General features: G+C 44.3%; 1 protein-coding gene, 2 long non-coding RNA genes and 1 pseudogene across 5 annotated transcripts; 2 read left to right on the forward strand and 2 right to left on the reverse strand.

Moving 5' to 3' along the window:
• Positions 1 to 26,205: 26,205 nt before the first annotated feature.
• Positions 26,206 to 30,302, forward strand: LOC120698057 (annotated as a pseudogene).
• Positions 30,303 to 30,686: 384 nt separating this feature from the next.
• On the reverse strand, positions 30,687 to 44,039 carry LOC120698050. 2 transcript variants are annotated; one of them, XM_039981505.1, is made up of 2 exons: positions 43,639 to 44,039; positions 30,687 to 31,175 (listed from the first exon to the last, which is right to left on the reverse strand). In XM_039981505.1, exons 1-2 carry the CDS (start codon positions 44,032 to 44,034, stop codon positions 31,143 to 31,145), a joined length of 429 nt encoding a protein of 142 aa, XP_039837439.1. In that variant the 5' UTR covers positions 44,035 to 44,039; the 3' UTR covers positions 30,687 to 31,142. The 2 variants fall into 2 exon arrangements, with proteins under 2 accessions (XP_039837439.1, XP_039837433.1); XM_039981499.1 differs by lacking the exon at positions 43,639 to 44,039 and adding an exon at positions 33,994 to 34,522.
• A 4,671-nt stretch (positions 44,040 to 48,710) lies between these two features.
• LOC120651682 lies at positions 48,711 to 52,043 on the reverse strand. Its single transcript, XR_005666279.1, has 3 exons — positions 51,800 to 52,043; positions 51,622 to 51,708; positions 48,711 to 48,829 (listed from the first exon to the last, which is right to left on the reverse strand). It is a non-coding gene; the product is annotated as an uncharacterized LOC120651682 (long non-coding RNA).
• A 6,330-nt stretch (positions 52,044 to 58,373) lies between these two features.
• LOC120698062 lies at positions 58,374 to 61,071 on the forward strand. 2 transcript variants are annotated; one of them, XR_005684705.1, is made up of 4 exons: positions 58,374 to 58,836; positions 58,925 to 59,063; positions 60,530 to 60,607; positions 60,712 to 61,071. It is a non-coding gene; the product is annotated as an uncharacterized LOC120698062 (long non-coding RNA). The 2 variants fall into 2 exon arrangements; XR_005684704.1 differs by having other exon boundaries at positions 58,380 to 59,063.
• Positions 61,072 to 72,089: the final 11,018 nt, after the last annotated feature.

The following is a 72,089-nucleotide window of genomic DNA, read 5'->3' on the forward strand; positions in this document are numbered from 1 at the left end:
TGGTTCTTTGGTCAGGTAATGAGAAGAAAGGAAAGTAGTATGAGTCATGATTATATTTAATTCCAGGAAGTGCAATTTGGAGAATTCAGACTAGACAGAACTAAAAGAACACACATCGCTGGACAAGTTCGTGCACATTCTCCGAAATATTGATTCCCTACTTCTGTGGCACTCATATATCTGCTGGCATCCAAACTTCGTTTCCCACTCTTTTTTTCTCTCTCTTGCACCTAAGCTGAAGGTTAGTTCTGCAGCATGTCTGAATCAGAATGCTGAAAATTGGCTTTAGGATGGTTATGCTGCAATGCTTATGTCTCCACAATTGCCTTCATCTACCTACAGGCAATACAGGCACTAGCAGTAAACAATAGATCAGGGAAGCATCTTGATTAAAAAAAATAGTATGGCTATTCAGCTAATTTTGAGTTTATAGGATTCAGCTAGTTGGCCAAAGGTCAAACATCTAGAAGAAACAAATATGACCCTTTTTAAGTTAGTTTGCACTTTATTTCCGTAGATTAATTAACAAGGAGATTCAACTGAAAGGCAATCGTTATCCTATAATTAATTACTAGGTGACAAAAGTAGCCTCTTAGATAGATGTAATAAAAACAACATTGCAAGCTATAGCAGCAACCAGATTCTATTTGTGCTCACCTCTCAAATGTGCAATGCATCGCTACAGGATGCAGCAACCGTGGCATTGCATTCCAATGCCGAGACAATGAACAGAAGCTGCATCAAAGATTGCGTAAACATTGTATATTGTCAGATTTCTGTTAAATCACAAACCATGCTTATTTGTGCAGTTTGACAACCAAAGTACAGGGCAAATTTCAGACAAGTGAAAGTGGTCCAGGACAAACTGTTTGCCATTAGTTGCTATGCAAAGATTGACAATCGCATAAGTGCGTAACTTTTCAGAATCGAATTTTGCATTTAAAACTTGGATGAAACAATTCCCCTACAAGATATATAATTGAGAACAAAAGCACAAATTTTCTCTGAACTCCAGAACGAACAATGATATCGATCTGAGCTGCACAAGTTTAAAGCATCCAGTGATAAGATTCAGCATAATGCTTGTTCTATGTACTTGGAGTTCAACGGGGACATACATCAATCTGAAGAATGAAGTTGAGAAGAGAAATTACTAAGACATACCTCAACTTGTCCCTGGCGTGTGGGCGGGGACGGGCGGTTCCGCAGCGCAGAAGGCTGCATGGGCATGGACTCGAGCCGCGTGGCCGGGGATGGCCAACTAGGCGAGGGTGGCCGCGTGCTCCGGGACAGTGGATGGCCGACCGGGAGCAGCAGGTGGGCCGAGGACGGGCACCGCCCTGCCGTGCGCCTGGGCGGGGACAGCCGACACCCTGGCGGTGTACAGCATGGGGACGGGTGGCGCCATCACGGCTGCACTCTTGTCCGCCGGCCGCGCGGCCACGGCCGGGGACGAGCGGCACCGGCGCGACTGCGTTCAGGGACAGCGACAGGCAGCCCCAGGCTGCCGCGGCTGGGGATTGGGACGGGTGGCGGCGGCCATCGATGGAGTCTTGAGGCAGGGATGGAGATCGGCACGGCGGTTGGAGGAATCGCGTGCGCGTCGGAGACTTGGAGTGGGGTGAGGACGGGAGAGAGATAAAGGCTGCTAGTTTTGTGCCAAATAATTTTGTAATCCTGCTCCTTTCCTTATGATACCCTTTCTTCAATCCGACCCAACAAATTTTGTAGGAGTAAAGTTCATCGCGGGTCTCTAAACTTGTACTGTTGTGTCATCTCGGTCCCTGAACTTACAAATCGATCGTTTAGATTCTTAAACTTGTTCGGCTGTATCATTATGATCCCTAAACTTAGAAAACACCCATTTAAGTCCTCAAACTTGTTCAAACTTATTCAATTGTATCATCCTGGTCCCTAAACTTGATTTTGAGTCTCGTCTGGGTCAAAACAGAGTGATCTAAAAACTCTATATTAAAAATAATTCATAACTTTTTGATATGAACTCGCATGAAGATAAATTTTATGTCAAAATTATAGCCCTCGATATGGTCACTTTGTAGTTGAATTTTTTTTATTCGAAGTCATTTAGTGCCCCAAAATTTATTTTTAAATTTTAAATTTCAAAATCTATAAACTTACAACAATATATTGGAACCCTAAACAATTTTAATTCAAAAACTTTTCAACTACAAAGCAATAGATCGCGTCGACGGCTACAATTTTGATATAAAGTTTGTCTTCATTCGAATTTATATGAAAAAATTATAATTTTTTTTAATATAGAGTTTTTAGATCATATTGTTTTGACCTTGATGAGACTCCAAACCAAGCTGAGGGACTGGGATGACACAACTGAATAAGTTTGAGGATCTAAATGGGTGATTTTAAGTTTAGGGACCGAGATGATACAGCCGAATAAGTTTGAGGACCTAAATAACCCAGATGAATAAGTTTGAGGACCTAAACGGTCGATTTGCAAGTTTAGGGACCGGGATGACACAATGGTATAAGTTTAGGGACCAGTGATGAACTTTACTTAATTTTGTAGATACATGATAGGATAAAATGAGCATAATTTCGTAGATACATGTTCGGTCAAATCAGGACAATGTTGTAGGAAACATACCAAGATAAATCCAAGTGAAGAGAAACCATGCACTTAATTTTTTTTATGTAAAAAAAGAAATATGGCATTCATTATGGTAGATCAACTTCTATAGACCCAGAAGTCGTAGGTAAGCCCCAATCCAAAAACCTCGAAATGCTAACCCTTAAAGCTTGTTCAAGAAGGTCGACATTGCCGGGCAGCGCAAACATGGCATTTATGGTAAAGGTCTTCGTAACATTTTTGTTGTAATATTAGTTTTGTGATACTATAGTATATGCATTTGTAATATGCTTTACATATTCTATTCAAGTGTTACAACATACTACTATTCTATAACATCTTGACTCTAACATTAATTTTGTGTTACTATAACTGTTGTCTGTAACACATTTTTCAAAACAATGTTATGTGTTACCGTCTTCATTTGTAACACATAGCTTTGTGTTCCTATAAAACTTCTTTGTATCACATTGGTGATTATGTTACAAGGATGTGTTACCATATCCATGTTTTGTAGTAGTGTAGAAACCATTTTTTGAGAACCCCTGATTCCTATTGAGCAATGAAAAATGTTATGAGAATAAGGAAAGTTGAGTGATAATAGAGAATATCTAATGGATTGTATTTACGGTAATGCTAGGGATTAGACATCCCCCACCCACCATCCCACACACTGCTTTTTACTACCCCCACCCACCCTACACCTGCCTCTGCTTTTTACTCCCCACCACCTACTGTTACTGCACTCATTTCTTCCCCAACTTTCGGCTTCCCTTGGACAGCGCCATGCCTCTTTCTCGGTTTACCACCCCCTCCCCCCCCCCCCCCTCCCCCCATGTCTGCATGCATCCACCAGGGGTGCTCCTCCTAGAGAATTGGCCGGCGTGGGCGCGGCCAGAACTCCTCCTCTGGCTCAGCCAGACGCGAGTACTGGACCGCGGAGCTCGCGTGGCCGGAGCTCCTCCTCGGGGCTCGACCGGGCGCGGGCACGATTGGAACTCATGTGGGCGGAGCTACTTGGTGCTCGGCCAGGCGCGGGCAGAGCTCCTCCTAGGAGCTTGGCCGCGCAGGCGAAGCTTGCGCGGCGGGCGTGAGGGCAGGCGGGCGGAGCTCGCGAGGACATCAGTGGGAGCTCTGGGGGTGGCGGCGTACAAGGCCTTGTGAGCTCCCCCGAAGGCACGAGCTCCTCTGGCTCGCCATGACGCCATCCTCTCTCTTTTGCTAGGGTTTGTTGCATGTTGCAAACTTACATTTCGCATGTTTCAAATGTTGTAGAAAATTGTTGCAATTATTTATGTTGTAAAAGTAGATCTGGATGTTGCGATATTGCATGTGTTTCACACGCTTGTTGCAAGTGTTTTATCTGAATATTGCATTTTTACCGAGATATTTAGAATGTTCAATGCTACATGAAATAGATGTTGCGGTGAATTTTTTTCTTATCACTGATGGATAGATAATAATGTTTTCAACTTGTTTTGATGTCGCAAACACTTATTTTCAATGTTGCATATGTTAAACCTTCTATGTTGCAGACGGTATTTTCAAATGTTGTATGAACCGTCTGATGTAAGATGTTCCCATCGAACGTCTGGATGCTAGCAGCGCCGTTGTATTTACTGACCATCCAGAGCATCTCGGGGTTACTGGTCCAACAGAGCATCTCGGGGTCACTGGTCCAACAGATGCCATAGCCGCGATCACGTCAACTTGGGATCAATGCGTCATTGAAAGGGCTTTATATATGGTAATGAAGAAGGTACACGAAAGCTGCCCTAGCTTTTCTGCTTTATCTATATCTCTACTACTACTAACAATACGAAGGAATTTATTGTTGCTCTATTTTTCTGTGAACTGTGACTCCTTTTGTAGCTATTTATATTCAGGGAGCCGTATGCAACCGAAGATCATCATTTGAATAGCTGATTGCCCGGTAAAATATTTTCAAATGGATAGAATTACTATTATAGAATTTACCACCCTAGATGACTGGATTAGCGGGATTGATTGTGAAGGACCAAGACTGGCGATCAGAGGGAGAGAGTGAATGGGAGCCCTTGAAAATTCTCTCAATTGACCTCTAGGATGATTCAAGTCAGCCCTTGAAAATTCTCTCAATTGACCTCTAGGATGATACAAGAACTTGTGACAAGCTCACCATAGGAAACTACGCAAAGTGGAAGCAAGCGAAAAGCAATTTACTCGAGCAAGACGCAACAAAAAGCGGAAGCAAAAACGAAGCATTCGCTTGAGAAAAGCTACGAGCAACAACGGAGCTATCAAAACCTGCCAGGTTAATTAGCTAGTGATTATTAGATAATAAAAGAAATACTCCCTGTCCCACAATATAAGCATTCCTAGCTATGTTTCTAGATGTCTAGGTTCATAGCATCTCTAATGTATCTAGACAAGTACTTGTCCATATACATAAAAGATGTAATGAACCTGGTACATGGCTAGAAATGCTTATATTCTGAGACGGAGGGAGTAGCAATTATCGAAACATAGGAGCTCAAATTCATTTAACAAGAAAGCTAAGCAATTACTCAGATGGTCGGCCAAAGCAAGCAAAGCAACAAATTTTTTTTTTTTGAGCACAAGCAAAGCAACAATTAACTAGTTGAATCTACAAAGCATTGTTGTAGCAGGAAAGTGACACTCGGAACAATTTAAACGACAAAGATTAGCTACTCTCAATCAAGTGCAAACATGGCGAAAAGGTGAAGTTGTTTCCGGCGTCGACTCCGACCGGCCCCCTCTCTCCGTCAGCTCTTTGGGCACCGGAGCGGACGGGGGACGGTGCGGATCGACGTCCGGCGTAGTTAGCTGCTAGGTTGTGCAGTCTAGTAGGCTAGGGTTGCTCGTCGCCGTAGTCGGCGATGGAGCTTAGGTTTCCGGTGGGGGCGGCGCCTCTGTTCCGACTAATAAGGTGCATCCTGTTCCTCTTCGTTGGCGATGGCGGGGGATTCGGCGTCGGCTGCGGCGAGGTAGCTGCGTGGTGCTTTGGTTTCCTCGGCTTCGTTTCCTGCGGTCGTGTCTCCGGTGGCCGAGTGAAGATTTTGGTCCTCCGAGGCGTTTCCGGCGAGCTGCTCTCCGTGCTTCGTCTTGTGAGGTTTGTGGTCCTTCTTCTTGTGTTGGGGATGGATCCTTGGTGCTCCCCCAGGAGATGCTTTTTCCGGGCTGGTGTTTGTCGCACCGGTCACGGATTTCCTGCTGCGCTCTCTCTTCTTCATGGAAGTGGTGGCGCTAGCTGCTCCTCTGGCCGGCCGGATCCGATTCTGCTGGAGGTTCCTTCTCTTCTTCCTCCGACGGTGGGGATCGCCGATTCTCTTTCAAAGTTATAAATCCATCTTGGTTGGAGCTCCGGGGTGGTGGTTTATGCGGCTTTACTATTTGTTGGAGTCTCACGGCGGAGGTTTTGGAGAGCTGCACTTCCGTGTTGCTTCTGCTGTTTGGCCGGGCGAAACGGAGGCGATGAAGATGAACAGGGTTCCTAGGGTCTCATTTGTAATTTTTGTTTTCTTTGGGGTCCAGTTTGTAAGATGGGGGGTGTACTGCGCTCCAATTTAATGTAGTACCTTCCCTTCCGCAAAAAAAAAAAGTGCTAACATGTAGCTTCACTTGCTGCCGCACACCTGCACACGGGCCAAGCAGAGCCACCTGACCGAGCAAGCCGCCTGGGTTTCTCAGCCCGCGTTTTTTTATATATTTTTGAAAATTGTTTTTTATAAAAATATATTTTTAGTTTCATAATTTACAATTTTATACCCCTACCGCCCGGCTGCGGGGCGGCAGGGGGCCTGCCACCCCTCTACCGGGTGGTAGGGACCTATATGTAAATAAAATTTAGCTTTTCTTACATGAAGACCCCTGATGGGAGGCGGCCGCCTGGCAGCCGGGCGGCGGGGCACTGGCCGCCCTGTGGCGGGGCGGCAGGCTGCTGCTACGCATTGCTCCATCTACTTGCATTCAATGCGCGTGCCGTGTCGCGATCCGTCGTACAAGGAATCACTGGTCCAGCGCGGGGGCACGGCCATCCTGTGTCGTCTCTTGTGAAACGGTGCCGGTGTGGCGGTGTGCAAGGCACGTCCCAGATCCGATCAGGGCGATCAGCCGCCCAGGGTCCCTCCCCGCGGATCCCCGTCGATCGACGCGGCCACACGCATAATCACGCGGCAAAGAGAGGGTAAGCTACCCACCTTCTTGGTGTACTACAATTTTTTTAATATATATAACAAACACGTTTCGCGTGCTAAATTGCTTCCAGTTTCATAACATTTTAGAACTATTCGTGATGTAGCCACATCATAACTGCTGCCGATCCTTTTTAGCGGCCCGCTATGTCTCGTTTAGGCCTGCTTTTTTCACGTGGATGAAACTATCATGAAAAATCACGTGCACTACCTGGCGGATTGAATGCACTACCTGGCGGGATCGCGACACAGCGACACGGCACGCGCATTGGCCCCACGTGGGTCCCGCCTGAATAGCGAATAATATCTTTCCATCAAACATAGTAGGAAAAAGGCTCGCTTAATAGAACCGTGGGGCCACGTGGGTCCCGTCTGAATAGCGCATGGGCCCCACGTGGGTCCCGCCTGAATAGCACGTGGGTCCCGCCTGAATAGCGCGTGGGTCCCATGTGGGTCCCACCTGAATAGTATGTGGGACCCGCGTAAGCAGTGCGTGGATCCCACATGGGGCCACGATTCACGGAAATGCTCCGATTCTTGGAGCTTTAGTATAGTATATTAATTAATTAACTAATATGGTGTATATTTTTATTTTTTTACCATAATCTTTGTAATACTAGATCCAACATTTTTGAAAAACTAATTCAACACTTTGAAAAACCTAATTAAACATTTTTCGTAAAAAATGTTGAAATTGTATATTAGAATTGTTTAAACGACATACTAAAAATGTTTAAACATTGAAATAAAAAATTGATAATAGTGTATTGGATCTTATTCTCTTGACCCTGTGCTACAGCTCGCTTGCAGAAAAGGTAGTTTCAAGTTTGGACTTTGTTTTGTTTCCGATCCCGTCTACACCTGCATGCGATACGTGGACCCTGTGCTACAGCTCGCTTGCAGAAGCGCCGCGCTCGCCTGGCATGCATCACGTGGATTTCCCACTTGTCCACCTCATGCAATCCTAACCATTGAGACGGTGTTGCACGGATCTTAAATACTGGAAGATGTATATGGTGAAATCTTATGAAAGATGTATAGGAATTCCGCTCGCTCCCTGCTGGCTGCAGCAGTGAGCGCCGCCGCCCACCGTTTCTGGTTGCTGCTGCGCGTTGTCGCAATGTGCGCCGCCGCCGACGCGGCGTCCTTCGCCTGCTCGCCATTGCCTGAATGCCTCCTCAGCGCACAAGAACAAAAAGGGAAAAAGAGAGAACAAGAAAAGAATTCGAGATTAAAAATCTAAATAACTCTCTCGATCCTTATTCAAACCAAACTTGAGCCAAAGAAGCGTGTTGATGCGAAAATCAGCCGGCCGGATCCTCGCACTCCATGTATGTTAGGGGCCGAGAGATATGCTTCACTCCGTCGCACCGAACCCAACGGCGCGTGCGCTGACATGCCAGTTAATTGACCTACAATTGACAAAGAGGATAAAATATTTAATTCCGAAGAGCTATCGACTAGCCAGCTGATATCAATGATGTCAGCAATCCGTTATGGCACAACCAATTTAGAGTAGAAAGCTCCGTTTAAAGCATCATAGCTTGAGAGCAACATCTAAATCCAGATCCAATCGGCTGTAGTGATTGTGGGATCACAAAGAAAGCTGATAGCGAGCGGATCTAAGTTGAATAACTTATGGTAAAAAACTTAAAGCAAACTAGATTAAATGGATTAACCAAGTAAGATCTAAACAGATACTGATAATTTGTAGTTAAAAACAAGCAAGACTAAACAGATTAATCTAACAAGAGATAACTTCTACCAATAACTTGTGAATAAATCAGATAAAGATAAGAGCAATGTGTTGCGAACCTAAGATCTAACATGTTCGATAACTTGAGCGTTATAGACAGAGATAGAAGCGAAGCGCCGTCAAACTGGGCCTATCTATATGGAACTCAACTTAGAACTTACTAGCAAACGATGAACATGCTCGGTAATAAGAACTCGTAAAGAAAAAAGTTACTGCAGCTAAGGTTTTGGCAAAGTCGCCGACATGAAAGGTAGATGCATAAAACATAGAGTTTTGTTAGGATGTGATTGATCAAAGTTTACAAATGCCGGAGGTCTGCTATTTGTAGCCTAAATCTAGACCCCTTTGTCGATACGGCTCACATGACTTGATACACAAGAAAATAATGTTTTCGAAATAAATGACACAAAATCTAAAAGATAACTTGCCAACGCGACTGTCTGCTCGCAAATTGACACGTGCCAAAAAACGGTGTGAACACCATATTACTACATCTGTTTATGGGGATTCTCCCTTCAATCCGCCATCACCATACTGAGAGGGGGGGAATGAGATAGGAAGGAGGTGCGAGCAACGAGGGTGGAGGAGTGTCGCCCCGGTAGACGATGAGATGGAGGAGGAGCACTAATGAAGCTACACGCCTCGTATGGACGCCATATACACTACTAGAAAACGGGCCTTCAGCATCGGTTGAAGAAGGCCTTAGGTGCCGGTTTTCGAACCGGCATCCGCAAACCGAGACCCTTGGCTCAGGTCTAAAATACCGGGTAAACAAGCCGGTGCCTTTGGCACTCATAGGTACCGGTTGGAAAAACCAACCGGTGCCTTTGAGGCTGCCATGCTGACGCAAGCGTTCAGCCTCTTTGGTACCGGTTGGAACCGATATCAAAGAGTCTGGCCCGTTTATCCCAAATTTCTTTTTTATTTGTTTTGTTTATTCATTGAGAATTGCTATGCGTACCCGATAGAGCTATATAGTACTATAGGTATACGTCCATCGGTCGTGTTAGAGTTCAAAGAAATTAAGTAAAAGTCAAAGTCAAGCATTTAGTTAAGTTAGCTAGTAATTACAATATATATACAAATATACAAACAACACGACATCACGTTTAAAAATATTTACAAATATACAAGTCATGTTTGAAGAGGACCCTCTGTTGATGTGTCTGTCCTGGAAGAACTCGTCTCTAGGATCCAGGATCTCCTTCACAATGAATCCTGCGAGCTGCTCGCACACGGCGTTAATCCGATCAACAGGCAAAGATTCCATGTAGATTTGCGACATCTATCATTTTTGAAAAGATGGATATAAATTAATTCACCACGTTAGTATAATTAATTGAACGGAGTTGAGAACGGTATGGACATACTCTGGCATCCTCCGAAGTTTCTTTCCCGCATTCTACTAGACCATGTATGTAGTCACATACATAGTACCCACACCAATCTATTCCTTGTTGTTGTCTCGCACACTGTAAAAGGAATAAATCAGTTATTCTATATTTGTGTACGCCTATGCAGAACAATTGATATTACTTAGAGAATTGGGCGCGACCCAACATACCGGAAAATCCATTCTAACATCCAATTGCATCTTCCCTGCACCGACTCCTTTGTTCTTCTTTACAAATTGTTTCCACACCCTATGCAGGAAATTTACTTGGATGTTGAATAATTGATGTAAAATTGAAAAGGATTCGATATGTGCACATTGTACTTACCTGTTCAATGGGTCTAAGAAGTGTTGGATTGCAGACTATGGGCACCTCATGGAGTCGAACACTGTAAGATTGCCGGTCTCCAAGCAAAGTATGAGCAAAACCCAATGATAACTGCAGATATATACACAACCATATTAGACTTTGCATTTATTTAGAAATATAAAAGAGGTTTTACTCGACCACGACTTACCCATAGTTGTAGGGTATCATTATATAAGATTTGTAATGTTGGCGCATCAGGGCATCGTACATGTTTTGACACGTCTCCTTGTAGTTGTCGTTAAGAGTTTTCTGGTTGATTATCAATGGCATCATGAAGCCCACCTGATGATGCCAGCCTTCTTTCCGGCATCTTTGAACCTCATACTGAATGATAAAATACAAATTATGAAGTGCACATAGTTATTTACGTTGATGACAATCTAAATTTTTTTGATACTTACAGAACTCAAATGGTGATGATAGAGACGTCTAGGGCTTGTCGATGATATATGGCATGTAGATCTTCGAAGTAGACTCAGAAGTCGTCCTCCCCATGATAGAAATCATGGTCGCGATACTTAACTCCAAACATATCCATTTTTTCATTGGACATGCGCATGTACCATCTATGTAAATTGAACATCTGTGTGCCTAGTTTGATCTCGTCCTCCTCAGTGACAAGAGGTTTCCCAAGCTTGAATGGATGAGCAACAACTTCAGCAATTGGGATATCTGCTGTCCCCGCTGCCTGATCAAGCGTGAATCCTGTTTCGCGAAGAAATTCCGCCTCTGCTTCATTTGGTTGCCTCCCCACCACGAGGGGCTCGAGTTGCTTATGTACTGAGACAAGCTGAGGAACAGTCTTTCCACATTTCTTATTTTTTCTCTGCTCCTATGCCTTTATCAGCGTGCGATCAGAGTCCGAGGGTAGTTGTTTCGGTCCTGGTGGGTTGTTCAAGCATGAGTAGACCTTGACTCCTATTTCTCGATCTACTGGTACCCTCGTCTCTTGCACTTTAGGTTTGAAGTGTTCTTTCACCTCGCGATCCACTTCCTCGTCAAGTTCCTCTTGGGTCAGCTCATAAGCTAATTTCTTCTTAGGGCCGATCTTCTTTTCAACCCTTTTTTGCTTCTTGTTTGTGGGTCCAGGCAGTGGGAGGGATACTGTCTTTTTCTTTCCTTTTCCTTCCGGTGCCGGAGGAGTTGGAGTACTACCGGCCCTCTGCTCAGGTGAGGGAGTTGGATCACGATCAACATTACCATAGTCGAGCGGAGATGGTGCTGAGGGAGGCGGATCCACGGGAGCCTTATTGTTCACAGTCAGTTTGATGTCGGCCTTGCACCATAGAACAATCCCGTGTAGTGCATCTCCCAATGTCTTCTCTCCATCACCTCCAACAAAATCGAGCTCGAGATTCTCATTAATATGGGTCGGTTCAACTATCTGCTCGACTGTGATGGAGGCGTAGCCAGGGGGTATCGGCATTCCATGAATTGTACTAGCAGGATTCACGGGTAGGACAGACCCGTGTGCTACCTGAATAGATATATTCTTTACTCGCACATGGAGCTCGCATGTTGTTGGAACGGTGATATCATCGATCGGGTACCTCTGCTGCTCTGGAGCTGGTGCCTCAGCTTGTACATCGGGCGGCGCCGTGGATGCACAACTACTGCGTCGCTGATCGGCCGGGCTTATCACAACATCCGGCACCTGTGGGCACCGGTGGTCCTTTGGCTCAGAGCCTGCTACACTGCCGTATTGACCCTTGCATCCATCTGAGATTCTAGTGATGCAACTTTTTTATTCATCTCTTCTTGTATAGCACGGATTTTCTCGTCCTATTCAGCCTTGCTCCTTCGATGAGTCTTATATGAGCTATCTCCGGCCCAAACAACTTTCCATGGGACCACGCCGATGCCGCGGGCTCGTCCAGGGTGTTCAGGATTCTTTAACGCCCTGGTCAGCTCATCGTTCTCCCTTTGAGGCTGGAATGTTCCTTGTTTTGCCTCATCTATTGCTGTGACCAGATCGCGGGCCACTTCTTCCATGTTCCCAGGCACGACCAAAGTTCCATCCGTTGGGTTGAGTGTCACACCGTTAGCAAATAACCACCACTTCGATCTATCCGGCCATTCCCAGGTCGTCGGCCGGATGCCTCTATCCATAAGGTCTTGCTCCGTCTTCTGCCATTTCTTTACTACCTTCTTGTGCCCACCTGCCCCAAGGTGGTGGCTGTACTTTTTGTTTCCCGCATTCCTTTTGGCCTGTTCAGATTTTTCTTGTGCTTCCTCATATAGCTTGTACTATTTGAAGTCCTCCCAGTAAGGCTTAACTTGAGGAAAATCATTCCAGTCCGGTTCCTTATCCTTCTTGATGTAATTGGAGAACAACTGTTTCTTGAATGTTGCAAATGCAAGGGCCATCTTCTTCAAGGCACACTGCTTCACAAGTTTTTCATTGACTCCTTCCAGAAATGTGAACATATCCTTCAGTTCTGTCCACAACATTTCCTTCTGGTGTGGAGGCACAGTGTGTTGTTGTTCTTCTAGATTGCTCAATTTCCAGAGTCTTGTGATGATCGGAATTCTCGTCCGAACAACAAGCCCACATTCTGCAACAAACTTGGTGCTAGCAGCCTCTAGAGCACATGAACAACCCTCTGCGTCCACTTCTGTGACGACCTGTCTTCCCTCAAGTTTTTTGGTCGGACGGCGTCTCCCTTTCGACATCGATTCAGAGCACGACTAAATGTAACAAAAGATATATTAATAAATGCCATGATACTAGAACGTAAAGAGCACAAGAGCATGACTTCGACACATAATTAAGATACGTACTGGAACGGGCTGCTGAGTGGGCGTCGGGGTGAATTCATCATCCCCGTCACTGCCATCTCCAGACATATTCAGGAACGAATCGGCTGTGAAGGTCTCTTCGGGACCGAATTGTTCAGCAGCATTGACCCTTGTATCTTCGTTTATAGCATCCATCATATACTTTGCGGCGGTCTCCTCATCATAGGGATCCATTTGTAGCTGAAACCCTAAGTGTCAATTAGTGTGAGTGTGTTAGTAACGCATTAGGGGGCCGCGCTCTAAATTTAAAGCGTCGAGGTACCGGTTGTGTGTGTGTGTGTGTGTGTTTGTGTGTGTGTGTGTGTGTGTTAGTGTGTTAGTGTGTGTGTGTTTTGTGTGTTTGTGTGTGTGTGTTAGTGTGTGTGTGAGTAAAAGTGTTAGTGTGTTAGTGTGTGTGAGTGCGTGTGAGTGCGTGTAACATGTACATTTAAAATTTTATGAAATTTAATAGTACAAAGTATTTCAACATAATACATGTACATGTAATTCTTGAGAAAAATTATAATACACTTACAAAATGATAAGAAATACTACTTTGGAATTTATACATGTACATAAATGGTAAATAATAAGAAATTATACTACTTTCCCACAAAATGATAAGAAATACTACTTTGGAATTTATACATGTACATAAATGATAAGAAATACTACTTTGGAATAATTAACTCAACTAGAAAAAACAAACTAAATATAAATTTTAAATATCAAATTGGTAATTTATATTAAATTTTCTAAACCCTTGAGATGAGAATTTATATTCTTGGTAATTGGTAATGTATTCCATAATTGCAATCTAAAAGTTATTGGGCAATTACATAAAAAAATCTAAATTTGTTAACTAAATTTTTAAACTAAATGTCAAATTATCTAAATATCTAATTCTCATGAGAAAAAATCGAAATTTGTAAACTAAATTACTAAACTAAATGCTAAATTACCTAAAAATCTAATTCACATGAAGAAAAAACTAAATTTGTAAACTAAATGGTAAATTACTCAAAAAATTAAAGAAAAAAATCATCTCGGCGCCGCCGGGCAGAGCAGGGCCAATGCAAGGCCAGCCGGCGGGCAGAGCAGGGGCGGCGCTGGCATGCGGCGACGTACTGCGGGGAATGTGGAGCGTGGGCAACGTAACGGTGCGGCCTGGAGATGAAGCGGCAGTGGCGGCAGCGATGTGGGCGCTGGAGTCGGCGTGGGGACGGGGGCGCTGGAGTCGGTGGCGGCCGGGGGTGCTGGAGTCGGCGTGGGGACGATCACGGCGTGCTGGTGTCGGCGTGGGACGTCGGCGTGGCACACCGGGGGCTGCAGTCGACGACGATGATGGAGGGAGCGGCGCGACCACGGAGGAGGCAGCACGGGCACGGGCGTGGGCCACTGGACGAAGGAGACCGGCGGCGCGGGCCTCGTGAAGGAGTCTGCGGCGGCGCGCAGCGGGGCGGGTGCAGGCCGGGGCAGTGGACAATTGGAGAGGCGGTGGAGAGGCGCTGGCTATCGCGAGGAGGGAAGTGGAGGAAGAAGAACAGGGGTTCTAGATATATAGGAAGGGCCTAAGGTACCGGATGAAAAACAAAACTAGTACCTAAGGCTAGACAAAGGTACCGGTTCCTAATCCACTCGGTATCCTTGGCCAGACAAAGGTACCGGGTCGCAACCCACCCGGTGCCTTAGGTCCCCAACTGGCGGGAAATGAAAAGCCCCTAAGGTACCGGGTGGCTTAGGACAACCGGTACCTAAGGCTTTTTAAACTTTGCTTTTGGCGCTTTGTTTTCCCTCTTTGAACTGAATTCCTCATTAGCTCAGTGGTAACGCGCGGTTATTTGGGCGCCGCGGCCACGGTTCGACTCCCGCGCGACGCCCCATTTTTTTTTAAAACCAAATTACCTTAATACACCGGGCGGACTTTCCAACTGATACCAAAGGTTATCTTTTGGTACCGGTTGGATAATCTATCCGGTACCTTAACCTTGTATTTTTTTCCTATAAATCTGTTAATTCGCTGATAATTCATAATAACTCTGATAATTGCATAATAAATCTGATATTTGCCTAGAAAATCAGTTAATTGCATAATAAATCTGATTAATGCCTAATAAATTTGATTAATGCCCAACAAATTTGTTAATTGCTCAATAAATCTATTAACTGGATAATAAATCATTTAATTACCTAATAAATCTGATAAATGCCTAATAAATCATTTACTTGTCCAATAATTATATTACTTCTCTAATTAATCATTTAATCACCTAATAAATTAGTTACTTGAATAATAAATTTTATAATTGCCTTGTAAATCATTAAATCGTCTAATAAATTAAATAATTCATAATAAATCTGATAATGTTCATGGAAACTATTACAAGAGATAATCATTCAACTAATGGAATATTAACAATGGTTCTCTTTACAATCGTCCCTTCATTGTGATCATGACGTGCGTAGGGAGCCTTCTCTTGGGCTAAAAGAATACTTGTGTCAACCTCCACTGCGAATAGAGTCATGTCTTCTACCTTGTTGTATTCTTCTTCATCTGTGACATCATTGACTCCCACAATTTTTCTTTTGCCTGCCAGAACTATGTGGCGCTTTGGCTCATCTCCCGCACCTACAAAACTTGATTTACTTCTAAACTTGTCCTTTTTTGGTTTGCTAGACATGTCCTGCACATAGAAAACTTGGGTGACATCCTTAGCTAGGATGAATGGTTCGTCTCGATAGCTAAGCGCTTTGAGGCCTACTGTTGTCATTCCGTACTCGTCGATATCAACACCTTTTCCTGTCAGCTTAACCCATTGGCACCGAATCAGAGGGATCTTCAGTGGCCCATAGTCGAGTTCCCAGATCTCCTCAATATAACCAAAATATGAGTTTGTTTGTCCACTAGAGTCTATGGCATCTATATGGACACCACTATGTTGATTGGTGCTCTTGTTATCTTGGGATCTTGTGTAAAATGTGTATCCATAAATTTTGTATCCTTGGTACATCAAGATTGAATTTGCCGGACTCCTGGCCAGCTAAGCTAGCTGCTCATGAATTTCATTGTTGGCCATGACTTCCTTCTACAACCAGGTGGCGAACATATCGTTATAATGATTTGTAATCCATATCTCAGACATTGAAGGGTACATGCTTCGGACCATTTGCATGTGCTCCTCCATGTATGGAGCCACCAAGGATGATTATTGCAGAACTGTGAGATGTGCTTTGCTCAACGTGGCATGGTTTTCTTCCAAGTGTGCCCTTTCCAATCAGTCGACCCTCATGCCGTGATACTGGAACCCCAATTGGGTAGAGTTCATCCACATAGTCAACACAAAACTCAATGACCTCCTCTGTGACATAACCTTTCGCAATGCTTCCTTAGGGACGAGCCCGACAACGAACGTATTTCTTTAGGACTGCAAAATATCGTTCAAAAGGGAACATATTATGAAGGAAAACAGGACCGAGAATACCAATCTCCTTGACCAGGTGAACTAGAAGATATGTCATAATATTAAAGAATGATGGAGGAAATATCATCTCAAGACTAACTAAACTTTGGACAACATCCTCTTGTAGCCTGATTAGACTCGATGGATCTATTGCCTTCCGAGAAATTGCATTGAGAAACGCGCAAATCTTTATGATTGTTGCTCGAACATTAGTTGGTAGAATACCTCTTAGTGCAAATGGAATTAATTGTGTCATCAACACGTGACAGTCATGGGACTTTACGTGAGTGAATTTCTTCCCCTTCAGGTTTAGTAGCCTCTTTATGTTCGAAGAGTAGCCTGATGGAACCTTGATATTGTTCAAACAATCGAACATACTTTGCTTCTCTTCCTTGCTTAGAGTGTAGCACGCTGGACCTAGGTAATGACGTCCTTTATCCCTTTTTTCTGGATGTAGGGCGGCCCATTGTTTCAATCGTTGAAGATCTTGTTGCGCTTCGAGTGTATCCTTAGGCTTACCGTAGACACCAAGGAAGCCTAAAAAGTTCACACAAAGATTCTTTGTTAGATACATCACATCAATTGCGTGGCGGACTTCTAAGACTTTCCAATGAGGTAAATCCCAAAAAATGCTCTTCTTTTTCCACATAGGTGCGCGTCCGTCATCACTCTGCACTGATCTGCTGCCAGGTCCTTTTCTGAATACTACTTTTACATCTTTAACCATTTCAAACACTATTTTCCCACAACGGTGCCTAGGTTTTGTATGATGATCTGCCTTTCCACCATAGTGATCATGCCTCCTCCTTAATGGGTGCTTGATCGGAAGAAATCGACGATGACCCATATACACTATTTTCCTATAGTGCTTTAGATACATGTTGTCGGTTTCTTCTAAACAATGGGTGCATGCCCTATAACCCTTATTAAACTGTTCGGACAGGTGCTTAGTGCGGGCCAATCGTTGGTTGTTACGAAAAGCAATGCACATAGGTTAAAATGTACCTCTGCGTGCGCATCCCACATAGGAACCCCCTCCTCTTTCCACAACAATAGAAGATCGTCAACCAGTGGTTTCAGATACACATCAATATCATTACCAGGTTGCTTGGGGCCGGAAATAAGCACCGGCATCATAATGAACTTCCGCTTCATACACAACCAAGGAGGAAGGTTGTATATACAGAATGTCACAGGCCAGGTACTATGGCCACTGCTCTGCTCACTGAAAGGATTCATGCCATCCGTACTTAAGCCAAATCTTATATTCCTCACATCATTTGTAAATATTGGGAATGTTCTGTCCACCTTTCTCCACTACGACCCATTAGCGGGGTGTCTCAACATATTGTCTTGCTTACGTTCTTCTTTGTGCCATCGCATCAATTTTGCATTCGTTTTGTTCATGAATAAATGTTTCAGACATGGTATTAGAGGGAAATACCACATCACCTTTGCAGGCACCCTCTTCTTGATACGTATCCAGCCAACGTCACCTGGATCATCTCGAGGGATCTTATACCGCCATGTGTTACATATAGGGTACGAATCCAAATTTTCATATTCACCACAATATAAGATGCAGTCATTAGGACAAGCATGTATCTTCTGTGCTTCTAATCCTAAAGGACAAACAACCTTTTTTGCCTCGTATGTTATTTCAGGCAAGGTGTTACCCTCAGGGAGTAAATTTTTTAAAAGTTTCAGCAACTCCTCGAATCCCTTGTCAGACAAACCATTTGATGCCTTCCATTGCAACAATTCCAGTGTGGTACCCAACTTTTTGTGGACTTGTTTGCAATTTGGGTACGACAATATTCTGTAGTCCTCCAACATACACTTCAGATCTCTCGATTCCTTTTCTATTTCGCAAACTTCCTCAACTTCACGCGGCATCTGAACCAGATCATCTTCTACAACGTGTCCTTCAGTATCTTCTTCAGGCTCACCCATTGCAGTGTCATCAAAAAAGGCACCGTAATTAGCTGCAAAGTCAGAAATTCTGTCCTCTTCTTCTTCATTATTTTCCAGCATAATTCCTCTTTCTCCATGCTTGGTCCAAACATAGTAGTTCTGCATGAAACCACGATTGAACAAGTGACTGTGGATGGTTCTTGATGATGAGTAATCCCTCTCATTCTTACAGAATTTGCATGGGCAAAGAACGAAACTGCCATACTTGTGTTTCTCGGCCGCTTCTATGAATTCATGCACGCCATCCATGAACTCCTTTGAACGCCGGTCGGCCATGTACATCCATTGCCGACTCATCTGGGTTCACAATTCATTTATATACATCATAGATTGTCATAATAATTCATTCATAATATCAGATTTATTACTCAATTATTATAAATAGATTTATTGAGCAATTAACAAATTTATTAGGCATTAATTAGATTTATTATTGAATTAACTAATTTATTAGGCAATTAACTGATTTATTAGTCAACTATTTGAATTATTAGACAATTATTTTAATTATTAGAAAATTAAATAATTTCTAGGCAAATATCAGATTTATTATTCAATTATCAGATTTATAATGAATTATCAGCAAATTAATAGATTTATAAGAGAACAAGAAATATTATTACAACATGTACATATAAAAAATAACACATCTATAAAATAATAGCAAACTAATTAAATTGCCAACAACATCTAAATAAATATTATTATCACATGTACATCAATTAATATAACAATAGTTATATACTAAGTGAAAGAATAATTAATACAACTATATACTAAATAACTACATCTAAATAGAACAATAAACTCATTGCAAGGATAATTAATATAACAACTATAAATTAAATAACTACATCTAACAATTAATTTCTAAATCACGAGGAAAAAAAATACTAACCTTTTTAAAAAAATTGCAAAAATTCCCCTCCCTCCCCTCAATTGGATGCCATGAACAGTGAGTTCACAGCAGCTTGGAGGGGGGGCTATTTATAGGCACCGGCCAAAGGCACCGGTTGGTGCTAATGACCCGGTGCCAAATCTAGCTCAAGGGCACCGGGTCATATTACCAACCGGTGCCTAAAAATGGAGCATTCTCCGGCACCGGTTGGTGGCATCATCTGGTGCCTTTACCTCCACAATAGGCACCGGGTTATGCGAAGAACCGGTGCCTTTGAATGTGTCGTCATTTGGCACCGGTTAGGGGCACCACCCGGTGCCTATGCTCTTGTATTGGCACCGGGTCGTGCTATGACCCGGTACCAATATCCCTCCCTTGCGCCCAGTCCATGCCAAAGGTACCAGCTGCTCTTGCAGCCGGTACTGATGCCTCGCATCAGTACCGGCTGCAACAGCAGCTGGTACCTTTAGCATGGACCTTTGGCCGTTTTCCAGTAGTTATATCCCGACCTTACCTCGCCACTTCTTGCACCTGTGGAGGGTGAGATCAAGAAGAAGGATGACACGGGAGGAACCGCCGCCACCGCCCCAAAGCTCGCCTCCTCCGCTTCCCACCCCACGCCACCGCTGGAGAGCTTCACCGGAAGCCACGCCAGGCTCGAAGAAGGAGGCGGCCGGGCGATTTTTCTTCCATCTCTCCTCCTCCATGTCCCCAGCCACCGCGGGGCAAAACCCAAGCTGGGTGCCAGAGGCCCCTGTGGTAGCTGGGAGGGCGGCGACGGGGCGATTTCGCCTGATTCCCGCTGCTACAGCATGGCTTGTGGGGAGAGGAAGAGCCAACAGCCTCGGTGCGGGTGAGTTGGTGAATGCGGTGGTGCACGACAGCGAGGAGGCAGCGTGGTGGTTGCGCGGCGCACAATGACAACCATGTTCGGGCTCAGCGTGTGGGCAACACGCGTGATTCACCGCGCTGACCAATGCCACTGTAACGACCCGGCCTAGGATAACGGCTAAGATCTAGCCTACACGTTGAGTAGACCATACCTGCTAATTAATTCTCTTGCGCTTTCGTCCTCGCTTCGCACAAAAAGATCGATCCGGAATTAATTAGCTTCCTTGGGCCTGGTATTTAAGTGGGTCTGGATTCATTTCAACTTCCAGTATGGGACTAGGACTATCCCAACTAGTGAACAGTGTCCACGATGATACAGTAACCCGAACCCGGTGCTACAGTACCTCACGTATTTGGCCCGGCCTGTCTGGCCCATGGGCTGTTACAGCCACCCTCTCCCACCCTCGTCGTGACAGCTCGGCGGTTGGCCTGCAGCGAAGCCCCCTCCCCAACTCTACTACTCCCTTCCTGCGCAGCCTGAGCGCTGCTAGGCGGTGGGCCTGCAGAGAGGTGGGGGAGGCAGATCCGGTCTCAACTAAGGTATGCGTCGGTGGGATTGGGGGCGACAGCTACGGCTCGAGGTAGAGGCCGTGTGTTGAGGCTCATCAGCCGTTGGGGGGCGGACCGTTGACTGTGGGTGCATTGCTTTAGTCTGGCCGGCGAAGTGCGGGCGACAGCCATACTGAGGTCCGGTCGGCTAGCGTAGATGCTTCAAAGAGCAGATGGAGAAGTCCCAGCACAGCCTCACGTTGGCTAGCAATGGTGCCACTTTTCCGTCAGGAGACTTTGTCGATGGGCTATCCTATCTACATGTCCATATTGAAGCTAGGTGCAACGGAAAACCGTTTGAGGGAATCCTAATTGGTATTACGTCGGCATTGGTAACACCTTTTGGTGTCATTCTCTTCTTGGAGGCGATGTTAATATCTCCTCGCACCTATCTGTTAGGCGGAGGTTTACGTGAAAAGACATGACAGTGATCTGGACATCAAGTTTCTAAGTAGACAGTGATGTGATGGATTGTTGTGTGAAGACGGAAGGTTGAAGTGGGAACGAAGAAGAAATTGAAGCTTAGCCTTCTAGTTTTCTTTCTTTGTTCATTAGCTTTCTTTCTTTCTTTCTTTGTTCATTAGCCTCAATTGGCTATAGACATTCTCATTCTCTTGAGAGTGTCAGGACATTTCTTTATCTTACAAAAAAAGAAGGGGGGGGGATAGAGAAGCCGAGGCGGAGCACGGACCCGAAGCCACTCTGAAACCATCACGCTGTGGAAGGAGCCAAATGGCAATGGGTAAAATCCGCGCGGATACTAACTTCACAAACCTGCACCCGCAAACCCAAACATGCGCCCGCATCCGCGCCCGCAACCCGCTGCGGGTATAAAATGATGCTCGTACCCGCTATCCGCATATACCCGCCGGCGCGCCCGCGTACCCGCAAGTTTTAGAAAATGAAGCATACAATTCAATTTTAACGGCACACAAAAATTAATATATAGTAAACAAGTAAATTCAAGCCACCAAATAAATAGTTTGATACATCCAAACCAACAAATAAATAGTCTGATACATGATACATCCATCTCAAATCAAAGCCAACAATCAAATAGAAGCATATAAAAATCCAAGAAGCATACAAAAATCCGCCACGGGATGTTTGGGCCCACATGTCAGCGGGTTTGCGGGTTCGGATAGCAAGTTTTCAAGTCCATTACAGAATATCTGTTGGATTTAGAGTTGTACTTGCGTCTGTGGCCATGGGTACAAACCCAGAACCACGAGCTGGATTTGCGGATTTGCACGTCCTTAGCCGAGAGGAGTCGGAGCCAACCAGAACCACGAGCCCACACCTACACCTCCGACCCGCAGTGAGCACCACCGCCCGCCAACACTGTGACCCCCTGCTGCCGGCGTGAACCAGTATAATTCCTATGTGCTCTAGCTCTAGAGCTAAACCATGCGGACGCGCACAACACAAATTCACTAGTTGGCGCTACGAAGTACGAACCATCAAAGGACGCCCTTACAGGTCTTTTTTTTTCCTTCATGCCTCTCTTCAATTATTTCTTGAGTGTCTCCATTGTTCTTAATCAGAAAAATTTTATTAGGTAGCAAACCATTCTCAAAATTAAGTGTATAAGAAAAATCTCACCGTAATGTTTTTCTTGTATCTACGCCTGTCATGCATATATTATTATGTCCTTAAAAAAAGCCATTAGGCCGGATCAATTTCATGTGATCCAAGACAACATCAATTTTTTTTTAATTTTCTATGTACGATCCATCTAGTTTTAAAGATAAAACCGAATGATAACTATATATGTCAGGATTAAATTTCATACAAATAGTTTGCTATATTGTGCTAGGCTTTCTCATGGCCCGGCTGGTCAGAGCTGCACCTTTGCATCCCTATTTCTATTCAGGAAAACAGGGACAGCCAACCCAGAATCATCCCCGCCCCTGCAATTCCTGACGTAGTTACGTTTTTCTCCCATATATTTTCCCGTGGGGATAATATCTATCATTCCTGCCCCCTAATTTTATAAGAAAAAGGAAAAGGTCCAATTTACTCGCATCAAGTGTAGTCAAAGTTTGAATAACCCTCTACACTATAACCAATTTTCCCTCTAAACTATGCCATTTAGTTCATTTCACCCCATAATACAATTTTTATTTTTATTTCTTTATACATAAGTTGAATTTTAATATCAAATTTTGCAGAGTAGTAGTGAACATCACAATGTATATTAAAAAATTATTATAATTTTCTTGTCATTATTTTTTATATAATTTTGAACTCCCATTGATTAATTTCTTATTAAATATCATAACCTATCAAAATAATGATAAAAATATGATATATTTTTTCTAACATGTATTATGATGTCTACTATTATCTTTTTAAATTTTAATTAACTTAAAACTCCACTTATGCATTGAGAAATGGAAAAAACAACTTGTATTAGGGGGTAATTTGAACTAAAGGGCATAGCTTGGGGGTAAAATGAACCAAACGATAGTTTAAAGTGTTATCCGGACTTTGGGTATAGTTGAGAGGACTAATTTAAACTTTTTTCAAAAAAATCTACTTGAAGTTAATAAAATTTCCTTTTTCGAAACAAAGAGTTTTTAAGCAAACCATTGGACATAGACAAACCCACCCTATGTTTTCTTGGCTCGCAAAAGTTTTCTTCTAGTTAGTTCTAAAAGACAGAATTAATGTAAGACATCTAAACCCTAATTCAATAATCATCACGTCAGATGAAGCACTCAAGTGAATAACCGGTACGCTTCAGTTGATTGCGTATCGCCGCCCAAGCCGCAGCACGACGCTCGAAGGCATCATGATGCAAACGCATTTCAAAAAAGTAATATTAATAATAGCTCATTATGTCTCATTAAGAAACAAAAAACTGATTCAATAATCATCATGTCTCCAATAAATGTCACGAATTAATTATTGCACTGTATTTAAAAACAAAACTAATTTTAGTACACTTATTAAATAAATGTAGAACCTGAACAAATTATTAGAATTAAATAAAAACATAAATTATAAATCCTAATTATTCTGACACTTCAATTAAATGTGAACATGTCGTTTCACGCTATACGGGATGTCTAATCAATGTTCGCGGTTTTGTTTCAGGCTCATTTTCTCTAAAACCATCGAGAAGAAAAAAATATTTGTTTCGAAATGTCTATGTCATTAACCTTGACTCGACAGTGATGATACTGTCATTCGAGGCTACCATTGATATACATGACACGGTGCGGTACAAGAGAACCTGACGAAGGAGTGCGGCCTTGGTCCGAATAATGTCATTCTCAAGTCGCTCAAAGGTGAGGATTTCATTATTCGGACCAAGCTCGTACTCCTTTATCACGTCCTCATATATACCGCACCGCGTCATGAATATTGATGGTATAGTCAAAGATTTATATTAGGTATCTTTAGAAACACATGCTCACCGCGGGTGTGCTCTACTTAGCGTATTACAAAAGCAAGTATGGCTATTTCGTCGGCTTTAAGTGCACTTAGGCACTGAGTTCAAACTTTTATTCAATAATATGATTAGAGAAAATATATGGCATTGTTATTTTTGTTGATTGAACAAATATAAAACATATGTTCAATAGTATATCGCCGCACTATTCAATAGTATAGCCGCCGTCGGATAGCCTTGCAATTTCCTTTTGATTGAACCGTGTTCTATGATTAAAAGGGGGGCAAACAAACCTACACCCGATATAATCATCGGCCACTATGACTACCCTATAATGGTATAGTGTTGGCAGCAATACCATCCACGCCTTCTCTACAGGCGTGGTGTTAGCGCGCCCACCATCCTAGTTGAATATAGGTCCAAAGTAGAATGTCCCGCTCGTGCGCTGCGCACGGGTGGCGCGCTTCGGCGCGAGCGCGACCGCGCGCTGTAACATTTTCCCTAATAGATCGTGTACCTTACACTACGCTAATACTAGATCTTTGTGATTTCATCCAATAAACTGGTGGAATGGGTCTGGACTAAAATTGAGTTGGACTTGGGCTGAGCAAGCTAGGGCATAGGCCGAGGCTGACCCATTAAAACTTAGACTTTTCTATTTTCAAAATAATATTTTTTTGTAAAAATACATAAATTTAAATTATGGAAAATATTTGAAAGCTTCCAAAAATGTCATGAAAAATTTTAGAGATGTAAATGGATTCTAAAAAAACTCGACCTGCCGAGGCAAGACCTCCCCAAAGATATTGTGATTAAGGTAGAAGGCAACCTCTCACGCAGATCGAGAAAATCCTCGAACTCCCACTCTTCCCGTACACAGCGGCACCGCAGTCCGCGTGAGACTGGACCGGCCTTAGACCTGTGCTTTGAAGTGGAGCGGATGAGGAGATCTTTTCAACGCGCAGATAAACTGCGCCACCTCCGACCAACAATTCCGCCCCCATAGGGCTCGAAGCCTCGAACTGTGGCCGGCAGGGTGCCAAAGTGGCAAATGTAATTGGATTTTGGTGTACTCATATAAAGGACCAGTTTGGCATAGCTTTAGCTTCTCTTAAAATAGTTTGTGAAGCGGCTTTTCTGATGAAGCAGCTTTTCTGGTGAAGCTAAAGCTGTTTTGAAAAACGTTTGGCAAAATAGCTTCTTCCTAGTGAAGCTATTTTTGAAGCTCTTCTTGAAGCTATGCCAAAGGGGCCCAAAGTATTTGGATCTAAATATTTCTAGATCCCACCACTAAATGGATTTAGTTCTACAAAACTGAGAATAATTGCTAGAAAATTCTTAGAAAAACCTAATCGATATCTGCTACGTTTTAAAAGCTATAACACAAATGAACACACAGTACAATTCACATTAATATAACCTAAAGTGTATTAATTTTGTTTCTGAAAATAATTATCTTCATGCTCTAAATATCATGATAATTATATAAATTTTGGAAAAATTTAATACTATGAGAAACCTTTGTATTTATTTGTGTCATTTACTCACGTCCAAAAATAAACATTTTGGGATGTGACAATCCACTTGCAACTTGCACATATACACATGGTACGGAGCACAAAATGAACCCCTCTTGCATCCAATTTTATTTTGTTGATACTTTTTGTTTCAGATTAAGGTATACAAACATTTCATGATTAATATCTCTGTTATAACAACTAGAAGTTACGAAGACCTCTTTAACCATTATTCTTTTGGCATGGATCTATCCATTTAAAGTCGCTTCAAGTATGACGGCTCATTTTCCTGAAAAAAATTGTAATCAAAAAGTTATTTGTCGTATCAACAGGTTTTTCGCATTTATATCGTTATTGTTAAAATATGACCGAAGATTACTTCTCTAATACTCAAATACACCCTCTGTTTTGTCCAGGTCAAGAGAGTCCAGTCAATATGAACACAATTAGTGGCCTCAATGAGTTGGCCACACTGTTCCAGTGGGTTAAATCGACCATTTCATCTCTGGGAACCCAGTGGAATGGAACAGAAAATGACAACCTTCAAGGAGATGTGCTGCAGTTGCAGAGTGACCTTAAATGCCTCGGGGATACTCTACAGGCAGTGTACATCCTCATTGATCGAGCAGAGTGGAGGATCCATGATCAATGTGTGGCTGACCTCCTTCCAAAAGTCAAAGAAGCAGTGTATGATGCAGAAGACCTTCTGGATGAATTCACATGGCACGCGCATAAGGTGTCAGTTGAGGTGCCATGCCACTCAACTAGCTCCGTTCATTGATTTCTTTAACAGCGTCACTCAAGGTAGCTTCAACAAGGTGACTGATATCCAGGAAAGGCTAAATAATCTTTCTAACCAACTCAAGGAAATGGGCTTCCATCAAGCAACTCCACGGTTTGACGAATCACTCAGGCCAGAGACCACCAGTTTTCCGACTGAGGCAAAGATATTTGGACGTGCTAAGGAAACGAAGGAGCTTATTAGATTGATCGGTGTACCTTCAAATAATAGAAAGAGAATAGGAAGTGCAGTCGTTGCCCCTACCAATAAGAGGAGGTATTCATCCAGACACAAGACAGCAAGAACTGGAGATGGTTCATCGACAAGCAACCAAGTAAATACTACCTTCAATAATAATGAACTATGGAGATTATTCCAGTTTTGCCCATAGTTGGAATTGGGGGAGTTGGAAAAACTACTTTGGCTCAAAACATTTGCAGCGACCCGCAAGTGAAATCTCACTATGAACTGATCATTTGGATTTGTGTCTCAGATGATTTTGATGTCAAGAGGTTAACTAAAGAGGCCATAGAACAAGCTTCTGGGAAAGCAGCTCCAACAAATGATAATTTGAATTCTCTTCAAACTGATCTTGCAAACAGCTTGAACAAGAGAAGATTTTTGATTGTCCTCGATGATATGTGGGATGTAAATAAGGAGCGTTGGAAGGGGTTCTACGCACCTTTCAAAAATGTACATGAGGGAAGTATGATGCTTGTCACCACAAGGTCTGAGAAGGTGGCTGATATAGTGCGCACAACGGATTCGTTCCCACTAGAGGGTTTGAAGGATGATGACTTTTGGGAATTCTTTAAACTCTGTGTGTTTGGATCGGATAGCTCTAACATGGATCCTGAGTTGGAACGGATTGGTAGGGAAATACTTCCAATGTTGAGAGGTTCTCCTTTAGCTGCAAAAACTCTTGGACGGCTATTAGGAATTAGCCGTGACACTACACATTGGAATAATATACTAAACAGTGAACTGTGGCAGCACGACCAGGAGGGGACTGAGATTTTGCCAGCTCTTCAGTTGAGCTACATGTATTTGCCATTCCATTTGAAGAGATGCTTCTCATTTTGTGCCGTGTACCCCAAAGATCACAATTTTGAAAAGGACAGTTTGGCTGAAATGTGGGTAGCAGAGGGTTTTGTTGTACCTAAAGGTAACATTCCACTTCAAGATATTGGCTCTCAATACTTTCTAGAACTTGTAAACCGGTCCTTCTTTCAGAAATTTCGTGGTGCATATGTAATACATGACTTGATGCATGACATGGCACAACTTGTTTCGAAGGATGAATGCTTCATTGTAAAGAACTCGAGTGACCTTGAAAAAGTTCCACAAAGTGTTCGTCATCTATCAATACTGCCAATCACCAATGTCAAGCGTTACAACTTATTGAGTTTAGGCAAGTGCACAAAGCTGCGCACTCTGCTTTGCAACAAGCCTTTGAGCAGTAGAGCAATGGACTGCGGGTTTGAAAACTTTTGTGCCTGCGTGTTATTTTCTGTGGCTCCACAAAGAAATTACCAGACCGTATTGGCAACCTGAAGCATCTCCGGTACCTTGCAATATCCAGAACTTGCCATTTCCGGAGCCTTCCTTCGTCATTCTGCAGCCTCTATAACTTGCAGATTTTTTATGCTAGAAAATGCAAATTAGAAAGTTTACCTAGAGGCATCAGTAAGCTTATCAATCAGCAAAAGTTTAAATCAAATAATCTTGAAATGGAAGTTGATGCTGCAGAGTTGAAAGAGCAACTCAGTTTTATTGAGAATTTTTATCAGCATCGCGAGTTGACAATATATAATCTTGGTGCAATAAGCAAGGCTCGTGCAGCAGAATCCGAACTCAGGAAGAAAGAATATCTGAATAGTCTGACTCTGAGATGGTCTTCGTTAAGATGCCCAGAGCACAATGAGACAGAAGTACTTCTAGCTCTACAGCCTCCCACCAACATCAAGTCTGTGCGGATCGAGGGTTATCCGGGTGAATATCTTCCAAGCTGGTTTCGTGGTTGTGATGGACCCGAGGACATGTCATTTTCTGAGTTACCTGCGGCGACAGTTGATAACAATAATAATAGCAGAGCCGGGACCATTTTCCCATTATTGACAGAGGTAAGCATTAAAGGGTGCCAAAACTTATTAAGCCTGGAACAATTTCTACATCCAACGACTTCTGTACCAGCCATCAGAGAAATAGTTATTGCAGATTGCGCAAGTGTAAAATCACCAATTGAATGGCCCCCTTCCTTTGAAAAAATAAGCGTGTCCAACTGTCCAAAAATGACACATCTTTGGTCCCGGTCCACAAAGAAGCTCGTGCTGATGCTTGAGATTGGATTCAACATTGATTGTAGTTCCCTCACCTTCTTGCATATATATTCTTGCTCCAAGCTGCCATCCATTGAACTAGAAAAGTGGAGTCTTCCAATGCTACAGAGGCTCCACATCGATGATTGTGAATGCCTGAGAATTATTACAGAATCTGAACACATATCCAGAGCCAGACGCAGCACTGCAAAGTTCCCGTTACTCACTCACGTAACTATAAAATCCTGTAGCAAGCTGGAAAGTATTGATGACCTCCTAACACATGAATGTCTCCCTGCCATCGAGAGTATTACTATTTGGTTTTGTTCTTCGCTGTCGTCCCTACCCACCGAAAGATTTAAGAGTTTTCTTTCTCTGAAGAATTTAGAGATTGGAGGGTGTCCACGTCTCTATTGGCTAAGTGGAATGGTGTTGCCACCATCCCTCCAAACGCTCTTGTGTAGTTGTGGTGATTTCTCTGCCTGGTCTCCTAGGTGCTGCCTAAAGAACCTAACCTCCCTTGAGTCACTATCGATGGAATATTGCCAAGGTTTAGTGTCCATTCCAGGCGATCTTTGGAGCAGTAATCTCAAATCACTGCAAAATTTGAAGATTTTGAGTTGTCCAGACCTTCAATCAATTGGTGGACCAGAAGCAATTGCAAACATAAAAAGAGTATACATTCGAGACTGCCCAAAGTTGATGGAAATAGAGCAGCTGAGAGGGAATCCATGGTGGTACATATCAGGGGCGGAGCCAGCCACAGCAGCCACTGGTGTCAGCACCATCAGAGATCGATGTCAGCTCACTGAATGAACAGTGCGAAACAATGCTCAGGTGACAACAACAACTACACATACCTCCGCCCCTGGTACGTATGTCACTTTGTTGTAGTACAAATTATAATCCAAATAGTGTCATAGGAAACTTGTGGATTGCACCTTTAAATTATCTTGTTTTCACATGTGAGATTATATGTGGGCTAGTTATTTCAAACATGTTTAGCACTTTGACTACCGCTTGCAGTTCCATTTACATTTTTGTTTTTGGAGAATACTACTAATCAAATGCTCTATACTTATGCAGGAATTGATGGGCCAGGCCTACAGGACATATAACCAATATCGCTGCTTCATGATGATCACCTTCTTATCGCTATGTTCTTCCTTCCATTTTTAGCCTCCACATGTGATCTGGGATCACATGAAAAATAATTCATACAGTTACGGCTGTTAGTTTGAGAAATCAAACCATTTAGAAACTTTATTGTGGGATCATCCTATGAATTTGGTTGGACGTGATCATTCCTAGTTATTAAACTGGACATTACGTTGTGAGAAATAAGATGGAGCATTAACCCCTCAAACTCAAACAAGATGATTAGGTTTGGAGTTGGGACCAGGTTATGCATAAACAAACCATGTTGTCTACTTTGCTATATGTGTTATGTATTTGTTTGCAATTCATATTTCTATGCAAACTAAATGGGGGCAGAACAGTTGTACCATTGCACGCTCTGTCGAGCTTTTTCATACCATGTGGTTTCTGTCAAACACTTCTATCACATTTTTATTCTAAAGTTTGATGTGTTCACCTGAAATCTAAAACAATGTTTTTTTCCAAATTTCTGGAAGGCACAGGCACCAGAATAGGATTTTTCATGTCTCTATGTACTATGTCGAATGAACTGCTCAATTAATCATTCCTTTTGTATAGTGCAGTAAATTCTATTTGTTTATCCCTTCAAAGGCACTCCACTGTAAGGCCAATCTCAATAGAAGTATCATAGAATTACATAAGCATTAAACTTGCTAACATGAAAGAGTCATTATGAAGTGCGAGGATATGTTTCATGGGATGTGAGAGGGGTATCATCAGTATGACACTCCTTCGACTCAGTTACCTAGTTTACAGTCTTGGTCACTGTGATGACACTCCACTGGCCTAACATATACCTCGCTGAGCTCCATGGAGCAGAAAACACTACAACAAGACTATGGTAGCTGCTTATTCTAAAGACATTTGTTCACAGCATGCACATTGCAACAGCATGAGCTACATTGGTATTATAAATTATATTAGTACAAATCCAAGTCGGTGAACCAAACGAACTTCAACCACCAGCCAACAACCACCTAGAAATGTTCTCAAGATGGACCAAGGAGAGAATTTTTCCCGTGAAATGATTGGAGAATGTTTGTGGGTGTACAAATGCCCTCAGTTAACCATGAACATCAAAGAGAAACCTGACATGGAGATTAGGTCTGGGGCTTGTCCTCAGCTTTCTTTGGCTGTAACAAAAACAGAGTAATCTACTCAGACCTGAGAACATAAAGAAACAAGTACAAAAAAGTCTGAACATAAAGCAAGCCATGTTCATTAGGCATGTCATCCACAGTACATACGACATAGTTTGAAATAACAGAGGTTTCATTGTAACATCAAATAGTTAGACATTAAATAAAAATGCAAACAAATATTTGGGAAAGAAAGCCACAACAGTACATCTTTAGTAGTGTAATGACTTAGCAGCAAAACAGTGGCCCCAAAACCCATAAGAGTAATGGATTGACTCTGGGAGAGGATGCTGGCAGCACAACAGTGGGATACATTGGGGATAGGCACAGCATGATTGATAAAAGGGTACACAATCCTTATAATTTCCATAACAAGCTCAACTAAAGAATCGATACAAATCTGATCAGATGTCAACTAATTGGTTTCTGGAGTTCTGGTATCGTTGCAGCATAGACCCTCCCTCTCCCCCTCCTCTCCTCAATCTACCTAGGACCCAAATCCAATAACCAGCCAGGGTAATGGATTGTGGCATCGATCCTGATCAGTGATTTTATTCCTTTATAATAATAGCTTCTTTTACTATAGATTAAATATTTTCTTGATAGAATTTAATTATAATTTATAAAAGAACACATTATGATGAATGCATAATAATTCATTAAATACTGATTGATTGGCTGAATCAAAGACTAATCCACGGGCACTGCTGCTGCGCAAGATTCATGTCCACACAGAGGTACCCTTTTATCTGATGGGCACATACTGTTTTTCTCATCATTAGTATGCAACTCTCATATGTCACGCAGCACATAGGTCTGCATTTTGGTGCTCTATCTCAGGAGCCTCGAAATATCCTAATACAACAACACCAAATACATCCTATTTGTCTGAGTTAAACTCAAACACCTCCTACTAGACCCTAGGAGTTTGACATAGGCCAAAAAAGAACATAACCAACATAGCTACATGCATTTTTAGGATCTAACTAATACTAATTAACATACAATGAAATGATATAGTTTGAATCATATCATGGATTTATATTTCTAAAACAAATTGCTTACAAGGATTCCAGATTAGCAAAATAGTTTGAAGGTCCATACTTCTTGTGCTGCACAATAACAGACTGTACAGTAACTGTACTTTAGGATTATACTCCTACCAAATCTTCATTATTTGAAGCTTTTGTGGCATTGAAACAGTGAAAACAGCATATTAACTAATGTTGTCTGGCTACAAAGTTTTTTTTCTTGGTAAAACAAGGGCTTAAGATCATATCTGCATCCACAAATCTAAAAACTAACTGCAAAAGCACATTTTAAGTGTGATCTAGCTTCTAATCACCAAGGAACAAGAATTCATCATATAATCCTCTTAAGTTTTCCTGGGAACAAATTAGGGAGATGGACTACATTAGCTTTAGGGTTGATACAGCATGATTGATCAAAAAGTTACGGCCATTTTGCAAATCACATAAGTCTATTAGTAAAAGCTGCACTACTTGACCTGAAGTGGAACAGAAAAGAAAGATCATGCAACAGCCAGGACAAGGTGAAAGATAAGAAATATAATATTGTGGCACCTTCCATCAAATTAAAACATTAAAAAAAATCGAGAAAAATGATAAAATTGAAATACCCTGTATGTGTTACTCCAAAGAGGGGAAAAATTATTACAGGGATAACCAAAAGGCTGGTAGACTTTACACAAAAATGTGGAACTAGTGCATATATAGTTCCCTTGACAACCTAATCATATGCCACCGAGTCAGACACATATGGAAAGATAAGGTACGAAGAGTAAGCTTATCAGACGGAGGTTTCTAGAAACGTCTCTGAACTAGGAACAGATGGATAATACCATTCATGTAATCCTTTAAGTCCTAACTTTACCTTCAAATTGTCTATGCAAACTTCTGCATTTTCATGAATATCTAAGATTGAATGAACGGCAAAGAAGGTTACACTAAATTTACAATTTTGCATTAACATTCTATACTAATTATCATATGTAACTGCAATATTCATCCTATTTCTTGCTTATTGAACTGTGACTAGATGCTAAATGAGAAGTTCGCAAGTTCCACGCACATGGTGTACCTTAACTCCAGATACAAATATCATGCCACTGAGACGATATGGTTCTAGGCATCTACCAAACTTTGGCAACAAGCAAATTCTTACAGGGTTATTGACCAAACGAAGAGTAGTGTAAGAAATGAGAAAATTGCATATTTGGGACTCCAAACATTGCGTTTCGCACTTTTGCCATTACTAACATTGACTTCGCAAAAATAGGACTCCAAACATATGACACTTGATTTTCATACCATTGGGTGTATTTCCTCTCTTTTCTATTTTTTTATTTTAGCTTTTCCATTTATTGGCTTGGTAAATGGTAAAACTACCCGAGCACAAAAACTTGTCTGTTCGACCAATTGGCTGTCGTCCTCCCTCGCTGGCCATGCGTGCCTCAACTGGCTGGTTGTGGCCTGCCGGCCGTGCCTCCCCACACCCCGTCCGTCCTTCCGTTGGTTAACACCGCTACAACCTAACTGCTCAGCTGCTCGGCAATCCCAAACCCCACACGAGCTGCTGCTCAGCTTCCCCGTTGGCTAAAGATGGAGGCCATGGCTCCCGTGACTAAAGATGGCGCCCATGGTCAGGATGGCTGAAGATTCAATCGATTTGCTGTCGTTTTGATCAGTCGATTGATATAGTACGTTCAACTCAGTGCAGTAACAAGCACCCACGCACGCAGGTTGTTCGACAAAAATGAAAATGAAAGCACAAAATGAAAGAAAGGCCACACCTTGATGCCAGGGAACGACATCCCTAGCTCCTCCTTGGGGATGACGACGGGCCACTTCTCCCGGGCGTCGCGGAACATCTGCTCGGTGTCGATGAGCCGGCCCCGGGCGAGGATCCGGTCCCGGATGCCCTGCGCGGTGGCGCCCTCCGCGGCGACGATGGCCTCCTCGGCGCCGTTGAGGTAGGTCACGAGGACCCGCGGCGGCGGGAGAGGCGGCCGCGACTTGGGGTCCTCGGTGCGGGGCGGGGCCGGGAGGTGGCGGAGCTCGACGGAGCAGGCCGGATTGGAGTCCTTGGCCTTGCGGCCGTTGCACTGCGCAAGGAGCTCCACCGCCGCCGCCTTCCGAGGGTCCAGCGGGCAGTACTCCACCACCACCTTGGACAGGAACTTGAGCATCTCTCCTCCCCTCGCCGCCGGCCCCGCCGCCTTCCTCCTCGCCTAGCGCTCTCGCCGCAGCCGCCGCTTCGCTCTCCGGGGATTGGGATTTGGTTGCGGCGCGAGATTTCGGACCTGACTGGATTGGGTATCATTCCAATGGGCTCGGCTCAAATTTGGTTTTGTGTTTACTGGGCCTCTCTCCTCCACCGCTGGACCACCTCGTCCGCTTGGCCCAAGGCCGAGCTCTTTATTATTTTGGGGAAATTTTTTTTGCCTCCCTGAATTTTGGGCCAAGTTCGTTTTTCCTCCGTGAACTTTAAAACCGTCCGACCAGCCTCTTTGGACTCCCGAGACCGGTCGCAGGACCTCCTTAAACGGTTTTGAGGGCGGTTTTACTATTTTTCTTTTATGTTTATTTTAACTGAATATTTGAAAAATCATAGTAAATCAGAAAAAAAATCATAAAATAGAAAATTCAATTTTGTTGGACTCCACATGAGTAGATATACGCAATGAACATATTATATGGTATATTTTAGTATAATTTTTTGTTATATCTTTAGATATATAATTTTTTATAATTAATTTATAGCTACAATTTTCGTCATCCAATTAATGTGAAATTTTTATGGTGGACTAATCATTATATGATTGAGCTGTAATAAAAATTTTATGATTGTTGAATCGTGTATGACTAATTTATTGATTTATCTAGGTTTATCTATAAACTCGTCTAGATTTTTCTATAGATTTATCTAGATTATATAGATAAATCTATAGATCAGTCAAACGTTATCCAATAATTATAAAATTTTTAATATAGCTCAATCATATAATGATTAGTCCGCCATAAAAATTTCAGCCCATGATTATACAGGCGTTTACGGATTATTTTGGACCAAGTCCATTATACATATGGTTACCACACCATTTTTTTTCTTTTCTGGATTGCAATAACACACTTAAAAGGATTACGAATTACATCTCCATCTCATATTCGAAGTGGCATTTCAGAAGCATAATGCTTTTCACATAGAAATGCTAATTTCAAAAAAAAATATGAATTCGAAGAATGCAACCATCATATATATTCCGTAGGTTTCAGCATGCACGTTTGTTTGATTCACGACCGATTCAGATAAAAAGCAGAGCAACGTTTCCATGACCAGGCTTGGGTGCGTCAGTGAGCAATTTAGGCTTTGTGGCATTGTTTGGAAAGTGACTCCTCAAATTTCCCACATTGCTTAAGAAAATCACCAAAATTGAAAAACCAATTTCCTAGGTGTATCCAGTTAACTATAAAATTGCAAAGAAATCAAACTTGCAATGGTGTTGGCCTACAATTATTCAGGCTGGTTCGAGACAGTTTCAAGCCAAATAAACGCACGACAACAATTGACGACCCAACAAGAATTTTTTTCATTATTGTTATAATAGAAAAAATAACTGCAAAAAAACCAAGGATAATTATATTTAATCCATGAGACTACAAAGTATCATTTGCTAGAAGTAACACGGCATTGAAACACACAGGCAGGTAAACACTATAACTGGGTAAACATTCATATCTCCAATAAGATAATAAAGTGCTTGGTAGTAACAAAACTACTGTTTGATAAGTTCACAACTCAGCTTCAATCAAGCCCTAAAAAAAACTCATCTTCAATCAAGAACAATCCTGAAAAAAAAACTCAATCCAAGGTTTTGATAAGAATACATAAAGCTTCCTGATAATCGAATATAAACCATGGAACAGTCCAGAGTGGCCTGAAACTGACAAGAAATTCACTCAAACTTCCATGTAACTGCAGGCTATAAGCAGATCCATCTTTCTTTTTTTTTCCTGGATATTCATCTTATTTTGACTCTTCAACAATGCAGTTGACCTTCATGCTAGTTTATTCCAAATGTCATTCAATATGACCTGCAAACAACACAGATGGTTTCATCAAAGCCTTCGAAATCCATAAAAATGCCAATAAAGAGTTGAACGATAAACTAAACTAACAATATTTGAAAACATCATAAGAAATTTACCTCCGCTGCTATACTACTTTGCCAAGGTTCGAGTTGCCATAGAATTCAAGTCCACAAGTGCGGAGACGCAAAATAACACAAGCATTATAGTTTTGAAACAGCAAGAAGAATCAACATGCATGGTTGAAAAAAGAACACAAACATATACCCAGAGCACTGCCAGACACAAAAATGTACTTTGCCAAGATATTTTGGTGGCCCATAGTGTTCACTTCCACAAGCTTCAAAAATGCCCTGTGCCATGGCAGCCGTACAAAGTGAGACAAGCCGTGTGGGACCGTAGAAAACAAATCATTGGTCAATTATATGTGGCTATAGGTATATAGAAGATATATTATAATCAGTAGGTGCGCTTGCTCCTCATGTTTGTACACAAAATAAAATAAAAAAGCTTCAAACAGAAAAAAAAACAAAAGGAGAAATGGTGTCAGCACTGTTGGAGACTTGGAGTTCGTCCAAACGGCATCTGGCAGCCTGCAGTGGCTTCTCGCTTGGCGAGCAGCGTGCTAAAAATGGGAAACTATGGCGTGCGGCCCTAGCCGTCTGATCTGAAATCACGACCTGCAGGGTCTTGTCTGAATAGGATGACCTGTGGTGCGGCCTGCGCCAGTGGGTCTGTTAATCTCTAAATAATTATCCTCACCGATGGAGATGTATTTACGACAACCACATGTGTAAAGAATAATTATTTAAAAATAATTGGACCACATAAAAAGATTACTGAAAATCAAGCTTATTTATTAATAAATATTCCTTTGATGTAAGTCTATATATAATAATAAATACCATTACTCATAGGCACGACCACCGTTAGTCCAACAATACAAAAAACTTAAATGTTTTTCTCAATATCCGTGTTCCTTGTGAAGTGGACAACCGTTATTATATCTTTTGGACTATTTAATGCACTCTCATCAAACTTACATTTCAAGATTCAGTTAGAAACCATTTATTGAGAACCCCTGGATCCTATTGAGCAATGAGAAATGTTATGGGACTAAGGAAAGTTGAGTAATAATAGAGAATATCTAATGGATTGTATTTACGGTAATGCTAGGGATGAGGCGTCCCCCACCCACCGTCCCACACACTGCCTTTTACTCCCCCCCAACCCCCACACACCGCTTTTTACTCCCCCACCACCTGCTGTTACTCCACTCATTTCTTCCCCAACCTCCGGCTTCCCCTAGACAGAGTCGTGCCTCCTCTTCCTCGGTTTAGCCCCCCCCCCCCCCCCCACACACCCTCTCCGGGTTTTTTTACATATTTACCATTATAACGGATGCAACTCGCTCAATTACCGCTCTTAAAATAACGCCTACATATTTACCACTCTTATCTCAGGGCTCCTTCATTTGTACCATTTTTTGTCTATGTGGTATGCTACGTCAGCACGACACGGTGGCACACGGTTAGCAGGGCGGCGTGAAATGCACTATATAAAAAACGATTAAAGAAGACATCTTATTTGGAGACGCAAATTCTTGGACGCGTCTCCAACACTACTAGAAAACAGGCCAAAGGTCCTGGCCAAAGGTACCAGTTGCTGTTGCAATCGGTACTAATGCCACGCATCAGTACCGGCTGCAAAAACAGCTGATACCTTTGGCCAGCGGCGATCAAAGGTAAGGGGTTTGGTACCGGATTAAAGAATCACCCGGTACCAAAACCCCAATATAGGCACCGGTTAGTGCCACCAACCGGTACCAAAAGAACAAGGAGGAATAGGTACCAGTTGGTGGATAGGCACCGGTTAGTGCCACCAACCGGTACCAAAAGAACAAGGAGGAATAGGTACTGATTGGTGGAACCAACCGGTGCCTAAAGGGTGGACAATGGCACCGGGTTTTGCCATGGCCCGGTGCTGCCACATGCCCACAATAAAGGCACCGGTTGGTAACATCAACCGGTGCCTATGTCTTTTGTTTGGCACCGGTTGTTGAGCACCAACCGGTGCCTTTGATCCACACCTATAAATACCCCAACCCGTCCCCCCTCCAAGCTGTCGTGAGCTCACTGTTCATGGCAGCTGAGTGAGGGGAGGGGAGGCGAATTTTTGTTTTTTTTAAAGGTTAGTTATTTTTCTCCATAACTTAGCAATTGGTTTTTAGAAGCAGTTATCATTTAATTTAGTTTATATATGTGATAATTATTTTTAGTCGTAGCATTTTATTATAGTTATATGCGTTATCCATTTATTTGATATGTGAATACTATCAAATTATTGTATTTATATGTTTTATCAATTTATTTGATAAGTGAATAGTATCTATTTATTATAGTTATATGCATTGTCAATTATATATTTGAATTCAAATTTATTATAGTATGAATGAACTATTTGTACACTACAATGATGTTCTATTATAGTATCCCAAATTGTTCTATAAATTTAGTAATTTATTTGTTTCTCCTTAAGTGTGCGAGACAACAACAAGGAACTGATTAGTGCGGGTACTACGTATGCGACTACTTGCACATCATGACTCCATACGAGAAGGCTACTGATGAAAAAACGAGAGTACGTCCAAACCGTTCACTAGTATATTTTCATAATTGTACTAACGCACATGATGTTAATCTTTTTTTCCTAAATGATAGATGTCTCAAATGGGGGATGAATGTTACTCTACTGATCGGATCAACGCCGTGTGCGAGCAGCTCGCCGGATTCATTTTGAACGAGATCTTGGATCCTAAAGGTGAGTTCTACCACGACGGTCACATCTATAGAGGACTTCCGCCGACCTCCTGAGGGGACTAGTAGTTGGACTGCTAACATAACTTGTACATTTGTAAATATTTTTAAACATTATACCTTGATGTTTGTAAATTTGTAAATATATTAGTTCATCTAATTAGCTTAATTATATGCTCGCATTTCACTTTTAGTTAGTTTCAAATATTCTTTGAAAACGAACACGAACGACCAATGAACGTAGAGTACTGTAGAGCTTGAGTGCGTTTAACAATTATAAAAGAATAAACAGTAAAAATATAACAAAGAAAACTGGATTTGGGAAAAAAAAAGAAAATGTCATTGGTACCGGTTGGAAATACCAACCGGTACCAAAGGGGCTGCCACCTTACGTCAGCGTGGCAGCCTCTTTGGTACCGGCTGGTATTTCCAACCGGTACCAATGGAGGCCCAAGGCACCGGTTGAAAAACCCAGTGTCTTAGGTAGAGGCCAATGGTCGCGGTTGCGGGGCACCGGTTGGGAAACCGGTGCCTTTGGCCTTTCTCAGCCGGTGCCCAAGACCCGTTTCTAGTAGTGTAAAATAACATCCCAGATGCGTTTTAACAATACGCTCCAATATGTTCTCCCAGACTTTCGGAAAACAAAACACGTCACCAATTTCCACACATCCGAGACGTGTGTGTACAAAAGCGTCCGCGATTTATACAAGACGCGGCGCAACAAACCGCGTCTCCTTTTACTTGAAGCAAAGAAGACGCGTGTGTGTTAATATGCATCTCGAATAAGAGCCTCATCATAGGGCACGCGTTTATTTAACACGCGTCTGCATGAAGAGCTCTATTAGTGACGCGTTTTGAGAAGCACCATCTTCACTCTTGTTAGTTGGAGCTTCTCTCTAACACGCGCGGCAGGTGGCGCTCTCCGTCGGAGACTGGCCGGGCGCGGCACACAGCCGACGGCCGGTTGGCCGGCCGGCGACCTGCCCGAGTACACACCACGCCCAAACGCTACTGTGCTCGTGCTCGATTGCGTGAGCGTGCCCTTTCCCGGCCGCACGCGTGCACCTCCCGGGCGGCCGCGCGCGCGCCGCACCGCGCCGCCGCCGCCTGGGCCGGGGTCCCGCCGCCGTTGTTGCCGCCACCTCTGCATTTCCGGCCGCCCACGTGCGGAGGGCACTGTCGTCGTCGTTGAGGCCGGCTGGGCAGCTCTCGCTGGCCGCCCACGCGCCGCGCGCGGCCCCGCTTGTGGGACGACGACAGTGTCTCTCTCTACCTCCACGGCCACCGGCTTGCTGTGCGTGACGTCGACACAGCGCCGCACGCCCCCTTCAGGGCTGGCTTGACGATCATCATGTCGAGCTAGAGCTTCATGGTCTCTGCTCCCAAAAAGGTGACTTTTTTATACATGCATAAATAATTCAAATTTACATTATGTCTTAATATATACATGTAATTGAATATATTCAATTAATTTCTTGAATAATATTTATTTTGTTGTTGTTGTAGTCCTGCAGCCATGAACTTAGTAGTTGTTGTAGTCCCGCAGCTATTAACTTAGCGTCACTCCGCGCCGCCCACGCCCACGCTGGCCATTGTCACTAGCTGCATACCTAGCCCCAAGGTGATTTAATTTTTTAATTCATGCATAACTTCATTGATACAAGTACTGCTATTTTTTAATTCATGCATAACTTCATTGATACAAGTACTGCTTTAATTATTGATGCACAGCTTCATGAATAATTTTTTCATGCTCGAATATGTAGATGGCAGACCGGACGTGGATGTACCTTAAGAACCGCACATGTGGTGAGTACTTGACTAGTTTGAAGTCATTCATAGGTGCAGCAGAGGATGATCAGCTGAAGCAGGGCAAGTCCGCCATAAGTTGTCCATCTGTTGACTGTGAGAATGACATACATTTCTCAAGTTCATTTCATGTCCATGCCCATTTGATCATTCGAGGGTTCAAGGATGACTACATTTGTTGGAATATGCATGGAGAGGAAGGTTGTAATGTTCGAGACCTTGAGGCAAACCGTATGCATCAAGAAACCTGCTAACGAACAATCTGAAAAGTTATATGCTTGTCAAGATGAGGAGGAAGTACACTCTGACAATCAGGCCGTTGGGAATGATCTTAGTGAGGATGACCTAATACAAATCGGTGACAACTATGTCCATGTGGCTGATCAATTGGAGGAGATGGTGAGTGATGCCATGGGGTACGATGGGCATACTATTTTGGAGTTTGAGAAACTGAAAAGGATGGTGACAAATATGAAGACACCACTCTATCTGGGCTGCAAAGGGAAGTACACGAAACTCTTCACATCACTCAAACTTCTCCAGCTAAAGGCGACCCACCATATGACTGATCGGGGTTTCAAGGCTTTGTTGGACCTGCTAATGGACATGTTGCCAGAAGGGAATGAGATACATAAGACAACCTATGAGGCCAAGCAAAACATTTGCCCTTTGGGATTGGAAGTCGAAAAGATACGTGCTTGTAAGAATGACTGCATTCTGTTTCGTGGCGACCATGCTAACGACACCGAATGCCCAAAGTGTCAAACCTCTCGATATAAGCGAAGAAATGATGGTGGTGATGAGGTAAGGAGGCACGAAGCTCCTCAAAAGGTGGCCTGGTATTTCCCTTTGATTCCTCACTTGAGGCGTTTGTTTGCATCAAGAAAAGGACGCGCAACTATTTCATTGGCACATGGAGGGCCGGAAGCAGGATGATTACATATGACACCCGGCTGATTCCTCACAGTAGCACATCATTAATCACAAGGAGGAGTGATGAAGCTACACGTCTCTTATGGGCCCGATATATCCCTGCCTTACATCGTCACTGCTTGGACCTATGGAGGGTGAGATCAAAAAGAGGGGCGACATGGCGGAACTGCCGCCGCTGCCCCAAAGCTCACCTGCTCCGCTCCCCACCCCGCGCCAGGCAATTTTTCTTCCATCTCTCCTCCTCCATGTCTCCATCCACCGCGAGGCAAAACCCTAGCTAACCGCCGCAGGCCCGTGTGGTAGCTGGGAGGGCGGCGACAGGGCGATTTCGCTCGATTCCCGCTGCTACTGCGTGACCTGTGGGGAGAAGAAGAGCCGACGGCCTCGGCACGGCCGAGTCGGTGAATGCGGTGGTGCATGACAGTGAGGAGGCGACGCGGTGGTCGTGCGGCGCATAGCGGCATCCACGTTCGGGCTCGACGTGCAGGCGAGATGCATGATTCACCGCACTGACTAGCACCGCCCTCTCCCACCCTCGCCGCGATAGCTCGGCGGTAGGCCTGCAGTGAAACCCCCCTAACCAACTCCTTTGCTCCCTTCCCGCACAGCCTGAGCGCTGTTAGGCGGCGGGCCAAGGTCATATATGCATCCACAAATCTAAAAACTAACTTCAAAAGCACATTTAAACTGTGATCTAGCTTCTAATCATCAAGGAACAGGAAGTAATCATATAATGCTCTTAGGTTTTCCTGGGGATAAAAATAGGAAGATGGACCACATTAGCTTTAGGGTTGATACAGCGTGATTGATCAAAAAGTTACTCCCATTTTGCGAATCACATAGGTCTATTAGTAAAAGCTGCACTACTTGACCTGAAGTGGAACCGAAAAGAAAGGTCATGCAACAACCAGGACCAGGTGAAAGATAAGAAACATAATATTGTGGCACCTTCCATCAAATTAAAACATAAAAAAAATCAAGCAAAATGATAAAATTGCAATACCCTGTTACGTGTTACTCCGAAGAGGGAAAAAATTATTATAGGATAAGCAAAAAAGATAACAGACTTTCCACAAAAAGGTGGGACCGGTACATATATAGTTCCCTTGACAACCTAATCATATGCCACCAAATCAGACACATATGGACATGCAAGGTGCTATGCGTGCTGCAAAGTAAGCTTATCAGACAGAGGTTACTAGAAAGGTCTCTGAACTAGAAACAGATGGATAATACCATTCATGTAATCCTTTCAGTCCTAACTTTACCTTCAAATTATCTATGCAAACTTCTGCATTTTCATGAATATCTAAGATTGAATGAACAGTAAGGAAGGTTACACTAAATTTACAACTTTTCATTAACATTCTGTACTAATTATCCTATGTAACTGCAATATTCATCCTATTTCTTGCTTATTGAACAGTGACAAGATGCTAAATGAGAAGTTTGCAAGTTCCACGCACATGGTCTACCTTAACTCCAGATACAAATAACATGAAACCCACCGAGACGATATGATTCTAGTCATCTGCCAAACTTTAGCAACAAGGAAATTCTTATAGGCTTCTTTACCAAACGAAGAGTAATGCCAGAAATAACGTAATCCAACTTCCTAGTAAACATAATGGTAAGTTGGTAGCAAGCACAATCTGCGCCGTGTTTATCTAACCAAGCTACCAGCAATTCCATTGAAATAGCACGTTCAACTCAGTGCAGCAACAAACACCCACGCACGCAGGTTGTTCGACAAAATGGAAATGAAAGAACAAAAGGAAAGAAAGGCCGCACCTTGATGCCAGGGAACGACGTCCCGAGCTCCTCCTCGGGGATGAGGATGGGCCACTTCTCCTCGGCGTCGCGGAACATCTGCTCGGTGTCGATGAACCGGCCCTGGGCGAGGATCTGGTCCCGGATGCCCTGCGCGGTGGCGCCCTCCGCGGCGACGATGGCCTCCTCGGCGCCGTTGAGGTAGGTCACGAGGACCCGCGGCGGCGGGAGAGGCGGCCGCGACTCAGGGTCCTCGGTGGGGGGCGGGGCGGGGAGGCAGCGGAGCTCGATGGAGCAAGCCGGGTTGGAGTCCTTGGCCTTGCGGCTGTTGCACTGCGCCAGGAGCTCGACCGCCGCTGCCTTCCGCGGGTCCAGCGGGCAGTACTCCACCACCACCTTGGACAGGAACTTGAGCATCTCTCCTCCTCTCGCCGCCGGCCCCGCGGCCTTCCTCGTCCTCGCGCTCTCGTCGTAGCTGCCGCTTCACTCTCCGGAGATTCGGTGGCGGCGCGAGATTTCGGGCATAGTTTTTTTTAGAGGAGATTTCGGGCTTAGTTTCTTTATTATTTCGCGAAAAAAAGTCTACTTTAATTATCAAATCGGGTATCTAGCCACTCCAGCTATCAAAAATGTTTGTTTTACCTCCCTGGACGGTTTTCACATTTTTTTCATATATTTTTCTTTTGATATATCTTTTTTCACTCAATTGAGATAGCATACATGTATAAAAAAAATCATGAAAATTAGCATAGTGGTAGAGGAGAGTACATAGAACCCAATTTCATAACTTTTTTAAGTTGAAAACTAACAAAATTTAAAACTTAAATTTTTTAAAAAATAAAGAATTCAAATTTTATTAAATTTTTAAGGCCTAAGGTTGTTAGCCCGAGTGGTGCGAAGCAACCGGCGGCACTCCACAGGTGGGGGGTTTGAACCCCCACCGGGGCGAATTCCCCCGCCTGTGGGAAAAAAACCCCTCGCTGTGCTCCTGATAGCTTGGGCTGTGTAGTCAGCCTGGCCCGACCTGGTGTCACGGTTTCCTGGCCCAGTGGGTAACGGTCCCGGCCTGGGTAATGGTTCCAGGAAATGGCACCAGACCCAAGGTCAGAAAGAGCCGGGGTTCGGGGGATTTCTCGGCATGCGTTAGAAGGCCTCCTTCTTATAAAAATGCTCAGGAGGCGGCTAGCCCCTCGCAGGCCGAATTTTACTTTTAAATTTTTAAAGCATCAAGATGATCTCCATATTTGATAAAATTTGAACTATGCTTCATATTTAATAAAATTTGAACTGTGCAGCATATATTAGAGGTGCATCGTTAGGGAATTTTTGTGTGCATAGGTTCTATAGCAAACTTTTAAGTTTCTTAGGAAGGTTTGGCTCCTTTTTTATTTATTATCATAGAATTTGAAATCTACTCAAGTATTTCTATATTTGATTTATACATATGAAAATTCTTGAGTAGATTTTAAATTATGTGAAAATAAGTAGAAAATATAAAATTTGCTCAAATTTGACCCTTCTTAATAAACTTCAAATTTTTTTTTGAGTTTCAACTTCAAAAGTTGTGAAATTGGGTTCTATGTACACTCTTCTACTACTATGCCAATTTTCATGATTTTCTATCCACGTTTGCTACCTCAATTGAGTGAAAAAAGAGATAAGAAAGAAAAAACTATGAAAAAAAAATGTGAAAACCGCTAGTGAAATCGTCAAGGGAAGTAAAACAAACGGTTTTGATAGTTGGGGGAGACAAGATACCCGGTTTGTAGTTGAGGAATGAAAATTAGACTTTTGTGATAGTTAAGGGAGGTAAAGTAGGCTTTTTCCTTATTTTGGACCAAGCACATGATTATACATGCGTTCCATATGGCCCAACACCATTTTTTTTCTTTTTTTGAATTGCATATAACACACTTAAAAGGATTACGGATTACATCTCCATCTAAGATTTGATGTGGCATTTCAAAAGCATATTGCTTTTCACATATACATGGTAATTTGTCAAAAAAAAATTATGACTTGGAAGAACACAACCATCATATATCCAGTAGATTTTAGCATGTGCGCACGACTGATTCTGATAAAAGCAGAGCAACATTTTGAGCAAATCCCCTCTGTGCCATTAGAAAATATAGCTTATCTCCTATGTGCCATCGAAAATTAGCATATCCCTTCTATGCCGTCATTTATAATTTCTCATCCCCAATATGTCACTACTGTCAAATTCACATATTAACGGCATCAAACTTTTCATTTTGGGATATTTTTACCTTTCCTCCCAAACTAGAAGCAGCGCTGGAACGCTCACCATGAGACCTATAAAAAACATGCACCTCCCTCCCATCCCGCGACTCTCCGCCTTGCTGCTCTCGCCGGCCACCCTGCATCCTGCGCAACGTTGTGGTTGGAACATTTGGAAGGCACGAAACAAGCAGGTGTTCGAGCATAAGATCCTGTCACCAACGGAGGTAATGCAGGAAATCAAAGCTGAGCTGAATTGTAGGATCCTAGCCTGTGGGAAACCAGAGTTGTCTCTGTTCAATGTTTAGTTCGGTACTTTTAGAGTTTGAGTTCCTCCCTTTTATGTAATAGTACTACTATGTAAACTTGAACTCCTTTCTCCTCCTTAAATGGCAAAGCGGAGCTCCCGCAATCTTTTCAAAAAAAAATCATGTTCGACGTGGTGTCGGAGGAGCAGGAGGGCCGAGGGCCGTGGCGGCCGACGTGGACCGAGGGTGCGGTGGGCCGCGGCGGCCGGCAGGGAGCGAGAGCCACAGCGGCCAGCTGGGAGCCTTGTCTTCGAGGGCCGTGGCGGCCGGCGGGGACCGAGAGCCGTGGTGGGAGCGAGCCGTGCGCCCCACGCGAGGGCGCCGAGGGCCGCGACTGACATTTGGAAGGCACGAAACAAGCGGGTGTTCGAGCATAAGATCATGTCACCAACGGAGGTACTGCAGGAAATCAAAGCTGAGCTGAATTGTAGGATCCTAGCCTGTGGGAAACCAGAGTTGTCTCTGTTCAATGTTTAGTTCGGAACTTTTAGAGCTTGAGTTCCTTCCTTTTATGTAATAGTACTACTATGTAAACTTGAACTCCTTTCTCCTCCTTAAATGACAAAGCGGAGCTCCCACAATCTTTTCAAAAAAAAAATTCATGTTCGACGTGGTGTCGGAGGAGCAGGAGGGCCGAGGGCCGTGGCGGCCGACGTGGACTGAGGGTGCGGTGAGCCGTGGTGGCTGGCGGGGAGCGAGAGCCACAGCGGCCGGCTAGGAGCCTTGTCTTCGAGGGCCGTGGCAGCTGGCGGGGACCGAGAGCCGCGGTGGGAGCGAGCCGTGTGCCCCACGCGAGGGCGCCGAGGGCCGCGACTGACATTTGGAAGGCACGAAACAAAGCGGGTGTTCGAGCATAAGATCCTGTCACCAACGGAGGTACTGCAAGAAATCAAAGCTGAGCTGAATTGTAGGATCCTAGCCTGTGGGAAACCAGAGTTGTCTCTGTTCAATGTTTAGTTCGGTACTTTTAGAGTTTGAGTTCCTCCCTTTTATGTAATAGTACTACTATGTAAACTTGAACTCCTTTCTCCTCCTTAAATGACAAAGCGGAGCTCCCGCAATCTTTTCAAAAAAAAATCCTGCGCGACGTGGCGTCGGACGAGCAGGAGGGTCGAGGGCCGTGGCGGCCGACGTGGACCGAGGGTGCGGTGGGCCGCGGTGGCCGGCGGGGAGCGAGAGCCACAGCGGCCGGCTGGGAGCCTTGTCTTCGAGGGCCGTGGCGGCCGGCGGGGATCGAGAGCCGCGGTAGGAGCGAGCCGTGCGCCCCACGCGAGGTCGCCGAGGGCCGCGACTGCCAGCGGGGACCACGGGGCCGAGCGTCGTGGCGGCTGGCGGGGACCGTGGGCCGTGGCCCACGCCCCACACGCGGGCGCTAAGGGCCTAGTCGGGCGAGATGAAGAAGGGATGAAGGCCACATATATATATGTTTTATCCTAGCTAGAGTATTATTATCTTTTCACCCTTTCTTTTAACAGCTCAGTTGGTGGAATTTGACAGTAATGTCATATGGGAGATGGGAAATTATAAAGGATGGCATAGAAGTGATATGCTAATTTCCAATGGTATATAGGGGATGAGCTATATTTTGTAATGGCACAGAGGGAATTTGCTCCAACATTTTCCATGATCATGACCAGGCTTGGGTGCGTCGGGGAGCAATTTAGGCTTTGTGGCATTATTTAGAAACTAGCCTCTCCTCAAATTTCCCACATTGCGTATGAAAATTACCAAAATTGAAAAAACAATTTCCTAGGTGTATCCAGTTAACCACAAAAATGCAAAGAAATCGAACTGACAATGGTGTTAACCTACAATTATTCAGGCTGGTTCGAGACAGTTTCAAGCCAAATATACGCACGACAACTATCGACGACCCAAAAAGAATTTTTTTCATTATTATATTAATAAAAAAACAAGTGCAAAAAAACTAAGGATAATTATATTTAATCCATGAGACTACAAACTATCATTTGTTAGAAAGAAGTAACAGGGCGTTGAAACATACATGCAGGTAAACACTATAACTGGGTAAACATTCATATCTCCAATAAGATAATAAAGTGCTTGGTAGTAACAAAAATACTGTTCGATAAGTTCACAACTCAGCTTCAATCAAGAACAATCCTGAAAATAAAAACTCAATGCAAGGTTTTGATGAGAAATACATAAAAGCTTCCTGATAATACAATATTAAACCATGGAACAGTCCAGAGTGGCCTGGAACTGACAAGAAATTCACTCAAACTTCCATATAACTGCAGGCTATAAGGAGATCCATCTTTCTTTTTTATCCCTGGTTATTCATCTTATTTTGACTCTTCAACAATGCAGTTGACCTTCATGTCCTTACTTGCTCAAACTGCAAACCATTCAAGTAGTTAATGGCTTCATGCTAGTTTATTCCAAATGTCATTCAATATGACCTGCAAATTGGAATGTCATTCAATATGACCTGCAAATTGGAATGTCATCCCAATTTGGGGGATCCTTTAAGGTTAATGTGACTTCTGCAAGGATAACAAAAAAGGTGCTCAATTTTACCTACCGTGAATTTACCCAAGTTGGGCTTCATCTTCCCAGCCAGAATTTTAAGTGCAGTTGACTTCCCAATACCCTTTGTCCCCACCAAGCCCAAAACTTGTCCAGGCCTTGGAACAGGCAGCCTGCAGAAGATTATGAAGGTTATGGGAGAATGTCTGAAAGGGATGGTGGCATTATATATCCTATCAATTCAGAGATAAACATCTTTTATAAATAGAATAATTGAAAAAGGAAAAGGCTTATAAGACTTAGAAAAAAAGATATGATTGAGTATAACGATCATTTCACCGGTGAAGTTTGAATGAATTTGGTCCATATCGATGTGTTGTCTCCTTGTCAAGTTCCCTTGGCAGGTTTATAATTTGAATAGCATTAAATGGACATACCTTGTTATGTGCATAGTGGGATTGAGAGGGAGAGAGCTGGTGCGCTACAGTACCCACGGGTACTGTTCACTGCTGGTGGCGGCGGCTAGGGTTGCAGGGGCGCAAGAAAGCCGGCCGCGGGGCTTTGCCCGCGACTGGGCAAGAGAGAAGGATTTTCCTTCTAATTTTTGTTTGATTAGATTGATACATCTTCTCTCCTTATATAGAGAGGTTTACTTGACTCCTAAGCAAGGGACTAATTAATCCTAACGGGCTAAGGCCCAACAGGCACTTGACTCCTCTAACATACCTGCAAAGATTTATGTTAAGAACTAGCTTGAGTCAATAGCCTAAGGTAATCCGCAGTGGAGAAAGAGTTAATCTTCACACAAATACCACATCCAACGCACAGATCCTCAGAAATTAAGGAGACATTTGACGACGGCATAACTTGTATGCACTGGCGCCCTACCAATGTGGATAATGAATCACAAATAAGGTCATAAGATAAACAGGAGCAATATGAAATAACCAACGATCACTCAGTAGTAAATTAAACAGAGCTTCCAGTAAAGCTAAACTCTAGCATACTAAAACGATGCATTGAGTCAAAATTAAACTACATTGAAACTTGTGATAGGAATACATACTTGGATTAGATATAATGACAGGATTTCAATCTATTTGTTCTAAAAGTTTTTCCCTTTACCTTAGAGTAGATATTACAGAATCATATTATGTGCTTGCATGACTCACCAAGTTCCCGGATGGGGTCGAGGAACAAGGAACAAGAATGCAATACGGTAAAAAGTTTTTACAAGCTAAGGCGGGATCAACAATGTTCCTGCATTCCCATCCCCGGAAAGACATTCCCCGGACGAGGAATGTGGCACCATCCCACGTTCCATGTGACATAGCATGCCTCTAATATCAGGGTTATGTACCTACATTTTTTTGGGAATTTTTCAACCATGGCTATTCGGATAATTCTAGTCAGAGTTTAATTGGTGAACCCAATATAGAGCTAATTTAGTGGCTAAGGTCCTGTTGACCTACATCGTAGTATAAAGAATTGTGGGTTACATGCTCCATCGCCTTAGAAGAATCTCCATAAAGCCTCCAAGATAGTATTTTGGCCTCTTTAGACTGAATGCGGGAATGGTAATGGTTGTTTCAACTAAGAGACATTTTACCATTTTGCATTTGCATAATTAATTTTCAACAAAAATGGCAAGGCACATAAACAGAGCAATTTGATAACCAATGAACCACCATTCAATTTTTTGGATGTCATTCATAAGCTACAGTTCTTATTTCAGATGTTCAATACAGCGTTTAGTCTACCTTTTTTTTAAAAAAAATATAGGAATGAGCTGGTAGAACTTGGTTGAGATTTGACTCGAAGTTTTACGAAATGGAGAGAAAGTACCATTTAATTCTTGTAAATTGACGTGGTTTGCAGTTACGGAAAAGGATAGTTTCAACTTCATGGTTAAGCAATTGAGCAGGAAAGACCCTGAATATTTGGACTTCGTGGGTAAGCAATTGAGGAGGAAAGACCCTGAATATTTGAACTTCGTGGGTAAGCAATTGTGCAGGAAAGACTCTGAATGTTTGAATTTCGTGGGTAAGCAGCTGTGCAGGAAAGACCCTGAATGATCGGAATTACTAGATTTTTTTTTTGGCAAAAACAGGCAATCGTGTGCCTCTAATATGCCCTCATTTCATTTGGCTACAACATCCCCTTTCTCCACAACTCAATGTTGCAAGAATCTTCTTAGGGCATCAATATTAGACCTGCCGCAAGTCAATCTTGGGTTAAATGTTTTCCTTTTTCCTTAGTCTAAATTTTTTCCTTTTCATTTGATCATCTTCCTATCCCAACAAAAACTTTCGGTTTGCGCTTTGCTTTTTCCCTAGATTATTTGCTAGATATGGATCGATCCGTTGCCACTTAGCAAATGAAACAAGCTTGTGGCCTTGTGCTTTCAATTTAGTACGCTGTACGCATTTTTTTTTTGAGATTATACAGTACAACTCAAATACTTACAACGCACGCATACTCGCCCTACGAACACACGTACGCAAACTCTACCCTTATGAGCATCTTCGAAGACTGAGCCGGCAAATCCTCGAAATTGACGAAGTCACCACAGGCGCCTCGCTGTTGACGGGAACGTCGCCTACCACTGAATGCACAACGTCGTTAAATCCTAAAATATTCGCTTCTATGAGAAGTCGAACCTAGAATCTGACGGTGCTACTGAGGCTGTTGTAACCACTAGCTACAGGCCCTTTCGCACCATCAATTGGAGACCTGGTTATAATTAGCTATTGTTCATTTCCAGCTACTGATGAAGGGAGACACAAAGGCAGAGAACCACATATCTAAATCAAATTAATAAGGTTCCTAATCTTCCAAACCTATCCGCAATCATGTAATCGTCAATAACCAAATGCTAACCCCAGCCGACCACCCCCCGGAAGGTAGAAAGAGTCGGTGGAATCAAACCAGAACCGGAAATTCCACGACCGTCAAACTGACGTACCGATTCGGCCTGCAAGGTGTCCGGTTCGATCCCTTCCTGGACTCGCTCCGCCCCTTAAATCAGGTAACGGATCAAAGCGGATCGCCCCTGAATAAAAGAGGTGCAATTGAGTCCGTGAGCCATTGACCCTGGGGTTTTGTATGCAAGAGAGGAGGACGGCTTGGTCGCTGCCTGGTACCTAGGGGTTTTACATGCGAAGGAAGAAGATTTGCATCGGCTGATGATCGGCTCTAGGGCGAAGTGCTGCCGCCGCCGGACTCATGATCGAGTTGGTTGCTGTAGGACGTGGCGACCCTTAAAACTGACATCTGCGCCTGCTTGCTGCAGGACGTGGCGGCCAGCCTGCAACGATCACCGCCGCACCACAGGCTGCTCAATCGCCGGCGGCTGGAGTGGTGGTGGTCCTCGCCGGCATGGCCCGAGCCAAGTTAGCACCGAACCGATTGGCTCTTGCTGCCATCCAAACACATGGGGCCTACCGCTACATCAGCAGAGGTGACCTCCTGCCTAACCCTCGTCACGAGCCATCGCCTTCGCAGCCGAGCACCACTCGTGGGACATGGCGCCGCAGTGCGCGCGCCCCGCCCGGCGGCCCCCAGCACGTCGCAACGCCGTTAGCGGCCGGCCGGCTCCAACCGGGCCGTGCGCGTACGCTGGCCAGCCAGTGGCCGGCCGGTCCGAGCGGCCTCGCTGTCACATGAACGTCGGCCGCGCCAGCCCTGCCGACCCGCTGCGCGCGACGCCTATCGAACCCGGCGGGAAAAAATGCTTGGCTGCGGCATAAGGCTCTGGCGCAACTCAATCACGAGACCGGCGGCGGCGGCGGCGGCACTTCGATGGCCCTGGAGCCGATCGGCCGATGCATATACCTCTTTCCTTCACGGCTTCACATGTAAGCCGAGCACTGCAAGCCTCGGTGGGAGCCGAGCACTCCGCGTGGGAGCCGAGTCATCAGCAGGCATCGAATTGCCTAGATCCGGACGTACCAGGGCTGCATGGAGGGTGTTTTGCAGCCCTCTTGCACGGAATTGCCGTGCTTACCCGACGCCGATTGCCGACGCGTGGACACCCTTGCGATCCAAGGCCGCACGCCTGCTGGGAAGCCTGAACGGCTCGCGTTGGCGTTGCCTAGCGCGGCGCCGCCGCACTGGAGGCTCGGCTCGGCTCGGCTCGGCTCACACCATGATTTGGCTAGCCCAACGCGATGACATGCCGCTGCCGACTCTCTCCCCGCACCTCGCGCAGCTGATCCCGATCGCCGTCGGTATGATCCTGAGCCGGAGCCAGCGCTTCCCACTTGTCACGCTATCGACTCATCTCGCGTCATCGGCGACGGTCCTCATGGCGACGGCACGGGGGAGTCTCCCTGCTCACGCGCGCGCCCTGCACGGCGAGAAAGGCGCGAGACTCGGCTGCGCAGTTGATTCGCTCGCCGAGGTTTTGCATTTGGTGCTAGAGTAAATTCCCTCGATATCACAAAAATTCTAGCTTATTCCTTCTCTGCCATAAAATTTTAGGAATTTCCCTTAGTGTCATAGAAATTTTGGTTTCGACCAACTCCAACCAGGGTTTACCTAACCGGTGGGAACCGGTCCGGTTTGACCGGTCCGGTTCCGGTTTGTGCCGGTACCAAACCGGCCCAAATTCAAAATTTAAATTTAAATTCAAAAAATGAAAAATTCCCAAAAAATTCCTAAAAATACTTCAATGTGCGACGAATCTAATGGTGTCAAATTTTCTCAAAAATTCGTTCATTTAGTATAGTTTGCGGGGATTTGAAGTTAAACAAAAAAAAACGTGCATACAAAAGTATAGAAATACAATGTAAAAGTAGTACAAAAGAGGGTTGTAGGGTTCATTTAGACTAAAATATGTTATACAAATATTTATTTAGTATACTTTGTGGGCATTTGAATTTAAACCAAAAAAGAAAAAAATTTGAATTTGGCCGGTTACCAGTCAAACCGACCGGTAAACCGGCCGGTAAACCGGTCCGAACCGGTTGAACGACGAAATTTGAATTTGCACTGGGATTTGACCGGTTTCCGGTGAAACCGGTTCGGTTTACCGGAACCGGAGTGCTCCGGTTTGGGGTGTCAGGTTGGGAAAAAAACCCTGACTCCAACAGCCTAGATAAATCTATTTAGCTGGGTAAATTTGGATTGGGGGCAGTAAAAACTTCATCCAACAGACTCTCCATCTTCCTCCCCCTCACTATCCCGCTCGGCACGGGGAGTCTCCTTGCTCACGCCCTGGCGCCCTGTACAGCGAGAAAGGCGTGAGACGGCTGCGCAGCTGATTCACTCACTGAGGTTTTGCGTTTAGTGCTTCCCGAACACTCCACTATGTAAGAAGTTATAAAAAAAGACACAATTATAGGAGACGCAGTTTCTAGACGTGTCTCCTATGACTGATTGGAGACGCGTCTTAACAACCCGCGTCACCTATTAATCTGCTAAAAAATTTCTTTAAATAGCTCGCGTTTGCTATGTACCTATATAGGAGAAAAGTTTGTTAATCATAGAAGACGCGAGTAACCAACTTACGTCTCTTTTACAGATAGCCCGAATCCGAATTTTTTATTCAATCTCTACTACTAATATTATGTGAAACTTTATTTGATACATGGAAGAAGAACGTGCTTAGCTTGATACACTCTTTATTTTTTTTAAGATTGCAACGTAGGTGAGACGAATAAGTCAATTTGTTATCTCCGTATTTTTTTTTGTTCGTAGGTTATTGTTGCACTTGCTGGTAGTGGGCAGTATAACCTGTATAGTGGAACAACTACATGGCATTGGCATACAAGGTTGTATTTTATTTTATCCGTGCATGGACTTTTAAACGCTGTGCCGCAGGCTAATCGCTCTTTTGCCCATCAGGTTAACGCGGGGACCCAAACACCTCTAGCGCACTGTGGCAGGGTCTGTGTTTTGTCATATTATTACTGGCAAATGATTTATTTGCGTCGAGTACTATTTGTACATCTAGCGAAAGGGCTTCTAGCTGACTTGGTTAGATGAGTCTGGTATTCAGTCGTAGCAAAATTTATTTGATCAAGATCCAGTGAAGCAAAAAGTCCTAATAAAGGCAGATCGAGGAAAAAATGAAGCGTCGTCGCCGGCTTCGCGATATATCGATTCAGCGACGCCTCTTCGGCTTCCAGAATCCAGACTTCTCACTATCAAAAAAAAAAAAAGAATCCATAATTCTCCCGTCACCCATCTCTCAACCATAGATAACCTCCACAGGTCTCCCAATCTCTAAACACTAAACCTGCACCACGTTTGTCTAGATCCCAGCGAGATTCCAATCCGGCGGCAGTGAGAGGTCTGTGAGGATTGGGTCTCCTAGATCTGGAGTCTTGTCGGAGGTTCGGATCCGGGGATCCTCTTGTACAGGAGTCCGGCGCCGCTGGCTGCTTCGCCTGCGTCGGCTTCCGGCGATGGCGAGGGAGATGGCGGCGTGTTTCACCTTCTCCGATGTTGTGGAGGCTGTGGATTTTGCGGATGGATGGCGAGTGGATCGAGCTCGAGCCCCCTTGGTGTTGGTTGACGACGAGCTTTGGTCCAGGCTTAGAGAAGCTCGGGTTGCGTCCCCAGCTGATGGACTATCAGCGACGGCTCCATCTATTGCGGTTTAAATCAAAGCCTTTGTGCGAAGAAGTTTCTTCTGAGCCAAGTTGGTCATGCCGTCTTTGTCGGCGGTGACTGCCAGCGGCGGAAATCTTCGGCGATTTGGAGAAGCACAGGCTCTGGGGACTTCATTGTAATTTTTATTTTCTTTAGTGGCCTCTGTGCAAGTTGGTTGGGACAGCTGTCCATGTATCCGGTTTCTACGTATCTGTACCTGTATCAATCTTTGTACGTTTTCCTAAACTGAAATACAGATACTTATTATCAAAAAAAAAATTCTGAGGGGGCGACGGCCTGCGACCATCGCCCCTTCGCGCTCTTCGTCCCGCCGCACGGAATCTCAGCTGCAACTTCAATCAATGGCCTCCGCGTTACGCTCGGAATCGCGCTTCCTTCCTGATGTTACCCTCCTCTCATCGGCTGCCATCGCGAGCGCTCAGGAAATCCCTCCGCGTCCCTACCCTGCGCTTTCCGAGCGCCCAGGAAATCCCTCCGCGTCCCTGCCCTGCGCTTTCCGAAATCAACTCCGCTGGGATCGCGCTTCCTTCATGCCATCGGCGGAATGGGGAAACTGCATCGTCGACCAGTTGAGGAACGTGGTTGCCGCTCCGTGATGAACATCGGCGAGCTGTTCCTGGGACACCGCCTGCCGGGCGCCGCGGGTGTTGTCATCGCCAGTTTGCTGCCTTCGCGTCGCCGCCCAGCGCCTCGCCATCACCCTTGTCGTCGCCCCTTCGCATCCCGGACGATTTTGGTAACGTGGCCAACGATGAACGCGCCGCGAGGATCATCGCCTGCTCCGAGCTGGACGGGCCCAACGCGACGGTGGTCTACGATCGCCGCCTACTCCGAATTGGGGTAACGCAGCCAGCGACGAACACACCGCGACGCCCCCGCGCAGGCCGTGCACGGAGGTATGAGTCTATCTGCCTGCGCTGTCGTTTCACATCGGTCTGCTCGTCATGCTGGAGTTCTACACATTACCAAAAATTCACCATCCTCAAGTCATCTTCCATCAATTCCTTGCACACACACCACCATCAACCACCCAGTCACTCCTTTGAGCCGTGAACAAGCCGAGAAAGCCACCGCAGCCACCATCTCGCCGCTGTCTTCTTCCTCCGTCCGCCGCCGTGCAGAGAGCTTAGGGTCGTCGGTGAGCTCCAGGTTCTGGGTGTTGGGGTCAGGTCTGGTTGGTTAAGGGTCGTGTGCGAGTTGCGTAGATGCGGTGCGTGCTGGTTGCAGTGCTGTTTCTTGGCCGGGACGGCCGAAATGTGCGGTCGTCGGGGTCGCCGCGGAGCCTTGTGCTCCGACGGTCCCGAAGCCCGGTTTGTGGCAGGGGCGTGCTCTTGGGGTGGTAGCGGTGCTCCTCGAGCCACCATCCGGCAAGGGGAGGCGAGGTTGTCCCTGTGTGCAGGGGTTGTGCTGTTTGTTTTCAAGGACTTTTTAAAATTCCTGCCACGTCAAAAAGAATTTTACTATTTTAGAGTATCAAATAAAATCTGTTTATAATTTTTTTTGACAGCTGAGTGCTAATTTGCGAGAAGAATCTAATGAGCATCATTAATTCATAATTGCTACAGTAACGTTACAGTAATGTTACAGTAACCATCCGCTAATCATGAATTAATATACCTTATTAGATTCGTCTCGCAGTTTAGCCCTAGGATTCTGCAGTTAGTTTTATAATTAATCTTTATTTAATATTTATAAATACTAAGATTCTCTTTGATGTGACATGGGCTAAAATTTAGCTCCTGAAACCAAACAACCCAGCTACCTCTCTACCCACGAGTACAGAGTAGGAAGGAGGCTGGTTGTTTGGTAAACAGTATTGTTTTTAGCTGCAAACAAACCGAAACAATAGATTTGCTGCTTAGCAAACAAAAATAACTTTATTGTATTCCAGCAATCTTATTTTGTCTCTAGTTAATATTTTGTGTATTGCAGCTAAAGTATATTTAAGTACTTATAGTTATTTGGATCGTTGATGTGTTTGTTTATGAAAAATATTTTTTTCCTCCATGAACCTAGTTACTCTTAGGGAAAATTTGCTGGGGGACACCGTTTGAGTGTGGCTTTTGCTCTGGGCCACTAAAAAATATTGTCTTTGCCCCAAGACACTAAGATTATGTGGCCATTTGCCACAACACATCGCCGTTGCCCTCCGTCTCCCTCGCGTCACTGCCGCCGCGCCTCTATCCTCTTCCTACTGCTGCTCGCAGTTCCCGCGGGTGCGACTGCTGCCGGCGGTGAGGAGGAGCCCGCGCGCCCCTTCCTGTTGCCGCCGCCGCCCCTCCCTAACGCTGCCGCGCCTTCTTCCGCCTACCACCGCCACCGCCGCTCCTCCTTCCACCTACCGCCGCGCCTCCATCCTCCTCCTATTGCCAGCAGTGCGGGTGGGCGAGGGGGCTCTGCGGTCAGGTGCGGCCGCCGCTGGGAGCAAAGGCCGCCGCGGCTAGGCACTCGTCGGTGGCGGGCGGAGATGGGGCAGCGGCCGGCGGAGATGGGGACTGGCCGACGGAGTAGAGCCTGTCGGATGCGGCCGACGCGCCGGCCTCGAGCGCGCCGGGGAGCGCCTCAGCGGCGCGCGCGGCGGCGGCCCGGAGCGCGGCTGTCTAGAGGCGGAGGCCGGAGCCGAGGTCCTCGATGTCGCGGTGGTAGCCTCCCAGCATCGACTCCGACCGCGTGGCGAACGTCTTCACCAGGTGGAGGCCCGGCGGCAGTAGCTCGGCGAGCTCGGGCGGCGGAGGCCCGGCGGCAGCAGCTTGACGAGCTCGGGCGGCGGAGGCCCCGCGACAGCGGCTCAGGCGCGGAGCCCGCGCGGCGGAGGCTCGTCGACAGCGGCTTTGGCGCGGAGGCCCGCGGTGCGCACGCCCGTCGGCTCGGGCGCGGAGCTGGGCGGCGGAGGCCCGGCGGCAGCAGCTTGGCTCTGTGTGAAGATAAGGCTGGGGAGGAGAAGATAACAATGAAGAGGAACAGAGGTCCACGGCAGTGTCCTGTGGCAAATGGGCAGAGAATTTCAGTGTCTATGAGCAAAGATGGTTTCTTTTAGTGGCCCAGAGCAAAAAGCCACACTCGAACGGTGTCCGCCCGCAAATTTTCCCTTACTCTTACGTCCATGCCCCCCTCCCCACCACCACCCATCCGGCTCCCTTCTCTCTCCCGATCCAAATCCTCCGCTGCCCCTTCTCTTCCCTGCCGCGTCGCCCCCTCCCCTCCGTCTTCCCCAGCCGCACCTTCCCCTCCCCGGGCGGAGGCGGCCCGCCGGCAGCGGGAGTTCCACACGCGGGCGGAAGCGGCCTACCGGCGCGGGAGCTCCACGCGGCTGGCCGACACAGGAGCTCGAGGCGGGACGGAGACAGCCGGCCTCAAATCTGCCGACGAGTCTCCCAGCCCCACCAGCCTCCCCATGCGGCCGTCGGAGATGTTCCGCTGGGCCGCGGTGGCGCTCACTCTTGCGGCCGCGGCGCTCCTAGCCGCCGCACCAGCCGCCGTGCATCTCTCCGTCTGCTCCTGGGCGGTGGTGACATGGGCGCCGCCGCTCCCGGCTCCCACGCAAGCTCATCCGTGAATCCAGGTGCGGCTCCTCAGGCTCTTCTTCCCAATCTCCTTCAACACATACACATGGCCCCTTTCCCCCTTTCCTTGTCCCTTTCCCCTCAAAGCGCAAGACGGCAGCTCGTCCCCATGGTGCGCGGCAACATCTTCAGGTGTGCAGGCCCTCTCCAATCCTGATCCAATGGCATGCAGAGGTGCTACAAGCCCAGATCTGGTGGAACACTGACTTACATCATCATTTGACAGGTGAACATTTCGTCTCGTTGTATTCCTTATGCTACGGCAACTATGCAGCTGCTCTGAAATTTTTGGGGAAAGCAATGTAGCAGCCATTGAAGAGAGAGCACGAGGGTAATTTAGCTGCCGTGAGGATTAGGAAGGGGTGCTCACAGTTTTCAAGTTGGGAGACGCATCTAGTACTTGGGGCTCCTTGCTTGTTGGTGAAATTTTGACGAGGGAAAATTTGAAGTCCTGGTACTCACATAGGTGCTGTGTATGCAGAAAGTAACATGGATCCTTTGTATGTCTTACATGGCCAGCTTGGGGGTGTTATACAAATGAACTATTTTATCTTTGACTTATAATAATGTCTTTAGAAATTACCTAGATTGGCAACAGTTAGATTTGACTGCCATCATCTTTATCATTAGAAATATAGGTCGGCCTTAGGAAAATGAATGAAATAAATGCCTTGAAGACCATTTCTCGGTATTATAATTGTATTTAAGTTTAGCACATAGGAGTACTGACATTGTTCATTGGTGATCAGTTATGTTTCTCAGCATGCACCATGAAGCATATATGCACCCTATCATCAGGATGAATGCTTGATGCTCATATGTGTTATTACTCTGTCCTTTTGTGCAACCACAGTTTTCTTTGAGAGGACAATGCAATTATAAGTGCGGTTTCCGGTTGGTTTTGCCTAACTTGAATTTATAAGGACCTCCAGAAAGGCAGAAAGCAACCGATGACAGTTTTTTTTTGAAAAGAACCGATCACAGTTGAATGGGGCATGCAACCTCAAGCTAGGCATACTTATACCATTCATAATGAAGGTAGTTGGTCAGCAAGCTAGAAACACATCAATTCTATAATTATGGCAACAAGTATGTGAAATAGACATTGTGCTACACATGAATATATACTTGTCTACAAGGAACACTAGCAGAGCTTCTATGAATTCTAGTTGTACCTGAATCTATAATTAGAAGTAGTCTGGTAAAGCACCCTGTTATTAGATGATAATAGACACAAAATTCTGATCTTATGAATTCTAGCCACTGATGGGCAGGTGAGCTTCCATTTTGTTGTCTGAGTTAATTATGTTTTGAACTAGCAAACACTACAACAGGAATAACAGATATTCCCATTATTCAGGTTGATGAGATGGCTCAGATATTCAGGTTTTGAGATGCTTTACTCTGTACCATATAGCTATCTTAGATAGCAGATCTAGCACTGGATCCCATTTTGTTTTGCTGAAGTGCACTAGGATTGAAAGCTCCACATAATTCTAGGTGACCATAAATCTGTAATGGCATAGTCGTATTGGTGCACTATTCTCCTTCTCTCTTTTGCAGAACTGTGATTTATGTGGTCATGTGTTTATGCATACTAGATATTGGAATAAAATAACATCTTACTGTATTCTGAGAGTTGTAGCCATGACTAGACAAATAACCTGTCTATTGCTTTGTATTTTACTCCAGGTCAGTGAGTTGTCGCGGAAGACTGGAAGACATACATAAGGCACTAGAGACTTCTAGCTTGAGAAGTGAGAACACAAGGTTGGTTGTGCATTTTCCCTCAAGTTGTCCATCTTACTGTATTTTGAAGTTGAAATCTATTCTTTAGAAATCTATCTGACCCTTCTCCCTGTTCTGTCTTTCAGACTTATGGATCAAACTATCAGGTGATTCTCAGTAAGTAGTATTCACCAACATAGCACTCTCAGATGTGAACACAATAGCTTTTTTTCTGTTAAAGAGAGCACTTGACTATCAGTTGGAAAAGCCATATTTGACATTATTGAACTGATTATCTTTTGCTGCATGCTGTCCAATTGATTGATAAGCCATATTGAATTATAGATTTGGTATTCTTTGGAACAATACTACAATGCATCTGTTAGCTATATAAGGACCACTGAAGCAGATTAGAGGAGGCACTATATATGAGTAAAGATGTATGAACAGATGTATGTATGTGTGATCAGAGGAGGCACTATGATGTATATATGGCCTTTTTTTTATCAATTTTTGTCACCTATTTTTTTTAATTCATCATAGGAGATGCTGGTTGCCAACCCGCGTCTCCAATGACTTAACATCGGAGATGTGGTAGTAATGAGACGCATCACTGTTAACTCTTATAGGAGATGCGGATAATTAAGAAACGCGTCTCCGATAAGGGGCCATTGGTGATGTGAAAAATCCGCATCACCAATATGATTCACATTGGTGACGAAAATTTAGTGGCACGATTTTTTTCGTCTCCAATTAGACTTGAGCCACGTCTCCAATGAAGAATTCTGGCATAGTGCTCTATTCCAACCTTCCCTCCAGAAGACGAGTGCAGAAGGTTTAATTGGAGACCCGGGCTACTGCAGTCAGCCGTGCCCTTGTTTAGGAAGCAACAGATAAATGAAGCTACAACTAAGCAACAGGAGTTGGTCCTGATGCCTAGCACAAAAAAAAAAATGTTGGTCCTGATGCAAACTCATCCTGGTTCCTTGTAAGATAAAGCAAGATGGCGCTGTTCTATTCCCCATGTTGTAGTGATCTAATTGTAGATGTAGATTATTTCAAAGGATCAGTGTACATATAACATGCGGATGTGTTACTCGTGAATGTTTCAGTTTTCAATCCACTGTATTCTTGCTTTCCTAACATGGCTATCTGAGTATAGTGAAATATTGAGAAACATAAAGCTAGCTGCACCTAGCTGTCCTTTCCCTGTTTGCAACAAAATCAAGAAATGAGCATGTAAAAGACAAATTAAAATTAGCTGCGGAAAACACCCCACATCGACGATGATATAACACCCCACATCGACGATCATTTTTCTTCAATCTATATATCTTCTTTTACAGATCAGCAATTTACAATCAACAATCTCTGAACAATTAACAATACAACAGCATCTGACACATTGAATTAGCCTGTGATCACTGTACAACATCTCTTTTGATTTGGGTGATATCGCGCGATTTTTTTTTGGACTGATCGCTGGCTGCAAGGTCAGTCCATCATGGACTTCGCCCTGCTTCTGCAACGCGGTAGGTCCACGCATTCAGACAACCAGAACAGTGGCGCAAGGACTACAAGATGATCGTTGGGTACGTGATATTTCCGGAGCACTTACTGTGCAAGTCCTTCTTGACTACGCTCTTCGTTCCAAAATGTAGGTCGTTTTGATTTTTTTGATTCATATATTTTGCTATGTATCTAGATATATGTTATATCTAGGTACATAGTAAATACTATGAATCTAGAAAAGTAAAAACGATTTACAGTAGGTGCATAGCAAATACTATCCGCCTTAGCATGTCAGCACCGGTGATGCGGCGGTGGCCTTGCCCACGTAATAACTAAATTTCGTCCAACGGGTGGACGAAATTTAGAGATTTCGTCCAACGCGCAGACGAAATTAGATTTCGTCGACAGGTCCGACGAAATACGGTGGAATAGGGTTATTTCGTCCATTCATCGGACGAAAATATTATTTCGTCTACTCTACCGAGACAACGAAATTTAAATTTCATCTATTCAGACAATATCCTAGTTTTGAAATTACCCAGCTTCATAGTATTATTCCATAATTTCAGTAAAAAATTGTATTAAAAAAATTCTACATAAGAAGCTGCTGCTTGTCCTCCCACTTGGCGATGCACGCTTTGGAGTTTTCCACCTGCAACATTTCGAGCATATATGGTTGGTTGCAATATGGCAGACCATTGAGTAATTACTAGACCTGACAGTTCATCCAGGATCATTAGAACAAATAATTTAATGCTTCAATTAACACAATCTACCAAGTATCAGTACCTTGAGTGAGCTGAAGAGCAGCAATGGTAATCATAAGCAGCATCGTATGATCTATACTTCTATGGTGTAGCAAGAATGCAAGATGAATCACATCAACAAGATAATATAAACTGAAATGACATCAGCTTTACTACTACCAATCAATTCTATCAAGCAGTAGATATTGTCCAAATGTGAAACAAATGATATAGTCCATAGCAACTATATCCACCACCGTAACAATTGTTTGAAGGATGTGCATCCTTCAAAAGCCTGAAAAACCCAGCAAACTTGAATCTAAAGTCTGCTTCAAACTCATCTCAATACATTTTCCTTAGGCAATGCAATCTGAACAATTAGCCAACACTAGCAAGGAGAATCAAACATGGAGCAATAATTTCTACTTGCTGGATTTCTATCGAAAACAGGGAGCAATAATCCAAAGAGGTACTGAAATCGCCAATCTAATAAAAAAAATTAGACCCTTCTTATTGCATGGCCATACACAGTTACACACACAGAATCGTTCACATAAATTGTGCATGATAGCTAGCTGAATAAAAACTGAGGATAATAGCTAGCTGAAGGGCCCAGGTACATCAGGACACCACCTGCCTAGGCCAGTGCAAACAGTGTACCACTCAGCCAAAACAATGGAGCAAAGTGTTCCAATAAAAATATACAGAAGTCATATATTTACCACAAACAAACTTCATATATTGCTATGAATTAAGAGGCTTTAATATAAAAAAATGAATTAAGAGGCTAGGACAACTAGCATACCAGGAGTTGGTGTGCCAAGTGTTGACAGCCAAATTTGGCACCTGCCGAGGCCGATCGGTCTGGTTTGTACAGTCCGAGTAGAATTAGGGTTTTTGTAAAGAGTCCTTATGTAATTCTACTCGTGAAAGGGTACGTCTTCCCCGGCCTATAAATATAAAGGCTAAGGCCGATTGAGGTTATTCCCAATCGAATCAATCAAAAATATCGCATTACTTTTGTCTCTCAAACCCTAGCCTTTTCCAACCCTAGATTGCTTTCTTCCTTCGTCTCTACGGCGTTTGAAAACGTTCTAAGTGGCCTGCCGACCTCAAGACAACTCTAGCGTGACGAGCTCCGATGGGTCCCTCCCGAGCTCGCCGTTCTAGGCTTTCAGCGAAGCCCTGCACGATCCGGTCTGACCGGTTGGCGGCACCGGTCTGACCGGCCTGCCCAGGATTTCATGGGTGTTGATCGTTTTGACGATCGTTCGCCCATGCTAGCGCATTCGAGTGTGTTGGCGCGATTCTGTGTCAAGATACTTTTTGGCGACTCCGCTGGGGAACAGATTAATCTGGTTTTGAAACCGAACTAATCTAGTTTCTCGTGTAAGATGGCTGACAAATCTGAAATCAGTGGAGCTAATGTCATCAAGGCCACCATGGAGGAGCTCACCGAAGATGAGCACAAGGCCTACCTCATCGCTGAGGAACACTTGAGGGAGCACTTCCTTCAAGGATTTAAGAAGGAGCGAGGAGGCCTATTCAAGAGGGTTGGGGAGTTCGTGATGCCATCCTTCAAGCTAAACAAAGACAATGTTGAGGTACTTCCTAACGATCCCTCTAAATTAGTTAAGCAATTCTCTCTCATGGTAGATTCGAAAATATCCGCCGCACAAGTAGCTGCAGGGGGAGAGTTTTGCTGGGCTCAATGATCAGATTGAGGCACTTAAAAAGGGCAAAAGTGTCGAGGATGGCACGTATATTCCAGAAGCGAATTCGGCTGGCACATCTGCTACCCAGGATCAATTCTTTGGGATGTCGCCGAACTCGTTCCCAGGGCAAACACCGTTGCCATCTACTGTCCACGCGCCACTGGTCCCACCGGTCTCCTCGACCGGTCAGACCGGTGCGGGCGGTCAGACCAGTTACACGATCGGTCAGACCGGTCCAACGGGGCAGTATCCAATGCCCTCTGCACCGCATGCTTCTATCCCCGGTTCGGCCGTCCCTAGCCGAACCAATGAGATAGTGATGCATACCGGGCCTCATGCTACATCATAGCAGGGATCTGGACCTCACCGAGGACCGATTCCTAACACAAACATAGCTTACACCGGTCCTACCACACAACATGTTTCGTCCTCTTCGCATGCATCGGCCAACGGTACTTATCAGGCCGATTTCAACAGATTTAAAGAGGATTTGACTGGTGTGCTCAAATCTAAACTTGGGATTGATATGGGTGGGTCATGTTTATATCAAAAGCTGTATCCTCTCGAGTTTGATTTCGTTTCATATCCTGCTGGTTGGCACGTTCCCGAGTTTGTTAAGTTTAATGGTGAAGATTCTCGTACGACTTGGGAGCATGTTAGCCAATATGTCTTGCAATTGGGAGAAGCGGGTCTTAACGATGCTTTGCGTGTTCGCTTGTTTTCTTTATCTTTGACCGAAACCACTTTCTCTTGGTTTTCCTCGCTTGTGCCGGGATCAATTTTAAATTGAAATCAATTAGAGCGCAAATTTCATGATCACTTCTTTAGTGGGGAAGCCGAAGTTAGATTGCTAGACTTAACATCGGTTAGACAAAATCGAGATGAATCGGTTTTGGATTATTTCTAGAGGTTTAAAGCTTTGAAAAATCGATGTTTCAATTCATCTCTTTCGGAAAAAGATTTGGCGGATTTGGCATTTAATGGCTTGCATTCTTATTTGAAAGAGAAACTTGAAGGTTTTGATTTCATTACGGTTAATCATTTGCAAATGCGAGCTGTTGGTGTCGAATTTATGTATAAAAATTCTAAAGATTCCTTTAAGCCTCATCAGTCCAACACGCATGTTGTTGAGAATGATTCCGATTGTTCGGACGATGAGGAAAAGGGAGTGTACGCCGCTGAGTTTGTTTGGCCATCAAAGGACAAACCTTCTACGTGTCCTTCGCTTAAGCCGGTTCAAAAGAATCGGAAAAATGAGATGAAATTTACTTTCGATGTTTCCAAGTGCGATAGAATTTTTGATGAATTGCTTAAATATGGAAACATTCATTTATCTCATGCTATACCGTCGCCGGAAGAACTAAAAAGGCATGCATATTGTAAGTGGCATAATTCTTTCTCGCATGCTACTAATGATTGTAATGTTTTCCGTCGGCAGATCCAATCGGCTGTAGATGAAAGACGATTGGTGCTTTCTGAGATGCAAGTAGACAAGACTCCCTTCCCTGTCCATACTTTGGAGTTGCATAATCCAAAGGTTCTCCTTCGGCCGGAGCAAGCCGAAGGGGCTCAAGGGAAGAATGTTGTGATTGGAGATCCGAGGCCGATGAATGCGAATGACAAGATTCTGGCCAGAGAAGTCATTGCTGAAAAGACTCCTAATGGGAAGCCGACTTTGAGGATTTTTGTGAATGCTTCTATGCTCGGGGGGCAAGCAAAGTCATTCAGTCAGCCTGCTGTCTAGGCACAACCGGTCAGACCGGCAGCATCAACCGGTCAGACCGGTTCGACCTGTCAGACCGGGTCCGACGACCGGTCAGACCAGCCCAGGGAGCAGCCCCGGACTTTCAAGCCTAAGCATCCGGAAGAGGGTTGTAAGGATCACCGGGGTGTCCGACCCTAGAGGGGGAGGGGGTGAATAGGGTCGCTAATCGCTTTTTAACCTAGGGCTCAAACTACTTGCATAAGATAAACCTAACACGTCCTATACATGCTAGTTATTTCTAAGGTTTATCTTTACTATTCTCTACTTACCCCAAAAGACTTGCAACCTATAGCCAATCCTAATCAAACTAACTAGGAAAGTGAAGGTAAGCAAGAAAGAGTAAATGCGGAAACGTAATGCGGTAAGTAAAGCGGTAAGGGAGAGGATATGCAAACTCCCGTGAAGACACCAAGACACACGATTTAACGTGGTTCGGTTAGGACACCAAAGTCCCTCCCTACGTCCACGGCCACTTGTCCAACACAAACAAGTGTGATGCCGAGTCTCTTCGCTTGATCACCGTCTTGCCACGCCTCCAAGGCTCCCGACAAGCAAAGGCTAAGTGACGCCAAGTCACAAAGACGAGGTCACCGCCACCGTCTATCTCGAAGCGTCACCACGGCACCGTCTTCACTATCTTGGAGTTTTAACATCAAGTAGGGGCCTCCTTCCCCGCACAAAGTGTCGTTGCCACTCCACACCAAGTCGGAGGGTCACACGACGAGTACACAAGGTGCTTGCCGCAGCAAGGCTTTCTCTCAAGCTAGTTCTCTCAAGAACTAAGCCTAAACAAGCACTAAGCACTCTCACAAGTGTGCTTAAGCCTATATGATGTACAATGAAGCTCTATGGTGGTTGGAGATGATCTTTAGCTCTTGTATACTTCCTTGAACTCCAGCACTCTCAAATGACCCGGCCTTGGGGGTATATATAGGCAGCACAAGCAAATATAGCCGTTGGAGAAAAGCTGCCAGAAATGTGCTTAACGCCGGTTAATCCGACGTACCCCAAAAGCCATCATCGGTTTAACCGGTGTATGTAAACTGCCACTTGAAAAACTAGCCGTTAGCAATTAACCGGTGTATCGCCGGTTTAACCGATGCAATCAACCGGTGTATGTAAAGTTAGCGTCGGTTTAACCGGTGATTGTAACTTCTTCACGTTCCTCCAAAAACCATCTCTCTGGACAACTGAACCGATGCAATTGACCGATGCATCGTCGGTTCAACCGGTGTAGGTATTTTCCTCGGTCTTCATCTGCTAATGCACCGACGTATACAATTTCTGTAGCGTCGGTTCATCCGGTGTAAAACCTTAGCCCGCAGACCTTCTCTGTGATTGCACCGGTGAGTTCATTTTGCCCTACGTCGGTTTAACCGATGATAGCAAAATGCCTCAATTCTTGTCTCTTGGATCGAAGAGCTTTTAGGGCGCTGCCCTGAGACCCGCGAGGGGCGGCTCCCCCTCGACCCCTATCCGCTAACCGGGTAGCGGAACCCCGTAGGGGCGGCCCTTCGGGCCTTGCTACGTCTCTCTTCTGTTTGTCATCACTTGAACCTAAAAGCCTGAGAATAGTCATCTTAACAATCACATTAATCCAAGTGTTGTGTTGTCTATATCAATCACTAAAACATTATATTGAAATATGGCATGAGAGGCCATTTTCGCTACAATCTCCCCCTTCTTGAGAGAACTAGCTTGAGAGAAAGCCTTGCTGCGGCAAGCGTGTACTCGTCGTGTGACCCTCCGACTTGGTGTGGAGTGGCAACGACACTTTGTGCGGGGAAGGAGGCCCCTACTTGGTGTTAAAACTCCAAGATAGTGAAGACGGTGTCGTGGTGACGCTTCGAGATAGATAGTGGCGGTGACCTCGTCTTTGTGACTTGGCGTCACTTAGCCTTTGCTTGTTGGGAGCCTGGAGGCGTGGCAAGACGGTGATCAAGCGAAGAGACTCGGCATCACACTTGTTCGTGTTGGACAAGTGGCCGTGGACGTAGGGAGGGACTTTGGTGTCCTAACTGAACCACGTTAAATCGTGTGTCTTGGTGTCTTCACGGGAGTTTGCATATCCTCTCCCTTACCGCTTTACTTACCGCATTACGTTTCCGCATTTACTCTTTCTTGCTTACCTTCACTTTCCTAGTTAGTTTGATTAGGATTGGCTATATGTTGCAAGTCTTTTGGGGTAAGTAGAGAATAGTAAAGATAAACCGTAGAAATAAGGGTCATTTTGATCCATGCCACTCCAATTTCTTGAAGTTGGATCTCATGTTCAAAATCATGCCATTGAGTGGCATGATTTTGAACGTGACACCCAATTTCACGGAGTTGTGGTGGCACGAATCGAATTTTCCCTAGAAATAACTAGCATGTATAGGACGTGTTAGGTTTATCTTATGCAAGTAGTTTGAGCCCTAGGTTAAAAAGCGATTAGCGACCCTATTCACCCCCTCCCCCTCTAGGGTCGGACACCCCGGTGATCCTTACAATTGGTATCAGAGCTTGGTCTCACACTTCTTACGAGGATTAGCTAATTCTGTTGGTAAATTTGTGAGAAAGCTCGTAGGAGAACCGTCGACTTAACCGTCGAGTGAGTATATGTCCGGGGAAGGGATGAGTACCGATAGGGCTCCGTTTTTCGATGGCACGGGTTTTCCACGTTGGAAAGTGCTTATGCAAGCACATCTTCAAGCCCGGGGGCTTGATGTTTGGCGTGTCACCGAAGAGGGCAAGAAAAATGAAAATAAGGCCGAGAGACAATATGATGCCATTGCAAAATCAATTCTATTATCTTCTCTATGTGATAGTGTGTTTAATCATGTATTTGCTAATGAAAATGCTCATAAGCTATGGAAGCAAATTGTCGAGAATCATGAGGGCACAAAGGATGTGGCCAATCAAAAATACCATATTCTCGGCGAGGAGCTAAGTAGCTTTAAGCAACTTCCAAATGAAAATGCTCATGACATGTACTCACGATTAAATACTCTTGTCAATGAAATTAATGCCTTAGGTCTCAATCAAGTTGAAGATGTGGAAATCAACCGCAAGATTCTCCGAAGCCTTCGCAAGCCCGACTACAACATCATCAACACACTCTTGCAAAAGGAAGATTTGGTCAAGCTCACACCAAATCAAGTCATTAATCAAATCATCGCCCATGAGTATAGTATGGGGATGACAAAGAAGAAAGAGCAAGAGTCCACCTCTCCTTCAAGCAAAAAGAGTCTCGCCGCCAAGCACTCATGCAAGCATCAAACAAGGCGACAAGACTCATCAAGCTCAAGTGAAAGTGAACAAGAAGAAGAGGATGACGAAGATAGTGATGATGAATCAAGTTCAAGTGATGAAGAATACCCAAGGGCCGTGCTATACCACCACCGCAAGATTGCCAAGCATGTACATGAGCTCTATGAACTTGGGTACAAAACACTCATTAAAGGGAGTGCGGTTGGGATGGAGAAGATGGCGAAGAAAAAGAACAAGTCAAGAGCCCAAGCTCTCTCCGCCATCCACAAGCCCAAGAAAAGCGGTGAAAGCTCAAGTCACAAGAAAAATTCCAAGAGCTCCACCACCCATCGTCCTCGGAGATTATCACCACCTCCCATGTGTCTCATGGCACTAGGTAATAACGATGTAAGTGATGACTCCTCCTCAAATGATGAATCTGATGTTGAAACCAATGACATTTGTGAGATGATGACACTCCTCCATAATCAACAAGAATATCTCATTAAACAAAATGAAGAAATCAAAACTCTCAAGGCTAAAGAAAAACTTCATGCTTCATTTGTCTCAAGATATGAGAACTTGTTAAACAAATTCAATTTGTTAGACAATGAGCATAAAGAACTTAAAATGAAATATGAGAGTCTTGAATCTAAAAGTGAATCATCATCGGATAAATCTTTTCCTTGCAATATTCCTTGTGCTATCTCTATTAACAAGGTAGATACGTCTACCTCTTGTGATCTAACCCCTTGCAATGAGAATGTGATTGTAGAAACATGTGATGATCTCATTGCTAAGGAAAACGATGAGCTTAAACAAGAGGTAAAAAGGCTAATGACGGACTTAAGGCGGCTCAAAGGAAAGTACACTCAAGAGCAAGTCCAACCTTCTCAAGATAACACCTCCGCGGGCGTGAAGAAGCTTGAGAAGGGAGAAACCGTGACTTGCTTCAAGTGTCACAAAGAAGGACACAAGTCCTACCAATGCAAGGAGAAAGAGGGCAAAGCAAAGGGCAAAGAAAATAGCAAGCCCAAGAACTTGAACAAGAACAATAAGGCTAAGGAGATCAAGAAAAACACATCTCCATACTTGAAGGCGTCCTACATGTACACCAAGCCCACCCACAAGAACAAGCAAAAGAGCAACCACTACATACTTGAAAAGAAGAAGAATGGCAAGGTGGTGGCTCATGTCATGGGGTGGAGAACATATGGATGGAACCAACCTATTTGGGTGCCCAAGGATATTATTCATACCATGGATGGCTCTCAAAAGGTTTGGGTTCCTAAGACTTAGGCACCAAACGAGTGCATCGGGGGATTTGGATGCTTAGCTTACAAATTAAAGTGAAGGTTCAAGCCAAAACAAGCTAAGTTCACAACTTGGACATTTGTTGCCCAAGTCCCCCATAAGGTAATGGTAGCTAGTTTTCAATTAAAGCATCATGTAGCTCCATTGCTTTTGCTAGGATGTTCGCTTGTTTTGCATCTCCTAGTGTTATATATGATGGGTTGCTTGTGCCATGACTCTAATCCATAAGCAACCTACATGGTTTGATAAGTGTGTAGAAAGCTACACAAGGTTACCTTTCATGGTACATGGATTTCATGAGGTATGTATTTCATATGTGTACCATGAACACAAACTATAGGGTAAACTTCCCATTGTTCTCAAAATCAATGTGCATACTTTTGCTTGGTGATTCAAACACTAAATGCACACATTTAGGGGGAGTTCATCCTATAGGTTGTGATTTTGAGACTAACATATTTGCTAGTTTATCTTTTATAGTCTCACGTGGAGTTGACACTCTAAGAGAATGTTATTCACGATCAATGTGAACAAACAACTCTACAAGAGTGGTTAGATTTTGTGCTTCTTGCATATTGAGCCATGCTCTATTGAACTTAAATGCTCATATCTAAGTTCATAGGCTATGTGCTCATATATTTGCTTAACCTTGGTGTACCAAGTGCTCACCTCTTAAAGACTTTCAATTTGTTGCAAGTCACTTTCAATTGGTACATGCAAGGTAAACTAAGTTGTACCCCCGGAGGTATGCTAGGTTCTAAACTCATTCAATTGGTATAATTGTCAAGTTCTTATCCTTTTTAGAGCTACCTCCGTGCATGATATGATCTAAGCTTTCTAGTTATAACATCTAGTTGTGCACTTGATTTTCACATTATCATGTTGTGCACATACTTGTGGAAAGCTTAGCTCATGTCATGCTAGTTTCGTGATTTTGTGATCCACCATAGTAAATTCTCAATTGGTATCTTCATTGATATCATACAATTGGATCATGAGTCATGGAACTAACTCCCTAGGATACTAATCTTCTTTTGAGCTATATTGTTTTGCAAGACCTTTTAGAAGCAAGAACTTTTAAGTGATTTGATTCCAAAGAGAGAGAAATGTGGATCAAAGCAAGGTATTTTCTCAAGGAGAGGAAGCATATCCCAAAGGGGGAGAAATACCTAAATGAATCAAGTCATGAGGGAGAATCAAATGGGGAATCATGGTTTTAGAGGGAGGCCAAGCCATCATTGGAT

This window comes from Panicum virgatum, chromosome 1K (assembly GCF_016808335.1).
Source record: "Panicum virgatum strain AP13 chromosome 1K, P.virgatum_v5, whole genome shotgun sequence".
Classification (NCBI taxonomy): domain Eukaryota; kingdom Viridiplantae; phylum Streptophyta; class Magnoliopsida; order Poales; family Poaceae; genus Panicum; species Panicum virgatum.

Coding starts and splice junctions, on each gene's coding strand:
- LOC120698050 (XM_039981505.1), bottom strand. CDS start 44,034: ATGCTCAAGTTCCTGTCCAAGGTGGTGGTGGAGTACTGCCCGCTGGAC. Junction 31,176..43,638: donor CGTCGTTCCCTGGCATCAAG/GTGCGGCCTTTC, acceptor TTTTTGTTACAG/CCAAAGAAAGCTGAGGACAA.